This window comes from Pogona vitticeps, chromosome 6 (assembly GCF_051106095.1).
Source record: "Pogona vitticeps strain Pit_001003342236 chromosome 6, PviZW2.1, whole genome shotgun sequence".
NCBI classification, from domain to species: Eukaryota; Metazoa; Chordata; class Lepidosauria; order Squamata; family Agamidae; genus Pogona; species Pogona vitticeps.
The window spans coordinates 113293989-113365224 of NC_135788.1; the positions used below are offsets into that span (position 1 = coordinate 113293989).

Genomic DNA, 71236 nt, shown 5'->3' on the forward strand with positions numbered 1-71236 from the left:
TTTTTTACTATTCATTTTTGATTGGGTAAGGAAAGATCATAGGGAAGGGAATTTGGAACAGGGTACTGGGGTAAATATAAAAGTACAGAATATGATAGAGAACAACATATATGTGTATTATCATTACCTTTGCGGTTATGTTTTCTTACTTAGGTTAGTTCACACTTACTTTGCCATTTTTTTCTAAGCCTTTAAACTCTACAATTATATCTTATATCTTCTTTCTTATAATTTTAACCCATTCATTTTCTCATCTCTCATCCAATTATAGAAAGGTTCCCACTTTTTCCTAGCCTCAACAATTTGAGATGGTTGGACAGTGTCATCGAAGTGACTAGCATGAATTTGACCCAACTCCGGGAGGCAGTGGAAGACAGGAGGGTCTGGCGTGCCCTGTTCCATGGGGTCACGAAGAGTTGGACACGACTAAATGACTAAACAACAACAACAACTTCAGTTAAAATATCCATCTCTGCTGCTTCAAAAAAAATTCTATTATCTCCTGGGTTGTTAGAGTCTTATCTTTGTTCCAGCATTTCACATAAAAAATCCTTGCTGCTGTAGTTACATGTCTGATCAAATATCTTTCTTCTTTTTCTATTGAGTCCGGTATATTATATTCAACAAAAACAATCCAGGTTCCTATGGAATTATAGAGGATACATTTTTTGTAAAAACCCATGGACTAGTTTCCAAAAGCTCTTAACTTCCCCACAAGTCCACCACATATGATAACAGCTACCTTCTTTTACTTTACATTTCCAACATTTGTTAGAGGTACAGTGGGGTCTTGACTTGAGAACTTAATCCGTATTGGAAAGTGGTTCTCAAGTCAAAAAGTTCTCAGGTCAAATCTGCATTTCCCATAGGAATGCATTGAAAACCATTTGATCCGTATCTGCTCTTCTCCGTCCATAGAAACTAATGGGAAGCTGCTATTCTGGCTTCGACCACTAGAGGGGGATATTTTGTTTCTTTTTTTCTTAGGTCAAGAAAGGTTAAGGGAAGGCAGGGAAAATACAGTCCAGGCAGTACAGTACCAGGCAGTCCGAAGACTGTCTCCCAATCCACTTTCTAAATGCTGGGAGGAGTGAGGAAGCAGACAGGCACCCTTTTCACTGGCCAACAGTTAACTGAAAGTTCAAATTTTGCACTTTCCCTGCCTCCCACGTTTTTTTTTTCAGTTCTTAACTCAAATCTAAGTATGTAAGTCAAGTCAATATTTTCCTATGAGAGTGGTTCTTAAGTCAAAATGTTCTTAACTCGAGCCGTTCTTAAGTCAAGACCCCACTGTACTTTGATATCTTTTCGATAACTTTTCAGGTGTGATATACCATCTATAGAACAGCTTACACATATTTTCTTTGTAATTAATTGCTTTTGTTAAGTTAATATTGTCTTCCTATATTTGTGACCATGATTTTAAGTTAACTTAAAGTATGTTAGTATTTTTAGAGGTTTGCCATTATGGAGGTGCCCCTCCTAACCATTGAATCCTCTCCTACCTTAATCCTTACGCCACATTTCTGTGGCCCACTCTGGTGTAGCTTCCCTCTGCAATGCCATTTCAAGGAACAACTTTAGAGATACTGTCAAGGAAACCATGTCCTTGGCATCAGTTTGTGCTAGGAGCTCAGCTCCATCCTGCTACGATCAGGTTTTTCATGTTTGTCCTTTTTTACAGCTAAGAAAATTAATACTTTAAAATAAGTGGAAGAGTTTTTATTAGTGGGAAGAAGCAGTCAGGTTTTAGATTTATATCACTAAATTGGTTTGGAAAACACTCCTGCAGTCTCACTGACTGTTTTAGCTGGAAAATATATCTGGTCAAGTATAGGATAAAAACAATGACTTAAAAAAAAGGCCTCTGGTTCAAAGTGAGTCACATCCCTGGAAGGAAATGCAGGAATAGAACTCTAGACACCTCTGATGAAATATGGGCATAGAAGTCATGAATCCCCCAATCTAAAAAGTAACCTCACAGGCTAGCCCTCCTGAAGAGAAGCGCAATACAGAGTGGACCACCTTCTTCTTTTCTTCTTCTTCTTCTTCTTCTTCTTCTTCTTCTTTGACGACGACTGCTAGTGCTATGATTATCTGGGGACCTAGCAAGAAGCCTAGAATCCTCTGAATTACCTCAATCAGAATTTGCTCATCTCCTTCTTTGTCCTAGTGAAGCAGCCCATTAGGTTTCAAGTGTCCTTTAACCATTATGGAACATTTGCCTGGTGGGCAATATTAGGAGCACGGCAGGACAGATTAAGTGAACACATGGCTGAAAAGCCTGGCCAGAAACCATATAATGAGATGTAGAGTAGCCATATTAGTTGTCCTGGGGTGAACCTGCTTGCTGTATCTATCTCTACCTAACCCAGCTGCTGGTGAATGACTCCTAGTGACCCTGCCAGGCCTCTTTAGGCTGCCCTTGCCCTCACAATCCAGATTTAGTCAGAGAATCCTGTAAGCATCTCTCTCTCTCTCCCAAAATCCTAGTTTCTGGTCTAGGACCTCTTCTAGCTTTCCTTTCTTGGGGTCCATGCCAAAGAATTCCCTTACATTGTTCTAGATGTACTTCCAATGGCCATTATCTCCAAGACAATCTAATGAGATGAGGGACAGGTAATCTGTGTCATCTCAATCTATCTTCTGGAAATATTATCCTCACACATTTGTGGACCCCCCAAAATACAGCCTCAGAGGCTAGCCTGTCCACCTACCCTATACTCTCTGCCTAAGGGCCTGGCTGATAAGCAGACAGAGCAGGATAGCTGGATAGAACTGTGACAGCAGATTATCCCTGCCTCTGTGGATGCTGATCAGCTGATAAACGCCCACAGAGGAAGAAAGATTAAGCTAACCTGCTGGAATAGCAGTTTCCTTTCAGGCGGTGTTAACAGCGGTGGTGAAAGTGAGACTACAAGGTGGGATGCAATTAGGGGGCATCGGGAAGAGGACAAGGGTGGGCTGTGGGGCTGAGAGAGCGGGCCAACCAAGCTGCTATTCAGGGGGCCCATATAAAGAATGAGCAAACTAGGCCGCCGGAACAGCCATTTTGACAGTCTAGCTTGCTCTTTGGGCCCAGACTCAGCAAAGGGACAAATAAAAATGTGAAATATTTTTCACTTCGTATTTGTCAGGACCTCTGGAACTGACAAATACAAAGTGATTAATATTACATGAATCAGTGATTTCTGATGAATATAGCAATCTGGGTTTTTTTTTTGTCCCCATGTCTAGTCATATACAGTGGTGCCTCGCATTACGATGTTAATTCGTTCCAGCGAAATCGTTGTAGAACGAAAACATCATAAAGCAAAATTAAAAAGCCCATAGAAGTGCATTAAAACCTGTTAATGCATTCCGATGGGCTTAAAACACACCGTCCAGTGAAGATCCTCCATAGGGTGGCCATTTTCACTGCCTGTCTTGCGAGGAATCCATGCCTAAACACAGCGGGGAACCATTTTGAAACCGCCGTTCAGCTGTTGGAAAATCGTCGTTTTGTGAAGAATTGGTTCCCGAAGCAGGGAACCGATCATCGCAAAGCGAAATTCCTCCATTTAGACCATCATTTTGCAATTGCAAAAGTGATCACAGAAAGTTCATTGTTATGTCATTTCGTCGTTAAATGAAGCAATCGTAGAGCGAGGCACCGCTATATATGGTCTATCAGTGGATATATTCATGATGAATATATAAGCCTTTAAGTAACAGAGAAAGCTTGTCTTCATATCAGTTCTGGAAGGAAACCTCAGAACATCATTGCTAGAAGACAGTGTTCTATGGGACTTAATCATAATAACTCCCCTTTGGGATTGAGAGACTGAGGAGAAGGCTCAGTAGACAGTACACTAACTACAGAAGTCAATTACTTATCTGGTTTTCAGAATAGCGATATAATGTGGTTATCTACCAGTCACCTTCTTCTGATGTTATCCTGTCAGAAAGTAACTCAACCTGTTTGGAGGCTACTTTGCCTCTTAATAGAGTGTTCTGTCAAAGTTTTACTACTTCAAGTCAGAACAGGTCACCAAAAAATTTAATGAACCTTAATTACCTACCTTATAATTATCAAAAGTACTGAGTCCAGCACTGCTGCACTTCTTCACAGTCATTGCAGGCCTCTATGGCCAAAATCAGTGTCTTTCCCTAAAGCTCATTTCTATCAGGGAGAGCTGCAATCAGTGTATAAAGACTACTTTTCAAAGTACAGTGGTGCCTCGCATAGCGATCGCTCCTTATAGCTTTGTGATGGACTTTTGCCATCGCAAAAGCGATCGCTTTGTGATCGTCCCTATGGGTGAATTTCGCTTTGCGATAATCGCAGGGAAGCGATCATTGCAAAGCCTCCATTTTCGGCCAGCTGATCGGCGGTTTCAAAATGGCCGCTGGGTAAACAAAATGGCCCCCCGCTGTTTTTCCTCACTTAAGAGGCATCAGAAATGGCTACCCCTATGGAGGATCTTCGCTTAAAAGTGAGTTTTTAGCTGACAGGAATGCATTAATTGCATTTTAATGCGTTTCTATGGGGTTTTTAATACCGCTTAGCAATGTTATCGCCTAGCAGCGATTTTTTCTGCATGGATTAACATCGCTAAGCGAGGTACCACTGTATGTAACCTCTCAGACTCAAAGGCAGAATTGAAGGCTTTCTGACTGCAAGCCCTTCTTCTGTCTGGTCTCGTGCCAGACAGTTAGAAAGTTATCCTGTCAAAAAGTGACTCAACCTGTTTGGAGGCTACTTTGCCCCTTGATGCAGTTTTCGATCAACGTTTTACTATTCCAGGATAGAACAGGCAACCTCCAATTTGAGTGAGCCTTAATTACCTACCTTATAATTATCAAAAGGACCATGTACAGCATGGATGCTTTTCTTGGAATTCACAGTCATTAGAGGCCTCCAAGGGCAATGTCTCTGGCTCTCTCCAAAGCCCATTTCTACCAGGGGGGAGCTGCAATCAGTTTATAAAGACTGTTGTTCATAGTACATACACATCTCAGACTCACAGACAGAACTGATGGCTCTGTGATTGGAAATCCTTTTATACCTTCCACTAAGAGGAACACTGCTCTGGTACCAAGAGGAGACCATGAAGCCACCTAACCTGGCCAGATATTTCCCAATGCTCCACCTGGTTCTGCTGATGCAAACACTTAATTATTTTTCAAGTAGGAGCATGAACTCTTCTTTGTGTAGTTGGAAGAGAAGACCTCTAACACATTTGCATGATCCTTCAGATGAGATGATTATTGGTGAATTTGTATCCTTCAAACTTGCTGACTTGTTTATGCGGACGTTTAAGGAAAACCCTGATTTCTTTCAATCAAATGCAGTGTAAGTAGGTCTTTTTCATTAGGATGACTTAAAAAAAGAGGCTAATCTGGGCTGAGGGTGCTTCTTATTGCCATAAATTGAATTACTCATTATGAGTGGGAGTTTGTATTTCCTTTGTTCTTTGCCCAAAAGGTTGACAATGTAGATGTAGTAGAGAGTGCACAGCAGTGCCACACCAATTGTGATTTTTCAGAAGAGTCCTTGATTTCAATTCGTGAAATTTTTTTTTTAAGTAGGCCTGAGGATGTGGTAGGATCTGGACCTCTGTCAATGTCTTTGATCTCCGTTCCTGGAACCATTTGTGACTTAGGCTGGTGTCAGGGTTGGGATATTGATCCTCTTGGAAATTCTCCAAAAGGGCTGACCTGTAGTCCATCCGAAGAGCAAATTTGTCATTTGGGAAAGAGGTTGGAGCGCTGATAGCCTCCACAAAATTTTGTACTTTTGCAACATCTGGAGTTGAACATTTCCAGCAAGTCTGATTCATATTTATGAACACTTTTGAAGCAAGCCTATGAAGGTCTTATGGAGCTGTTATCCTCAATATATTCAAAGATGCTTACACTTTGAAAGTGAGTGTGTCATTGTGGCCTCTGTAGGGTTCTCAGGTGAATGCAGATGTTGTTCTGCCTTTCTCAGACCAAGAGCTTCACTAGATAACACCCCCCCCATTGAATATTTTTGGTGCTGCTACAAAGACGCTTTTAAACATACTGCCTTAGGACAATCATACACCTGAGACTGATTTTTGCAAAGGTGTTGGGAGACAATTTCTTTCTAACTTAAATAGGGGAATTTTGATTAAAATTTGCAACACATTTGTTGTAAGAGTTCTTTAAAATGTCTTTGCAGGGTGATCCCTAAAAACTACCAGCATGTCCTAGCCTTTGTTTTTGCTCTCCATGAGATCAACAAGAATGTTGATCTGCTGCCAAATATCACATTGGGTTACAAGATCTATGACAATGTCTTTGATTCCTTGAGAGCCTGTGCAAACAGCCTGGATCTCCTGTTCCTGGGGAAAGGGAATCCCCCCAACTACAACTGTGGCAGGAAGGAGAAAGTGATGGCTGCTATAGGTGGGCTCACCTCCCAAAATTCCATACAGATGGCTTATCTTTTAAACCTCTACAACATACCACAGGTAGGTTTTTAGGATTACTTACATGCATCCAGAAGGAAGAAATGTTACATCTCTTCCAGTTTTTCCCCAAATTACTCAGAATGTCCTTGCACCCTTAGATACCATGGTAGTGGAGGGATTTCCTGTAGGGTGGGTGGGGGATATTAAAAATACAAAACCTCACTGGATTGTACTCATGATGACCAAGCCTTATGTTTGTCTTTGAAAAAGTTGGTTATGCTTGAGGAAAAGGGAGTCATGGGCACCTTTTTTTTTTTTTTTTTAAAAAAATCCTCTATTTCTTCCATTAGTTTACCTATGGCTCATTTGATCCTGCACTGAGTGACAAAGTTCAGTTCCCTTCTTTCTATCGGATGATCCCCAAGGAAGATGCTCAGTATGATGCGATTGTTCAGCTCTTTAAGCATTTTGGATGGAACTGGATTGGCGTCATCGTTTCCAAGGATGACAGTGGGGAAACCTTCCTTCGAACCTTGAGACCAAGGTTTATGCAGAGTCATATTTGCATTGCTTGGACAGAGGTCATCCCAAGAGTGACCGAGTTTTCACCAAAAGAAATAATTCAAGTAATCCTGGCGCCAATCTATTGGACTCTTTCTCTGAGTGAAATTAACGTGATTCTTGTGTACGGAGACAGGCAGTCTCTGGAGGGGCTACGATTAGTTTTAGACATCTTTGAATTTCAGCAAATGCAGCCTCAACGGAGGGTGTGGGTGACCACAGCTCAGTGGGATTTCACAGCTTTACCTACTGGGATAAAACTGACCACAAAATCTTTCAGTGGAACCTTGTCCCTCAGACTCCACACAAACGTGGTGCCAGGATTTGAGAACTTTCTGGAGAATATGAACCCATATCAGGACCAGATTTATTTCATCCATCAGTTTTGGTATACAGCATTTCTCTGTTCAATCCCACTTTATAACCTCAGTGGTCCAAATTGGGAGATTTGTAGTGGGAGGGAGAAGCTGAGGAGCCTTCCTGGAAGTGTGTTTGAAATGGGCATGTCTGGCCAGAGCTACAGTGCCTACAATGCTGTTTATGCTGTAGCTCATGCGCTCCATGCAGCCTGTTCATTAAGAGCCAAGCAGAAGACAAATGGACCTGGAGAGAAATGGAGCCTCCAGAAGCTTCACCCATGGCAGGTAATTAAATGAAATACAAACCGAATGAAGAGGGAAGGGAATAAGTCATTAATCCCTTCCTTATTGCTTATTGTATAGCCTGTTACCTGTCTGATTATACGAATCAAGTGTGATGAAGCAAAGATCCAGAAAAGCTGGGCACAGCAAAGGAGAGTTTAGACTGGATCAGCTTGAGGAACAGTCATAGAGGCTTCTCCCTGTGAGGGAAAGATCTGAAGTAAGGAAATGAATATATATACAGTTGTGCCTCACTTAATGGGCATCTCGTTTAACGATGAAATCACATACCGACAAACTTTTTGCGATCGCTTTTGCGATCGCATTGCGATGTTTTAAATGGGGAAAAATCACTTTGCAATGATTGGTACCCTGTTTCGCTTACCAATCATTGCAAAGCGATGATTTTCTAACAGCTGATTGGCGGTTCCAAAATGGCCACCGGGTAAAAAAATGGCTGCCCGCTGTGTTTTCACACAGATTCCTCACTTACTGGGTAGCGAAAACGGCCACCGTATGGAGGATTTTTGCTTTAAGGTGAGTTTTAAGCCCATAGGAATGCATTGAAGGGGTTTCAATGCATTCCTATGGGCTTTTTAAAATCGCATAGCAACGAAATCGCTTTGCAGTGATTTTTGCTGCACCGATTATCATCGCTATGCGAGGCACCACTGTATAGGAATGGATATTTCATTTAACTTTAGGAAGAAGCTTCTAACAATAAGAGCTGTTCTGGTCAACCTTGGAAGACGGTGGGCTCTCCTTCATTGGTTGTTTTTGAGTGAAAGTGATCCCACTTTCTGTGGGATCTGTCAGCATAACTTTAGTCATGGATGTTATGCATAAGTAGGGGGACTGAGTTGTTTCCAGTTCCTTCCTGGGGTAGAATTCCATGTCTGACATCCTGTTGGTGCAGCTGTATGCACTCAAGCTCAAGGATGGCATTGCTGTGCCATTCATTGGTTAATTAAGAATTTCTGACCCCCTCCAGATTCTGTGGCTTCCCGAGGAACCCCATTCATCCCAGGGAACTTTGGAAGTCTTGGGATGGGAGGATGGTCTTTTAATGTCTTGAAATAGCTGCCAAATACCCACTGCCACTGCCACCACCACCATTACGACGGAGGCTGCGAAAATATTTTCCAGGATGAAAGAGGTCCCTAGGAAATCTTGGAAATTTGTGAGGAAAATGTTGAATTTTTGAGAGTTTGCACATAGCAGAAGCACTATAAAAATACACAGAGATGATGATCAATATTCTCATTTGATTTTCATATATATAAACATGTGTGTGTGCATGTGTGCATCAGCAGATTAAAGAGTAATTATTCAATCGTAAGAAACTTTAAGAACATTTAGTATTGAACAATTGATCATGAGTGGGATATGGCATTTGCAGGATACAATTTGTTGAAAAGAACAGAAAGAATAGATGGGGAGGTGGACTTCCAGTATATGTCAAAAATATACATTCTTGCACAGAAATAAAGGAGGAGGAGATTGGCTGGCCCATTGAGAGCATCCGAATCATTCTAGCTGGGGTGAAAAATAAAAGGAGCATGGTTCTAGTGTACTACTGACCACGTGATGAAGGATAGGATGCAGACAAAACTTTTGAAAAACAAATTGCATGCATTTCAAAGAGACACCATGTAGTATTGATTGGAGATGTCAATTATCTTTATATCTATTGGGAGGCAAATTCTGCCCTGTATGGCTCTTCCTGGCTTGTGTGACTACTCTCAGACCCACTGTCCATTATTTTCTTGAAATCATGGGAAATGAGTGAGGTGCCAGATGACTGGAGGACTAATGTTGTTCCTGTCTTCCAAAAGGACAACAAGGAGGAACCTGGGAGCTACAGACCAGTCAGCTTGATATCAATCCCAGGGAAAATTCTGGAACAGGTTATAAAGCAGTCACTGAGCAAGTGCATAGAAAACAACACAGTAATACCTGGAAGCCTATACCTCTTCCATTATGCTTTGGATAGAATATTTTCAAATACTTGAAAGTGCAGAGTATTAAATCATTTCCAGGATTTTTATTTCCTAATAAAATCATTTTTTCTCCTCCAGCTTCACTCCTTTTTAAGAAACATTTGGTTTAACAACACTGCTGGGGAAGAAATATTTTTTAATGAGAAAGGAGGATTAGAAGCAGGATATGATATCATCAATTTTGTCAGGTTCCCCAACGAATCCTTCCAAACAATCCGGGTTGGAAGTGTGAACCCTGCGGCTCCTGAGGGCCAGAGATTTGTGTTGAATGGAAGTGCCATCAACTGGAATGAGAGGTTTGATCAGGTAGATATGCTGACTCTTCATCATCGGTCTCATTTGTGAGTGTATGTTTGATATTGCTATGTGGTTGTGCTAATATTTGATCCGAATAGACTAGAAAAACTAGGAATGGAAATAAAATACAGTGGTGCCCCGTATAGCGACGATAATCCGTGCAGCAAAAATCGCTGCAAAGCGATTTCGTCGCTATATGAAATTAAAAAGCCCATAGGAATGCTTTGAAACCACTTCAATGCGTTCCTATGGGCTTAAAACTTACCTTTTAAGCAAAAATCCTCCATATGGCAGCCATTTTAGCTGCCCGGTAAGCGAGGAATCCATCCCTGTTTTACCCGGTGGCCATTTTGGAACCACCGATCAGCTGGGAAAAAATCATTGCTATGCAATGATCAGTAAGCGAAACAGAGTACGTCGCAAAGCGATTTCCCCCATAGGAAACATCGTTATGCGATCGCAAAAGTGATCACAAATTCTTCATCGCTATGCGAATTCGTCATTAAACGGGGCGCCTGTTATGCAAGGCACCACGGTAGAAGTTTTCAGATTGCTTTTGAAGATTCACCCACTTAAACTTCTTTGCAATAGTCAGTATGGGAGGTTATCAGAGGATGAACAACAGTTGTGAGACTATCTCAGGTGGCATCAGTCTTGATACATCAGCACTGACTGATGAAAAGTCTTTTGAATGGCCAGTCCTTCCCTTGCTCCCAGTGTCAATGTTGTGCTGAATAGCTAGGCACATTAAAGATTGTTTCTCAAATGGAAAGGAGGCCTGTAGAAAGAGGCAGAACCTTTACAGACTCCTTGGACCTCAAGTTCAATGTTTGGCCAGAACAGTCCAGAAAGACAGAACTGGGACATCACATTTTTGTACCAATGTATCCATACTACATAAGTCAGTCCTTCATTCACAATCAATCCACGGAAGAGAGAATTCTCCATTTGGACTGAGAAGACATTCAATTTCAATGCCAAAAGACCATGGTGCAGACTAGTGGAACCTGAAGACACCTAAAGTAACAGGAGTAGAGTGTTAGCTTAGTATAAGCTATAGATGTAGTACTGTACATACATCTAGCAGAAGGCAGAGCATTAAACTTGGCCTGATGCGAGAGGGATTTCCAACTGAAGTCACCCCACTGATTCAGTAGAATATAAAGATGCCTAGACTCATCATTCAGTCATTGATTTCACCCATCTAGATGAGATTAGAAGTTGGACTAAGGCCAGAGTGCCTCTTTCCATATTCTGCCTTGGTCATACAATATGGTGTAAGAGCAAACTTACAGCTGGCACTATGTCTGTTATGTACAAGAGAATACAGCAAGTCACACAGACTTTATTCAAACACCATCAGGATGCTGGCCAATAAATAAAACCCTTATATTTTAAAAGAAAGAAAAGTCAGGGGGAATGGGCTCCATGATGGGTTGTTAAAATAGTAATGGTGGATAAGAAGTTGACTTGCCTTTGGTGATTAAGCAGCATTGGTCTCCCAGGAACATCTCCCTGGTGTGATGCAACTTTTCCAAGATAATCTGGAAAAGAGAGGATTGGGGAAGGTTGAAAGCTAAATTACACATCTGGAGTTTTGCAATTGATATATGAGTTCTAAATAACCTTTCTTTTGATTAACATTAGAGTCAGCCTAGATCCACCTGCGTGGAGAGCTGCCACCCAGGAGAGAGCATGTCTGTCCAACAGGGGAAGCAGGTGTGCTGCTATGACTGTGTTGCATGCCCTAAAGGGAGGATTTCAAGCCAAATGGGTAAGTCAGGGAATCAAGAATAACATATAGAAAAATAGAGGAATTTTAATTTCCTTTCTATTGATAGGCTTGCCCAATTTTTCTAAAGAGAACAAAAAGGATATCCCAAGAGAGTTGTTAACTTTGGGTGAAAAACAGGACTCAGATCAAGGTTCATAAGAATATAAGAGCCCTGCTGGATCAGGCCAAAGGCCCATCTAGTCCACCTTCCTGTATCTCACAGTGGCCCCACCAGATGCCTCTGGCAGCACACGAGAGACCTGTCTCCTGATACCAATCCCCTACATATGGTTCAGTTTCCTGAATGAATAAAAGTTGAGTGCTTCCAAAACTGAGACCACATTCTTTTCTTTCAGATACAGAACAATGCAAGGAATGCCCCAAGGACCAGTATCCAAACAAGAATAAAGACAGATGCATTCCCAAAGCTCTAAGCTACCTCAACTATGAGGAACCCTTGGGCTCCATACTGACTAGCTTGGCCCTCTTCCTTTCTGTCAGCACAGTGATAGTGATGGGGACTTTCATTCAGTACCGCCACACTCCCATGGTCAAAGCCAACAACTGGAACATCACCTGTGCTCTCCTTTCCTCTCTCCTTCTCTGCTTCCTCTGTTCCTTCTTCTTCATTGGACAGCCTGGAACACTCACCTGCCTTCTGAGACAAACGGTGTTTGGCATCGTCTTCTGTGTATCTGTTGCTTGTGTCTTAGCCAAAACCATCACTGTGATTGTGGCCTTCATGGCTACAAGGCCTGGACTTGGGATGAAGAGATGGCTTGGGAAGCGGCTGGCAGGGTCTGTCATCATGGTGTCTTCTCTTATCCAGGCTGGTATCTGTGTGGTCTGGTTGATTACCTCTCCCCCCTTCCCAGAGTTTGACATGCATTCCCAGACTGACACAATCATAGTTCAATGTAATGAAGGTTCAGACCTCATGTTCTATCTTGTCCTGGGTTACATGGGGCTGTTAGCCATCATATGTTTCACAGTGGCTTTCTTTGTCCGCAAGTTGCCAGATACTTTTAATGAAGCCAAATTAATCACTTTCAGCATGTTGATGTTTTGCAGCATTTGGGTGTCTTTTCTGCCAGCCTACCTGAGTACTAAAGGGAAATACATGGTAGCCGTGGAGGTCTTCTCTATCTTGGCTTCCAGCGGTGGCTTGCTGGGTTGTATCTTCCTTCCCAAATGTTATGTTCTTATTCTCAGGCCTGACTTGAACAGCAAGGAGCAAATAGTAGGGAAAAAGTTGACACACCAGGTGAGAAGGAAATCACATCATATTCAGTGACCTCCTCTGGGAAAAGTAGACACCCTCTTGGTTACTATTTTTTTTATTTTTCTCAAAATACATATGTAACACATGTGTAACATTCAATTCATAAAATAACAAAGCCTCTGGATTCCAAAGTGTGTCAGTTTACTATTGTTAATATAGTAGGTCTTTCTATAAGAGTTAGGGAGTGTCAGGGTTTAGGAGAACGAAGGAGAGGGTTAGTGATTATATCTTAAGGGGGTTAGGAGAAGAAAGTGAGAAGTTTAAAACACATTGAACAAGCAGTAATGAATGTATAAACACTACCTGAGAGATATTGATTGCAAGCATACAGCAGTTCAGAATAAAAGTGATTGACTACATGATCCAATATGCATTAACACCTGAACCATCTATTGTGATTTCCCTTTTGATTTGTTCAATAATAAAAGAATACTTAATTAAGCCCCCTGTTTCCTAAGTTATATGACCCTTAGAGTTGGCAGCACCTGTGTGGGACATAAATTGGTATTAGGAGAATACCTGTGTGGTCCAAAGAAATAGGGGCAACAAAGCGTTGATTGCCACAGTTCTATATTCTCATTATACAGCATGTGCATCACAGTTTACTTTAGCCTCAGTTTACTTGGTTTTCCTCTAATGAGAGTTGAGGCTTCACTTGATTTAGTGCCCACTCATCTGCCTCTCTGGTGGTCCGTGGTATCTGTAAGGCTGTCCTCCAACACCACATTTCAAAAGAGTTGATTTTGTCCCCTTGTCTTTCTTCACTATGATCATCTTTAACAAAGCACAGATGATTTTGACCTTGGTTTCCAGTGACAATCTTTACTAACACCCAGCCCCTTCTCATTTTTTTAATTCAAAAGGCAAAGGGACATATTTTTGGAAACATGTCGAGTATTGGGGTTATATAACTTTTCTTCCTCAGGTTGCTTAACCAAAACAAAGTGTTTTGAAATTGGAAAGTAGCTTTCAAGTCCACATTCTGCGGAAAGGGCATGACAACTTGAGTTTAAATGAAAGATTAAAGGATGAGTATGTTTTTCTTTTCCACTGCATCTGTTGCACTCACTCATAGCTTTGCTTCACCTTTGCATTAACTCCAAAATGCCCCTTCAAAAAATTGTGGCACAGAAGTATGGCAGCCTTATCCCAGCTAGTCTTCATTCTGCTCTCCCCCATAAACCACCACAGAGACCATATGGTCATCGTCTGTGATCTTCTGGCACTGGATAATTCTATACGGGGAAAGTTTATCTTGAAAGTTGTATGTAGTGAACGTATATTTAAACTTCCATTTGAAAAAACCAGAAAATGGAATTCTTCAAAACAACAACAACAACAACAACAACAACAACAACAACTCTTCTTTATGAATGTGAAATATTGTGCTTCTCTATCTATGAGTCAAAATGCCAGGAAAAGGCCTCACATTGCATGGCAATGTCATGTCCACATTGCCAGCAAGGGAAGGGATGCCAAGCTTTACATAACAAAGGGCAGCCTGAATGATGAGAACACCAATGGCAGCAGCTGAGATGGTCTACACAGGATACTCTCTTGTGCTCACTCCCATTCACAAGAAACAATAAACAGGGAAAAATCCCAGAACCTGATGCTTTTAAAAATCAATTAACTACTTCTCACCCAAACACATAGGAACGGTCAGTACTTCTGAAGAACTGAATCAACATACAGTGTGGCTGTTTTTACATCAGTTTACCGTATTTTTTGCACCATAAGACGCACTTTTTCTCCCAAAAAAACTGGGGGGAAAAGTGCATGCGTCTTATGGAGCAAATACTGTCCCCTCCATGCCACCATCGCTGGCTTCCCAGGTCTCCGGAGGCCTCAGCAGGCCCCGTGGGGGCCTCCCCCGCCACCATTGCTGGCTTCCCAGGCCTCCGGAGGCCTCAGCAGGCCCCATGGGTGCCTCCCCCCCGCCACCTTTGCTGGTTTCCCAGGCCTCCGGAGGCCTCAGCAGGCCCCATGGGGGCCTCTCCCAGCCACCATCGCTGGCTTCCCAGGCCTCCGGAGGCCTCAGCAGGCCCCGTGGGGGCCTCTCCCAGCCACCATCGCTGGCTTCCCAGGCCTCCAGAGGCCTTGCCTCCTCCCGCCACCTTCGCTGGCTTCCCAGGCCTCCGGAGGCCTCAGCAGGCCCCGTGGGGGCCTCTCCCAGCCACCATCGCTTGCTTCCCAGGCCTCCGGAGGCCTCAGCAGGCCCCGTGGGGGCCTCTCCCATCCACCATCGCTGGCTTCCCAGGCCTCCGGAGGCCTCAGCAGGCCCCGTGGGTGCCTCCCCCCCGCCACCTTAGCTGGTTTCCCAGGCCTCTGGAGGCCTCAGCAGGCCCCGTGGGGGCCTCTCCCAGCCACCATCGCTGGCTTCCCAGGCCTCCGGAGGCCTCAGCAGGCCCCGTGGGGAGTCCCCCACCACCACCATTGCTGGCTTCTGAGGACCTCCAGGAGGCTTTTGACCGGTAAGGTGCTGCTTTTTACTTTTTAAAAAATGTTCTGCGTGGGAATTGGAGGGTAGATTTGGGCTGGGAGTATGTTTCTATGTTGCTTTGTGTTTTGGTGATTTTTTTGCAGTCCCAGCATGGGACTTGCTCTGTTTATTTATTTTTACTTTATTTTTTGGTATTTAAAAATTAGTTGCTGCTTTTTACTTTTTTAAAAAATGTTCTGCGTGGGAATTGGAGGGTAGATTTGGGCTGGGAGTATGTTTCTATGTTGCTTTGTGTTTTGGTGATTTTTTTGCAGTCCCAGCATGGGACTTGCTCTGTTTATTTATTTTTACTTTATTTTTTGGTGTTTAAAAATTAGTTGCTGCTTTTTACTTTTTTAAAAAATGTTCTGCGTGGGAATTGGAGGGTAGATTTGGGCTGGGAGTATGTTTCTATGTTGCTTTGTGTTTTGGTGATTTTTTTGCAGTCCCAGCATGGGACCTGCTCTGTTTATTTATTTTTACTTTATTTTTTGGTATTTAAAAATTAGTTGCTGCTTTTTACTTTTTAAAAAATGTTCTGCGTGGGAATTGGAGGGTAGATTTGGGCTGGGAGTATGTTTCTATGTTGCTTTGTGTTTTGGTGATTTTTTTGCAGTCCCAGCATGATACTTGCTCTGTTTATTTATTTTTACTTTATTTTTTGGTATTTAAAAATTAGTTGCTGCTTTTTACTTTTTTAAAAAATGTTCTGCGTGGGAATTGGAGGGTAGATTTGGGCTGGGAGTATGTTTCTATGTTGCTTTGTGTTTTGGTGATTTTTTTGCAGTCCCAGCATGGGACTTGCTCTGTTTATTTATTTTTACTTTATTTTTTGGTATTTAAAAATTAGTTGCTGCTTTTTACTTTTTTAAAAAATGTTCTGCGTGGGAATTGGAGGGTAGATTTGGGCTGGGAGTATGTTTCTATGTTGCTTTGTGTTTTGGTGATTTTTTTGCAGTCCCAGCATGGGACTTGCTCTGTTTATTTATTTTTACTTTATTTTTTGGTATTTAAAAATTAGTTGCTGCTTTTTACTTTTTTAAAAATGTTCTGCGTGGGAATTGGAGGGTAGATTTGGGCTGGGAGTATGTTTCTATGTTGCTTTGTGTTTTGGTGATTTTTTTGCAGTCCCAGCATGGGACCTGCTCTGTTTATTTATTTTTACTTTATTTTTTGGTATTTAAAAATTAGTTGCTGCTTTTTACTTTTTTAAAAATGTTCTGCGTGGGAATTGGAGGGTAGATTTGGGCTGGGAGTATGTTTCTATGTTGCTTTGTGTTTTGGTGATTTTTTTGCAGTCCCAGCATGGGACCTGCTCTGTTTATTTATTTTTACTTTATTTTTTGGTATTTAAACATTAGTTGCTGCTTTTTACTTTTTTAAAAATGTTCTGGGTGGGTTTTGGAGGGTAGATTTGGGCTGGGGGTATGTTTCTATGTTGCTTTGTGTTTTGGTGATTTTTTTGCAGTCCCAGCATGGGACCTGCTCTGTTTATTTATTTTTACTTTATTTTTTGGTATTTAAACATTAGTTGCTGCTTTTTACTTTTTAAAAAATGTTCTGGGTGGGTTTTGGAGGGTAGATTTGGGCTGGGGGTATGTTTCTATGTTGCTTTGTGTTTTGGTGATTTTTTTGCAGTCCCAGCATGGGACTTGCTCTGTTTATTTATTTTTACTTTATTTTTTGGTATTTAATTTTTAAATATTAAATAAATTAAATAATTTTAATTTTTACTTTTTAAAAAATGTTCTGGGTGGGTTTTGGAGGGTAGATTTGGGATGGGATGCATGTTTCTATGTTGCTTTGTTTTTTGGTGATTTTTTTTGGCAGTCCCAGTGTGGGACTTGCTCTGTTTATATATTTTTATTTTATTTTAATTTTCAGTATTTAAAAATTAAGTGCGTCTTAACGTCCGGTGCGTCTTATGGAGCGAAAAATACGGTAATTGACTATTGCCCAGAACTATAGGCAAAGTTCAGCAGCAAAAGCCACAATTTGCTATTCAAACTCCCCAGTTACAATTCTCAGCAAAAAAATTAAATCCAATTCCAATTCTCAGCAAAAAGAAGAAGAAGAATGCATGGAAAGGAGAGAGTTTTGAGAGTTTTCAGGACACCCTTCTAATCCTTGATCAACAGTACTAATGGCCTCACTCAGCTGAAGGCAGCTGTCAAGGCGCTTGGCCAGGATCCATGGGCAACATAGAGGTCCCCCAGGCTCCTTCTTCCCAGTAGTCTTTGAGAAATTCTTCTTTATTCAAGAAGTCAGATCAGTGGCCAGAAGGTTGATTTCTCCCTCTGCAGTTTTCAACAAAGTTTTCAGACTTCAAGATAAAGCAAGCCTGAGGAAAAACATCAAGACATGTTTTGAGGCTTGACTATCATCCTTGCAATTATTACAATAGCTTTGTGCAGTCCCTCTGCTCTTCAGACCCCACAAGGAATACAGAAGCCTACCTTCAGAAATGAGAAGAAGAAAAAAAGGTGGAAAACATCTCATTTATTCTCTGAAATATTCCCCTCACAATATAAAGGCCCCTGTGCTATAACCTCAGACCATCTCAGTCTCCAAATCTGGGAGACAAAAACTGTGTCAGTCCCAGCTCTTCTGTGTCTTTTAGCGGGACTGATAAAGCTTACTGATGGTGAGTGTAAGAGGTCATTCATGAGGTCCAACGAAGACTTAACCAGACGTTTGTCAGCAATTCATCTGGTTTTCTTGCCACTGCACTTGCTCCTACAGCACTGGTGCTGCAGCCACAGATTCAGCTACTCCAGATCAGGAATCCAGATGCCTTCAGAAGAGGTTGTCATTGGTGGATTTGTATCCATAACTCTTGCCAACTTCATCATGGAGACATTTATGAAACATCCACAACCTTTCAGAACGGTTTAGTAAGTACATCTTGACCTTTTGTTGTTCTTGTAAAGAAATATGATGTTGATCCAGAACACTTCATAACACACAGCTTCTATCTCACTTCCCTTGCTATAGAAATAAAAAAAGAGCCAATGCCTTCATTGCTTTGCTAGACAAAATCTAAAATGTTCTCAAAAAATTAACATGGACTGGCAGCCTCAGTGACATTATCAGTGAAATATACATTTGGTTCTTCACTGCTTAAATCAGTACCTGCACTGTAACAAAGACTACAATTGTATGATTTTGATGTTCCTATATATATATCCTTCTATTCATATGGTGGGCAAATACTTCACCCTTCATCTATTTTTGAAGTCACCATGTAAGAAGATTTTGAAATGTTTTTGCAGTGTGATCCCAAAAAACTATCAGCACATCTTGGCTATGGCTTTTGCAGTCCACGAGATAAACAACAATGATGAACTGCTACCAAATATCACCTTGGGTTACACGATTTATGACAATAACTTTGATTCCTGGACAGCCACTGATAATACTCTGCATCTTCTGTTCCGGAAGAAAGGAAGCCCCCTCAATTACAACTGTCAAAAGACAAAGCAAGTCCTGGCTGTCGTTGGTGGGCTCACCTCCCAAAATTCCATGCAGATGGCCCACATTCTAAGCATCTACAACATCCCACAGGTATGCTTTTAGAATTGAATAGATGCAACCATGTGGAGAAACTAGCCTCATAATTTTCCTTGAGTTTCTTCTACAGCCTGCTTAAAAGAATGTGCCAAATTTAGACTCTATAGCATGAAATGAATTTATAGGAGGCTTAATTCCAAGAGAAATCTTGCTATATTATATTCAGTGGGATTAAGAATTAAACATGTACGCACTGAGAGAAAGCAGAAGACATGGTATCAAATCCTCATTAAGTCCTAGAATGGTGCTCTTAGAGAGTGTTCAAAAACACAGAAAGCATCATTTAGCCCTTATTTCACAAAGGAACCACACTTTGTTCTCATGGCTGTGCTAACTCCTTGAAAACCCTGTTAAGGTTGCCATGATTCAGAAGTTCCTTGACAACCCAGAACAACAACAAAAACTAAGGTTAGGTCAAGTTATGTTGGGGAGAAAGTGAGAAGGATTTCTTAGTTTAAAATGCATTGCATATTTTTCACTTAGGTCAGCTACGGCTCTTTTGAAGAAGCCCTGAGTGACAACATTCAGTTCCCCTTCTTGTATCGGATGACCTCCAATGAAGAACTACAGTATGCCGGGATTGTTTCCCTACTCCAGTATTTTGGATGGAATTGGGTTGGCCTCATTGTTCCAGACGATGACAATGGAGAAACCTTCCTTAGAAATTTGACACCAAAGTTGTTTGAGAGTCATATTTGCATCGCCTGGACCATGATGATCCCTAGAGTATCTGTGCACTTACCGAATAAACTACTAGTTCAAAAACTGGAACCCATTCTGTACAGTTTCCGACTGATTGAAATCAATGTGGTTCTTGTGCATGGAGACAAACAGTCTTTGGAGGCATTATACCTCACTCTATTCTACTTTGAACTGTTTGTGAGACAACCACAAAGCAGGGTGTGGGTGACGACCGCTCAGTGGGATTACACGTCTTTACCGACCGGGTTAAAACTGAGCTCAGAGTCACTCAATGGAACCTTGTCATTTGCCCTCCACACAAATGTGGTGCCAGGATTTCAGGACTTTCTGGAGAACATCAATCCTTTTCACTCAAACATCTATTTCATTCCTACGTTCTGGTTCACAGTATTCCTCTGCTCATTCCCACTGCATGACCTGCATTATCGAGATGCAAACAACTGCACCGGGCAGGAGAAGCTCTCAGATCTTCCTGGATCTGTCTTTGAAATGGGAATGAGTGGTCACAGCTACAGTGTCTACAATGCTGTTTATTTTGTAGCACATGCCTTGCATACCATTTATACATTGAGAACCCAACAGAAAGGAAGGAGAGATGGAGACAAACAGGATCCTTGGAATATTCATCCATGGCAGGTAATTACATGAAAAGTGAAGTTTAGGATCATATAAATAGCCAGGTAGATCAAAAGGTGGTAGCCCCTCCAGTTTTGGGGAACAGGATAGAAAAGTAAAATCTGGACTCATTACTCAAAGGGCAGAAAGAGAAAGATGGACTTCATGAATTGATCCAACTTGATCCTAGAGTTTCTTAAGCTGAGGGCTATCACTGCTGAGCGATGAACGGAATGAAAAATGTAGTCATTAGTGCACTCGGACTGTACAGAGCTTTGATATATTTCTCTCTGACTAAAAGTGTAAACCTTTTCTTCCTCTAATACAGCTTCACTCAATTCTAAAAACTCTCCATTTTAACAATAATGCTGGGGAAGAAATATTTTTGGATGAGAAGGGGGAACTGGCAGCTGGATTCGACATCAACAACTTCTTCGTCTTTCCCAACGGGTCCTTCCAGAAAGTCCGAGTGGGACACGTGGACCCCCTGGCCTTTGAAGGCAAACTATTCGCTATCAATGGGAGCGCCATTGTGTGGAATCAGAAGTTCCATCAGGTGGGGATGCTTATTCCTAGCATTAATGGACTGATTTAGCTGCTCCTGTTTAGACTAAGCTAATTGTCAGCTGTACTTTGTTCCAAGAGGAAAGGGCCTTGTGTAGGCAAATATATCCCTTGGCACCCCTTGTGTTCTATCCTTGAAATGCTTAGGGACTTACAGAAAATGACGACTCCCCTAAAAACTCAGAACCATTCAGCTCCAGCAGGGCTAAGTGTTGTTGCCATCTCCCTATCATCCTTTATTCTTTGCCAAACCTACCACTTCGGGGAAACCACAGGAATATTTTGGCCACTATGATGTAGACATGATACACACTGTCATAGTATAGATTGTTAAGGTTAAAATGTGAATTATCAGCGGGATTTGTCATCATGGCATACCCAACTACTCAGGTTCTTTATATTCTAGCATTTTGAATCATGCATAGAAAAGCTAATTTTTCACATTCCTTCATAAGGATTGAATCTCCTGGCTCTTTCAAACTCAGGTGTAATATTGGGGGAGTGTAGGAATGTTTTGGAAAACAAAGTGGATTTGTAAAAAGTACTTTTCCAACCTCCTCCAAATTTGGCACAGATCAAATCCAAATTATCAGCAATCATTTGGCAACACATAGATGACATTCAAGATTCTCCAGAATGTTAAAGCATTGTTTGGAATGTCCCCTCCTATCAAAAAGGGCTAACAGAATGTTGATTTGAATCACTATGGAATGTTAAAGATACACTTCTTGTGTGCCTGTAATATCTCTGATTCCATATAGGAAATTTAAATTTCACCTCTATAAATATTTCGGCCCAATTATATTTGTGTCAACACTCTATTACCATAGAATAGAACTTCCTGTACAATTAGTTTTTGGAGGTTCCAGTGATCTAGAGAGTAATCCCCTTCATTCTAGGGAGGCCTTTGATAGCCACAGAATGCAGATGAAGGGGACTCTTTAATATCTGAAAGTGGCGACCACCAACTTTGGCAGCAATGGAATGCTGGCCAATATATCATGATCACTGTCGTTTGCCACAGTGGTGGTTGTGGTGGTGTATGTCCCTACCTGGAAGCTAAAAAGCATCTGTAAAGCTTTGTCAGTCGTAACCAAATGTGGCACCTTCTAAACACCTTTCTTTCTCATTGGAAGGTGCCCAGATCCACCTGTGTTGAGAGTTGCCATCCCGGGCACAGCATGTTTGTCCAGCCAGGGAAACAAGTGTGTTGCTATGACTGTGTGGAATGCCCCGAAGGGAGGATTTCAACCCAGATGGGTAGGTGCAGGATTGTAGAGTTTTGTGGACCTTCAGGTGAAGATCCCTCTTCCTCTTCTCCTGATACCAAAACAGGAATGCATTGCTTGAGTCCAAAGAACATTCTGAAAAAGCAATCAATGCTACTATTTAAAAACTGAATGGAAGTCCATGCTTTCTTTACATTTTTTTTGGTCAATTGAAGATGAAAATGAAAATGTTTTTGCATTCTGCAAACAGTAGGACTTTTTTTTTCTTTTCTCCAGATGCAGCCCAATGTGAGCAGTGCCCTGAAGACCACTATCCAAACCAGAACAAAGATTGGTGTATTGGTAAAAAGTTAAGCTACCTCTCTTACAGTGAACCATTGGGAGCACTTCTTGTGTCTTTTGCTCTCTTCCTTAGTGGGAACACAGTTGTGCTGATGGGAATATTCCTTCTCTACCGCCACACTCCCATTGTCAAGGCCAATAACTGGGGAATCACCTGTGCTCTTCTCTCCTCTCTGCTCCTCTGTTTTCTCTGTTCCTTCCTCTTCATTGGGTGGCCTGGGAAGATAACCTGCCTTTTGAGACAGATGGTGTTTGGTGTTATCTTTTCTGTGTGCATCGCTTGTGTCTTAGCCAAAACCTTGACTGTGATTTTGGCCTTCATGTCCACCAAGCCTGGAAGCCAGATGAGGAGATGGCTTGGGAACAGACTTGCTCTGTCAGTCATCATCTTCCCCTCTCTGATTCAAACTGCCATCTGCATTGTATGGTTGGCCACTTCTCCCCCATTTCCAGAATCTGACATGCATTCCCAGAGTGACACCATCACAGTTCAATGCAACCAAGGTTCAGATCTCATGTTCTACCTTGGCCTGGGCTTCATGTGGCTGTTGGCCATCATCAGCTTCACAGTGGCTTTCTTTGCCCGGAAGTTGCCCGACTCATTCAATGAAGCCAAGCTGATTACGTTCAGCATGTTGGTCTTCTGCAGCATATGGGTGTCTTTTGTGCCAGCCTACCTGGGCACCAAAGGGAAATACACCGTGGCTGTGGAAGTCTTCTCCATCTTGACCTCTAGTGGTGGGTTGCTGGGTTGCCTCTTCTTCCCTAAATGCTACATTATGATTTTCCGGCCTGAACTAAACACCCGAGAGCAATTAGGAAGAAAAAGAAGTAGTGTTAATTAGGGCTTCAGGAAAACCAATTTATGAGTACGCAGCTAAGAAGGAATTACAATTCTTTCAGAATAATTGACCAAGACATTGAAAAATTGTCTTATGCCTACATTTTTGGCAAAACAATATAACTCAACACCTATGTAGTTCAATTTCTTGCTCAAAACACTAGTTGAAAAAATGTATACGTTAATAAAAATGTTTTATTTAAAAATAAACGTGAAAAATTTTTGTATGATTGATATGTTCTTCAGTTTGAAGTCATGTTGTTCATGATATGAAAGAGGTCTTTAATAACATACATGTACTGTATTACTCCTGTAGGCCAAATAACCTACTTAATATCTCCATTCCTGACTGTGAAATTCTTTTCTTCTTAAGCTCTTTCCCTTAGAGATATAAACACAAGATGGCTGAAATTATGGGTTTTTGGAAGGAGGATGAAAAATAATCATGGTTGGCTTGGAGTGGTTTTAATGGACGACCACTATCTACAGTACATATTTACACTCAAGCTGTTTTAGGACACAGTGAGTCTATCATATGTTTGAGCATAGCCATCTCATTTTATTAAAATTAAGAAGTTGTGTGATACCTATAGCATTTTGTTCCATGTTCCATAATGTGTGTGTATGTTATATATACATTGCATGTATCTGCATATATACGAAGACAACATTCTTCAGTCAAGAGCCCACAAAAATTTGAAACTTGTCCTTATTGTATCTCCTCTTGACCACAATCATTGTTATTTGGTAAAGCCAACTCCACTGAAGACTGGACATCAACCAGCATGTTTTCCAACTGTTCCTAAGCCACTCCACATCAATTCAGACAATTAGGCCAAGATATAAAGATATGGCCCACCTCAATGCAACAATCCATAGAGCTATTCTGCTACAATGTGTAGCAGGACACACCCTAAAGTGGCATTACTCCAAAATAGTTTTTGTAGCTTATGTTGACATTTGACCTCTTGAAAAATCTTGGATGAAAGCTTGTACATTTTAAAAATTACAGGAATGAGTACTGCTGCTGTTGGAAAGCAGTACAATATCTAGAAAAGTTTGAAATGGTAGGAACTTTCTCAAGAAGCACAAGGAAGCCATTCAGACCTACCAGTCTCCTGAGGTGGACCATCTTATTTGTCTCCCTCTCCTGTTCAGAAGATATGAATGTCGATATGACTGCATTCTAGCAGGTGGTGATCTGTCCATGATAATAAACTGCAAAGCTTTCCTCTGCACCGAGATCAAGAAAACCGGTTCCAGAGTACATCCTGCAATATGAGTTGGGCCAGATATTCTTTGGGACAGACCCATGGTTGTCATAGACGACATGAAGTCCTGATCTACTCCTGACAGGACATTGTTTTTATAGATGTTGAATTCATTAGGAGCTGATTATACTTCAATATCAGTGGATTGGCAAACCCCTGCTTTGTTCTATGTCCCGATTTCAGCTAGACAAACTCAAAACCATCAAATTGTGGGGCATGGCAGTTATAGAATAAAAGTATATCACAACATTCCTCTGTCTCTCCCATGCCACCCAAGTCTTGTCTCTTGCTGGACAAAGAACTAGGGTAGGCAAAGCGTATTGAGAGTAGTCCTCCTGGCTTCGTCCAGTCATGTCCTTGCAATACAAGCCAGTTTATTTATTTATTTATTTATTTATTTATTTATTTATTTATTTATTTATTTATTTATTTATTTATTTATTTATTTATTTATTTATTTATTTATTTATTTATATCCCACTCATCTGGTAAATCTATACCACTCTGAGCAGCACACACATCCAAAATCAAATTCTCAATGGTTGTTTTTATCCTCTTCCATCTACCAGATAGTTAGCATCAGTATTTTCAATGCACAGAACAGGACACTAAGAGTACCTAAACTATTTGTAGTAGGAGCAGCCTGGGACCAACAGCTCCCTGTGGTCCTCACCTCTTGCATAGTAATGTTACTGGATCACCTCCAACTCCATCTCCCCTAAAAATCAGATAGATTTTAGGTAGACTTCAGATTTTTCTCGGAATGCCGGTGGAAATACCTGTGGGATTCTTTGGAAAATTCATGCACCTAATTTCTGGTTCTGACATTGCTTTTATTGCTTTATTTCCTGCAATTTAACTTTACAACGTTCTTAGAACTATCCACTTCTGTTGAGCAAGGAGAGCTGGCCATTCATCTGATCATATTCCTCAATGAATCCTTCTTGACAAGTTGGAGCTTCTGTTGGTGAGAAGTTCAGCACAAATGAAAGGGAGATCATGTGGCATTCTGGGCTTATCAAATGCATGGAACTATTTTTTTGTGCTCAGTATTGTCAGTATTAAAAATCTTCATTGTCCTAGACTTAGTCCAATCCCAGGTTGCCTCCTGTGATCACCTAGAATCCCCAGGTGGACATCTGGGACTGGAAGAGAAGAAGGAAGGCAAAAGGCAGGTCTTCCTACTGCCATCATGTGCTTGATCACACATCCTCTGGCTGGGAAGCAGAGGGGTATATCCCCTCAGTCGCCATGCCTCCTTGATTGTACGTAGAAATCCCACAGGCGGGCACCTTACTGAGAGGCTCCCCCTATACCACTCAGTGGTGAGTGAGACTGCCCTTCCCATGAAGCATAGAGGAGATCCCCAGCAAGCAGTGTGACTACAAGAGTGTTCTCTCGTCCAGTTAACTAATTGATTATTCCTTGCAGTGTTGCATCCCACATTACATTTAAATTCAATATTTATTTATTCGAAAGTTGAGTCAAGGCAACTGGACTTCTTTCTAATTAGGTTGAAATGTTTCATTACTAAAAAGCAACTTCTTCGGTCTGAGGAGAGCTGGTAGGAGACCCCTGATATATGCTCCACAAAGGTTTCACTTCCCCCTGGTCTGAATAGGCTCATTAGATGGACAAAGGGTTGTTCACAATGGCCTTTTTGGTGGGTGTAGTCTTTACCTTTCTGGGGATGGATGAAAGGGCAGCATGATAAACGGGAGACAGATTGTGTCTAAGGCCTCCACCCCTGTTGAGTGAGGGCTTTTCTATAACCACATGTACGGGCTCTCTGACTCTTTTCTCAAAGCACCGATCTTATTGGTCCAAAATGAGTACATCTTGTTCATCAAACAAGTGTCCTTTGTCTTTCAAATGAAGGAACACTGCAGATTGTGCTCCTGAGCCACTGTCCCATATCTTCTGGGCCATTCTCCTGTTTAGTGGCGGTCTGGTTTCTCCAATGTAGAGCTCCAAACATTGCTCTGTGCATTGGACCACATATACTATATTACTCCTCTTGTGTTTTGGTCTTTGGGGTTGATGAGTCTCTGCCTTAGTATGTTTGTGGGTTTAAAGCACACAGGTATATGATGTGTAATAAAAATCCTTTTGAGCTTCTCAGACACACCTGCCATGTAAGTAATGACAAGGATTTTCGGTCAGCTCCGGGTCTCAGACTGTTCCATTGTCCTGCTGGGTCAGGACATTGCCTTGTTAAAGGCCCATTTTGGATATCCACAGGCCTTAAGGGCTATATTCAGATGTCTGTCTCCCATCTTCTTGGCTTCTGTGGAGATGGGGGTGTTTCTTGCTTTGTGGATTAACGTCCTGATGACTCCTAGTTTGTGTTGCAATGGCCCGTACCCAAGTCCGATAAGTGAAAACCTTCTATACAGTTCTCGCTGGTGGCCTGTATGTCTGGATGCTGTATCACCTATCTAAGGCTAGCCCTAATGGCTCAGCTAACTTCACAATTGATGCCATGCCTTGCGCAGTTGAAACACCTAGTATTGCAATCAGCCCTCCAGACCAAACATGATATGTTATTAGACCATAAGCTAAAGCTGTAGCTATGGACACGGCACCTATTCTAAAGAAATGAGTGCCAAATTTACAGCCATCAATGCCTGCTGCCTGAAGACCTGAGAAGTAACCATCCTAAACTGATATCTCGTAAACGGCAAGCCATCTCTGCTGAAGAGTAACCCAAATCCTTGCTGAGAAAAGCAGCCTCCCGTGTGGAAAACCCAATTAAACCTGTCTCCTTATTCATTACCTGTTGTTTAATTACTACTATACTCTGTAAACAAAATTCCAATACCCCTTCCTTTCTCTTATCTCTCTCTCTCTCTTTTTTATATTAGTTAATGAGACCACAAAAGAGGGGCGGGTCAAACAATAAATGTAAAACAGCCAAAACGCTCCCCTTACATGCTGGTTCCCACTACAATCACTCTCTGTTCCCACCAAGTAAAAACAGAGGTTTAAAATAAACTGATCAAATAGAAACCAGCTGGGAAGCGTTGCAGTGCAACCCAAATCCTGGATGGGAGAAGCATCCTTGCGCCGGTAAAACGAAACGGCTTCCTCGCTTGGCTGCAGGGCTCGCCTCTTCGCTTGCAAAACGGCAAAGAGGCTTAAGCTGGAGGGACCAAGGGCTTCTTAAAAGCTCCGTCCCTCCTCCCCTCGGAAAGCGGTGTAAAGAACAGCAACGCTGCTCTCCAAATGGGAGAGTGAAGCTTCCCCTCCAAGGTAACTCAGCACCATAGCGGAGCGATCTTTGTACCTCTGCAATACATATACCAAAGATAAACTCCATATATCCTTAAATCATCACATTTCAATACCTGTGGTATATTGTAGGTGCTTAAAATATGGGCCATCTGCATGGAATTTTGGGAGGTGAGCCCACCAATGACTGCCAAGAGCTCCTCTTTCCTTTTACAGTTGTAATTGAGGGGGTTTCCTTTCTTCCCAAACAGAAGATCCAGAGTATTGTCAGTGGCAATCCAGGAATCAATGTAATTGTCATAAATCTTGTAACCCAAGGTGACATTGGGCAGCAGTTCAGCCTTCTCAGTGATCTCATGGATGGCAAAAGCCAAGGCCAAGACTTGCTGATAGTTTTTAGGGATCACACTGCAAAGACAGTTCAAAAGCTTCTTACATGGTGACCTCAAGGAATCCAAAGTGATACAGAGTCTGTTGCAATTGGCTGCTTTGTGGAATCAATTTGAATGTCCCCCATTCTTCTTCTACCTCCATACTTTCCCTTGTCTTGTCAGTCATTGAACTAAAGGAGAATATTTTTTCTATTATGTTTCTGAACTCTTTCAATTCAATTTAAAGCTGATATGCACCTACAAACCTCACTGAATAATCAGACCCTCCTATTCAATTATCTCTGCCTGAAAAGAGTTAATAAAATCAATTAGGGGCCAATGTCCCTGTATATATATCTTGATGACATGGTACAGGCAGATTAGAATGAATATCTTCCTTCCATGGACAGAAAAATGTACAGAGAAACATTTACGAACTCTGATGGTGGCCCATCCTTGGGCAGCTTCAGACACCAGGCTGGGTGACTGATGACAATACATTCCAGAGCCATTGGCAACTGTATCTAATAAGGAATAGTTTCCCCTTGACATTTAGTCCAGTTGTGTCCAACTCTAGGGCACAGTTTCCAAGCCGTAGAGCCAGCGTTTGTCCGTAGACAGTTTCCGTGGTCACGTGGCTAGCGCGTCTAGACATGGAATGCCGTTACCTTCCTATTGTGGTGGTACCTATTTATCTACTTGCATTTACATGCTTTCGAACTGCTAGGTTGGTATCTAATAAAGTTGTGGCCAAATTTTATATCAATATTGTGTAGTGCATTTGTGGCTATTTATACTCATTGACAGTTGCATGACGCTTTGTGAACCAGATTGATCTGTAGTGCTCTGATTTGAGCACTGTTGTTGGTACAGCCTCAATGGATGGACATTACTATGTTTACTTTAAGCTCATTTATTTAAGATGCTGGCCACAAACGACCGGGTGTATTGCTAAAAATTTAAACAGGAAATGTCCATGTAGGCATTTCAGGGCTTGGTGGAGCTGAAGGACATAGGGAAGCCCTGGAAGTTGCAAAAGTGGATCCTTTGAGGTCTGACTCTACTACATAGAATTCAGTTTTGAAATGGGAAGGGCTCTGTGATTGCCCCAAAGATCCTGGGGATTGCATATACTGTAGCCTGTCTGCTATGTTTTGTCTACCCCACCTAAGAGCACTGAGTCAAATAGCAGTAATCTTGGAGAAAGAAAGAAAAAAGCACATTTTGTCTCATTTATACTACAGAGGTCAAGAATCTCACCAAGGTCTGAACATTTCTCATTGTGGTATTTTGTAGTACTGAGACAGCCTGCTCAACCAAGGACTATCAGAAGGCTCTCAAAGCTATATGGCAGGTAGATTTGGGAGAAGAAATAAATGTTGAGGTGTGGAAGAATGTAAGGGAGAAAAGAGGCTGTGGAGGTCTTCTCTGTCTTGAGCTCTAGCGGTGGGTTATTGGGTTGTCTCTTCTTCCCTAAATGCTACAGTGGGATTCTCAGGTCTGAACACTCAAGACGTGGACTTTCCAGGACATGCATGGCTTCTTTATAATGAAGTCATTCTCATACATGCTCCAATCCACCCTGCCATGTGGTGGGATGAGCAGAATCCCCAGCTATGGCTCCAGTGAAGCCTGCCCTTCAGATGTGTTATGACCGTGGACACCTTATACAATGAACCAGCCAGCCAACCACTCCCCGCATTATGGCAGGGCACTCAGTTCAACCCTGACTGCTTTGTTGGGAATTCAGTTGTCAGGGTGTCTGCATCAGGAAGTCATGCTGGTTTTACATCCCTTTACAGGATACTCTAAGGACAGTCTAGGAAAGGGGGGGGGAACCCAGGATACAGGGAGGGACAACGAAGCCACCAGGAGGTGGTACCCATCCTCCAAGAGGGCCCAGCCCAGTGAAGGTGGAGGTGCTAGCTGCACTACTTCTTGATTACCCTGAGCAGGATTATGGTAGTAATTGGTGAAAGGTTTCCAGTTTGAATTCCAGATACCAGATATGGGTGACCAGTTTGCCTTTCATGCCAACAATTTAAGGTCAGTTCGACATTTGGAATGGGTAGCAAGGCAAAAGATTGCAGAAGAAATGTGGGAAGGTAGGGTTCTCGGCCCCATTCGGAATTCTCTGTTGGGATTTTGAAGGTATCTTTTTTACTATGTGTCCCCGTCTCTTTCTGTATGTGCAAATGTGTGTGTTTGTGTATTTGTGTAGTCATTGATTAATTTGATTTTTTTTTTTAAAAAATCTTGTGCTTATTTCATGGTACATTTATTTGGATAAATGAGGATATTTTGGTGGTTGTCTTTCTGGCGATTTTTCCTTCTGCTATACCATTGCCTGCTTTTGAAGTGAATGGAATCCCTTTGCATGCTTTGCCTTAGGTTTCCTTGGAGCTTTTTGGTAGGGTTTCTTTAGAGTTTGAATTGATTCTCTGTTGCCTGCCCCACTCTTGCTGTTTTGTTGTAGCTTTACAGATCTTTTAGAGATTTTAGACTGATTCTGCCTAGAACCTGCCATTTTTAGTACTATTAAAGAGTTCAGGCTTTTGGGTTGACTCTATGTTCCTGGCTTGTCCCTGGTTTATAGAATTATTTAAGGAAAAATGAAATGAAATGACCAAAAACAGTAGGACTGCTTTGTGTTTCAAAAAATCACTGGTGCATAAAATACATGAAAAGAAAAGAGCCCATGAAAGAAACCAAAATGAAGCAAAAATTAATGTCCTTTTTAATTACATTTTTATGATTACAGAAGGTGCTAAAATGAATCAAGTGAATCCTTGTGAGCTCAGGTTACACAACTGTATATCTCCTAACAATTTGCACTTCTTTTACCTATTACATCATATTTAGATACATTGCTCAATTCAGTTGCCATAATACATCACTCTAGCTACTACACAACATGTTTGGTAGCTTTTTCTAGTGATTATTATACTTTTCCCTTCTTACGCTTTAATCCTAGTAACCACATTTTTCCACCTGGAAACAATCCCGTCTCCTTACCAAATGCTTTCTTGTGTTCAGTTCAGGCCTCAGGATTATAATATACAATTTGGGGAGGAAGAGACAACCTAGTAATCCAGCACCAGAGGCCAAGATGGAGAAGATCTCCACGGCCACCATATATTTCCCTTTGGTGCTCAAGTAGGTGGGCACAAACGATATCCACACACTGCAGAAAACTAACATGCTGAAAGTGATCAACTTGGCTTCATTGAAAGTATCAGGCAACTTCCTGGCAGAGAAAGCCAACATGAAGCTGATGACAGCCAAAAGGCCCATGTAGCCCAGGACCATGTAGAACATGAGAGGTGAGCCATCGTTGCATTCAAGAAGGATTTCATCTATCTGGGAGTGCATGTCCAACTCCAGAAAGGGATGAGCCATTGCTAACCATACACCACAGATGCCCACTTGAAGGAAAGAAGAGGGAATGATGACTAAGACATCAAGTCTCTTCCCAATCCACTTCCTTGCCCTATTCCCTGGCTTCGTGGCCATGAAGGCCAACACCACAGTGATGGTTTTGGCCAAGACGCAAGCGACAGCAAGAGTGAAAATGATGCCAAACACCATTTGCCTCAGAAGGCAAGTTACTTTCCCCGGCCACCCAATGAAGAGGAGGGGGCAGAGAAAACAGATGAGAAGAGAAGAGAGCAGAGTACAGGTGATGTTCCAATTATTTGCTTTGACAATGGGAGTATCACGGTGCCGAATGAATGTCCACATCACCATAGCTGTGCCCATGGAAAGGAAAAGAGATGCAAAAGCGAGAGCTGCTCCCAAGGGCTCCCCATAGGATAAGTAGTTCAACTTTTTAGGAAGGCATTGGTTATGATTTTCATTGGGATACTCATCTTCTGGGCATTCCTGGCATTGCTTCGCATCTGAAAGTGAGAAGAAAAGTATTAGAAGTCTGGGAGTAAACAAATCTTTTGTGTCTATTGAGCTGCCACCCTGCCATTACTTTGTTACAAAAAAGTTATCACTGTGCAGATACAGGGCTCTTCATTGTCAATGTTCCCTGCTTCCAAAGTCCACTCTTTTTGTCAGTGTATGAAGTCCCTCATACACGAATGAAAAATGGTAAGAACAAATATAAATTAGAATGTTAAATTGCTTGGCTATGGAGAAAAACCCTTCACTTACCGCTCTGGATTGAAATCCTCCCTGCGGAGCACTGAACACAATCATAGCAACACACTTGCTTCTCTGGCTGGACGATAATGCTCTGCCCAGGATGGCAACTCTCAACACAGGTGGATTTGGGTGGCATCTAATGATAATCATAAGGAAAGGCATTTTGAATGTATATGCTTGGGGATGATAAAGCTTCAGCACTCTTCCTCAGTTTCAAGAAAGGAGATATGCCACTCCTTACTGTCATGACAATAGTGGTCGGAAGACCAGATGGGTGGGGTATAAATTAAACAAACAAACAAACAAACAAACAAACAAACAAACAAACAAACAAACAAACAAACAAACAAACAAACAAACAAACAAACAAACAAACAAACAAACAAACAAACAAACAAACAAACAAACAAACAAACAAACAAACAAACAATATACTGTGCCCTATATGTAATTAATGGCTGGCTGGCTGGGTGGCTGGTAGGAAGGAAGGAAGGAAGGAAGGAAGGAAGGAAGGAAGGAAGGAAGGAAGGAAGGAAGGAAGGAAGGAAGGAAGGAAGGAAGGAAGGAAGGAAGGAATTTTTAAAATTTATAGCCTTCTGTGCTTTGCAAAATTTCAGTGTGGATTTCAGAACAATATAATATTTTTAGTATAATATCTTCTAAAATTAGAATATAGCAAAACCATAGCAAATTAAAACATTAATTCCAGGGGGAGAAATATTGCTGCTGTCATGCAGTTCCACTTTTTATAGGCTGTCTCTATATCTGAGCACGTGTCCTAAATATCCATGGCTTTTCTGAAGTAGTGGCTATTCTGCCTCATTAAAACCTTCCATGTATAAATATATTCATAATGAATAGACATGGGTATTTCATAGTTTTATCTAAGGATACAAAATATGAACTGAGACACCACAGGTGTTGAGATGGCTCAATTCCCACCCCCATAGAACCAGTCAGCCCACTCTCCCGGCTCTGTCCAGGATGGGGTCCTCCTTCAGTGGCAGCACTCCAATCTCAGCAGGAGACCAGCTGGCCCTTCCTCACCTCCCCTAGCAGCTGACCACTCATCAGCTGAATGGGTAGACAGTCCGTCCTACCTCCACACCACAATGGTCAGCTGCACATGGAGGCAGAGAAGGGCCAGCTGGACTCCTGCCAGAATTGGCACACCACCACCGAAGGAGGACCCCAGCACTGTATGGAGTCCAGAGAGTGGGCCATCTGGTTCTGGGGGTGTCAATTAGTCCATCCCTAGCTATGAATATGAAAGGCCCATATCTAATAATGAACTATACAAAGATTGTATGTCAACAGCTCTCAATGCCTGTACAATTTATATGTAAGAGAAGAATGCTAGTGTGATTGGTGGTTGATTGATTTAATGCTAATTGGTTGCTATAATCAAAATGTTGTGGGAAACATCCAGTCAGTGAGGCAGCTAAAACTTGGAGTTAGAGCTAAGAGAGAAAGAAGTCTATTTTAGTTTCAATGAGGAATAAGAGTCTGTGTCGATGTTTATTAAAAAGGCCTTTCCTATCAGTTAGAGTATGTGTGTGTCAGAAGGTTGGTGAGTCTGTGAAGAAGTTATTGTGAGCTTGAAATATTGGAAGAGTACATTTACCATTTATAAGAAGGCCCTCAACTTTTCTAAACCAAAAATTAAGAAAACTTAGCTTTGAGTATTCAGCCTCTGGGCTGAGAACACTCAGACATTAGGAGTCCCAGTTGAATCTGAGCCTACAGGCTCCACCTCCAATGAGGTGTGTTCCAATTGGTTTGTTCAGCATCAGCTGACATCAGTTCCATAAGGCTTGTGTTTGGAGGAAACTAAGTCTCCTGACTGTAGGAACCTAAGTCTTCTGATTGGAGGCAGCTAAGCCTCGTGATTGAAGGAAGCCTGTTTACAGAGGCAAGGTATGGGCCATTTTGTTCTCTCCATGTTCTCAACTTACTTACGTGTAAAAGACACCCCTCATTTTTAGTGTAATAAAAGTAGTGTCTTATACATGGAAAAATACAGTACCTCACACTGTTGTTTGAATCGTTAATATCCTTAATTTAGATCCTACATTTCCCTTCATATCAATTACTCATGGCCCCTCAAATACATTAATTTTTGACAGTCTGAACCAAACTTCAGGGCAGGTTACATGAATCTGGAATTGGTAATGAAACAATTTATTTTCAACAGAAAAGGCAGCAACCAGGTGTCTCTTTAATGTGGAAAAAACACAGGCGTAAAACAAAATAACAAGTATTTTGATAGTGTTAAATCTGACAGCTTTGTTACGATGAAAATTTTCATGGATTGCAGTTCTCTTCCAGTCAGGCAGAGCTCTGTGTTTGAAAAGGGTGCTTTAAGAAACTCACCTCCACCATACCTGGTGTTCCTATCAATTCCTGATTAAATATCTACAGATCTGGAACCAATATCTCAAATATGCTCATGAAAGATAACAGAATTGTTAATAAACATCCCATCCCCACCTGATTAAACTTCTGATTCCATGCAATGGCACTTCCATTAATGGTGAATTGCTCGCCTGTGGGTGCCTGTGGGTCCATCCATCCAACCAGGATTTTTTGGAAAGAACCATTAGAAAATACAATAAAATTCCTGATATCGAATACGGCAGCCAGTTCCCCATTCTCATCCAGGAATATTTCTTCTCCAACATTATTGTTAAAACGGAGAGTTTTCAAAACTGAGTGAAGCTGGATTGGAGGGGGGTGAAAGTCATAAAATTAGTCAAAGGAAAATTCCTATCCTCACCCAACATACACTCTAGACACTGTTTCCATTCTCTATCCTATTCTTTTTACTCCTTCTTTGCAAGTCTAATGAGAGGGAAATATGTCCTTTCTCAAAAACTGATAAATGTTCCACTCAAAATACAAGGGAAAGTGTCTTGAAATAGTTAGGAAGATTCCCTTTATCTTCGCCAGCAGGCAGGAAAAATCTCCATAAGGACTGATTCTCACCGACAAGAATAAAACAAGCTAAGGATTGGCTTCCTTTAGCAAGGCAGAAAAACACAGAAATAATTGAATGTATTGGCTAATAATAATCTTAATCTGCAGAGCTAGAAGGGATTGCTGATTTCAGCCCCTGTCAGGGGGGCACAGTGGGGAATTGAACTCCCAACCTCTGGCTCCACAGACAGAGACCTAAACCACTACGTTATCCAGCAGTTCATGCCCACTGATGAATTCAGCTTGCAAGCTATTCAATACTGAGCAGTGATAGACTCAACTTCAGAAATTTTAGCATCAAGTTAAACAATTCCACAAAAGACACATCCAACTGTGGGTTTCCTCTCTCTCTCATCACTCCAGAAATGAAGTGAGACCTTACTGTTCTATTCTGACTTTGGCACCAGAGGCAGGGGGATGGGGGAGAGAGGTAAAAGGTTTTGCTTTTCCTAGTTGTGGGTTTGTTCTAGATTTTGTTTTTCCTGTGGTTACCTGCCATGGCTGAATGTTCCGTGGGTCCCATTTGTCTCCATCTCTCTTCCCTTTCCATTTGGCTCTCAAGGAATAAATGGCATGCAGAGCATGTGCTACAAAATAAACAGCATTGTAGACGCTGTAGCTGTGGCCGGACATGCCCATTTCAAACATAGATCCCGGAAGAGCTTTGAGCTTCTCTTGCCCAGAGCAGTTGTATACATATATAACATCATGAAGTGGGAGAGAGCAGAAGAATACGGTACTCCAGAACGGTTGAATGGAATAAATTTTTGACTGAAATGGATTGATGCTCTCAAGAAAATCCTGAAACCCTGGCACCACATTTGTGTGGAGAGCAAATGACAAGGTGCCATTGAGTGACTCTATGCACACAGGTACCCCAGCCACTGTAGCTGTGTAATCCCACTGAGCTGTCGTGACCCACACTCTCTCTTGCGGCTGTAGCTCATGATATTCAAATTTCTCTAAAACAAACTCTAACCCCATAAGAGACTGCCGGTCTCCATGCACAAGAATCACGTCGATTTCAATGGCAGCGAAAGCTATACTAATTGGTACCAGTTTTTCTGCAATTACTTCATCTAGGAAGTGTTCAGATATTCTTGGGATCATTATTGTCCATGCAATGCAAATATGACTTTGTAAGAGCTTCGGTCTCAAGTTTCGAAGGAACGTTTCTCCGCTGTCGTCCTCAGACACGACGAGGCCAACCCAATTCCAACCGAAATCCTTGAGCAGGTGAACAATCCCGATATACTGTGGATCTTCACTAGGGATCATCCGGTAGAAAAAAGGGAATTGAATTTTGTCACTCAGCGCTGGGTCAAAGGAGCCATAACTAAGCTAACAGAAAAGGCACAGCATATTTTAAAATTAGACTCTTATTGTATTTCCCTCCAGTATAAACAAATCTTATCCGAATGTTTGTTGATGTTGTGTGCTGTCAGGTTGCTTCCAAATCATGGTGATCTCAGTAGCGTTTCCAAGATACGGGAAAGAGGTGGTCTAGCATGGCCACCACCAAATAATATTAGAAACAGGGATTTGAAACCAGGTCTTCTAGTTGTCCTACTCTTATGATAACTGCACTACCCTGCTTTCAAGTGTTTACCAGTGTTAAAGTTTTTGATCCCAATATTTGTTGCTTTTAACGTTCCATCAAATTAGAACTGACTTAAGCTCAATGCGGCCTTCAAGATACATGACATATTTAAAAGGAGATTCTATCAATTCCACAACTCCAGTGAATTTCCATCACTAAGCAGGGGATCAAACCCAGGCTTCCCAAGTCCTAGTCCATTACTACATCCACTACACCACACTGCATCTGTCGACCGGGGTTTAATTCTTGATTCCACTAAATATAAGCTGGCAAGATTTTCTCTTCTACTTCTCAAATGCTCTCTTATACCACATACTAAACTCATCTGATGCTGTTGACTCAAAACTGGAGGTTAAATTCTATGCACAGTGTAGAAGGAATTCAAGGAGAAACTGAAAAGAACTCTCCACCTTAGATTAAGCATCCTTTAGTCTTGAGAGACTATAGTAACATGCTCCGAACAGAGGACTGGGAACAGCATCTAGTGTGGCTGAGAAGGCCAATTCAAGGGTGGAATCTCTCCACCTTAGGCATCTACTATCTCTAAAACCGTACCTGTGGTATATTGTAGATGTTTAAAATGTGTGCCATCTGCACGGAGTTTTGAGAGGTGAGCCCACCAATGACAGCCAAGGCTTTTTCTTTCCTTCCACAGTCGTAATTGAGGGGGTTTCCTTTCCCCAGGAACAGAAGATCTACTGTGTTAGAACATGCTGTCCAGGAAAGAAAACTGTTGTCATAAACCTTGTAACCCAGTGTGATGTTTGGCAACAGCTCGGCATTCTTGTTGATCTCATGGAGAGCAAAAGCAAAGGCCAAGACATGCTGGTAGAGTTTAGGGAGCAGACTGCAATGACATTTCAAAATGTTTTTTTCACTCCTTGACCTCAAAGAATCAAATATGTTACAGTTTCTGATATAATCTGTTCATTGCAATGAGTTGCATGTTGGAACACGCATTCTGAACATTTTTTGGTAAAACCACGAAACTGTGTTGTCTCCTAAAGCAACAGGAGTAGAAGAATAAAGTGTCGGCATAGCACGATCAAATTCACTACCACTAGGCTGGCTTAGAGTGCAGGGGCAGAATTGAGCAATGAAGAACCACATATGGATTCCCTTTCAGAAGTCACGGAGGTCTCAAGTCCACATTCATTTCCATTCAGGAAGTATTTTGGGGGGAACATCTGAGATTCCCTCTTACCAGAGGTTTAACAGCAGTGCTTTTCCTAAATGAGCTTAACAGTTAGTTCTGAAGATATCATGTCCCCACAGAGTCCAAACCTTTTTGTCAATGCACTTTGAACTCCCTGTCCTTCTTCTGTCACCATAGCTTTCCTTCTATTTTTTTCCTCTTCAATGAACTAAGGGGGGGGGGATCTTTTTCTGTTATCTTTCACAACTTTTCAGTTCCATTTCCGGCTGATGCGCACCTTCCCAACCTCTCTCTCATCCACTCATCTAATTCTCTGCCCCTCAAAACACCAAAGAAAATCAAACCGGTGTTGGTGTCCAAGGGTAGATCTCAAGGACATTTTTTTTTATTTATATCCCACCTATCTGGTCAATTACGACCACTCTAGGCAGCTTACAACATAAAATACAGATAAATAGAAAAAGAATTATTACGCAATAAACAAATTCAACAGGATGGAAAGTAAACAAGAAGAGAGGAGAGGGAAGGAACACATCAGGTTTTCATTCTAGTTAGTTTCTGCTGAGTATCTTCCTTCCATGGAAAGAAACAATACACAGAGGATCATCTAAAGTTTATGCTGGAAAGCCAAAGGGACGACTGAAATGCAAAATGGTTGTGTACATAAAAGAGGTACAACTACGACATACAACCAGAGTATCTCTCGTCCTTGAAATCCGTAGCTGAAAGAATGGAACATGCCAGCAGAAAAATGAAAAACCAGCATTTAGAAAACTCTGCCAATCCAGGAAAAAGCCAACTCCCAATTGCTTGGGGGAGTACCTATTTTTTGTTCCCTCTAAAATGGACATCCTGCGCCTGCCTCAAAACCTGCTTGGAAGAGGAAACGGAGGTAAAATAAATTTTACTGAAGACACGGTTTAATCTCAGCCTCCCAGTGGTTCTGTTTATAAAGATGAGATAGTGGGATATTTGTTTGTTCTTTCTTTAAGTTGAAAGAACAAAAACAGAAATTACTCTCTACATGGATGGCACCATTTATTTTGTCATCCTACAAAGCATCTCTGGGTTATTTATTTATTTATTTATTTTATATCCCGCCTATCTGGTCAACTAAGGACCACTCTAGGCGGCTAACAGACAAAGAATAATAAAAATATACTGCACATATACAAAGCAACAAAATAATAAAAACTTAAGAAAGATAGAAAATCAGTAGAAAGGAAAGGAAAAGAACATCAGGAGTTGTTAATGACACATTTCTTAACAAAATCAAACAATTAAGACCTACTTACTAATCATTCCTCGGGGATGGTGGTTGTTTCATAAAGGACTCCAGGGTGAAGTTGCCAAGAGAAATGGATGCAAGTTCACCAATGATCATCTCATCTTTAGGGTCATTTGAAGGGATCTGAGCTGCTGGTCTCCCACCACACACGGAGGTCCTCAATCTGTCACACAAGCACCAGTGCTGCAGGAGGAGAAGGAGGAGTAATAACAACAACACAAACAGAGGATGTGCTGGCAAACATCTAGCAATGTCCACATTGGACCCCATGAATGACCTCCTACGTTCACCACGTCTGAACTCTATCTGTCTTGGCAGGAGAGACAGAAAAGCTAGAATTGACAAGGTATCTCTGCCCCAGATTCTGAGGTTGAGATGTTATAGGTTGTTTGGACAGGAGATTTTATAGTGTGAGGGAAATACTCCAGAGTAGCAAAGGGATATTTTTGTTCCTTCTTTTGGTTGTTTTTGAAACATGTCCTGGGGGATTAAAAAAAGTAGTGGTACTGCAGAAAGCAATTTTAATAATTACAGGGAAGATAAACAAAACTCAGAAGATGTGTTGGTGTTTTTCTGTCAGGCAGGGCAGCCTACTTTTATTTTGAAGTCAGAAAACTTTGTGAGACACCTCAGAGGGAGAAAGCATCCTTCTCTCAATTCACTGGAATTTTTAAATTTAACAAGGATTTCTCCATATGGCGCAGGAAGAAGGAGGATGTGTAAGTTGACTTTGTATCCTGCTCAAGTACTTGAATAGCTGCCTTCAGCTGAGAGAGGCCACTGGTCTGTCAACTCCAGGATTGTTGGTCAAGAATTCCAAAGGTGCTCTAAGACCTGTCAAAACTTTCTCCTTCCCATGAAAGTTGTCCGTTTTTAAAAAGTGTCTCTTCTTATGTTCTGATTTTTGACTGCTCTCCAGAATGATGGGCAGAATTCAGCACCAGAAATCATGGTTTTGGAGGAGAACAACAGACCACCAGAAAGGCAAATAAGTGTATGCTCAATCAAATCAAGCCTGGATTCTCATCAGAGCAAAAATGAGTAAACCAAGGCTATCCTGCCAGGCATATGTAATGAGAATACAGTGGTGCCTCGCAAGCCAAATGTAATTCATTCTGTGGTTAATGTTGTCTTGTGAAAAATTCATCTTGCGAAACGCGTTTTCCCATAGGAATGCATTGAAATCTAATCAATGTGTTCCTATGGGCAAAAAAGTCAGAATAAAGTCAAATTTGGTTTACAAAGGGTTTATTAAGTGCTCTTTAAAGCCATACATATTGTGCAGATGATTTTAAAAATTTCAATTAAAAACTTTTTAAACATCATTGAAAAACATTTAAAATCAGCAAACATGAGGCAGGAACAAAAAATGGAAAACAGTCGTCTTGCGAAGCACGGCCATAGGAACATTTGTCTTGCGAGTCATCAACATTACATCAACATTACCATTACAGTGGTGGCTCGCAAGACAAATGCCTCACAGGACAAAAAATTTGCAAGACAAATGGTTTTGGCAATGGGATTGATGACTGGCAAGACAGATGTTCCTATGGCCATGCTTTGCAATAAGAATGTTTTCCGTTTTTTTAATTTGACAACATTAACTGCGGAACAAATTAAATTCCTCTAGCGAGGCACCACTGTATAGTGACAGGAAGGATGGAATGTTTAAGACTATGGCAGGATGTAGGCATCAGATCTTTGTTAACATTGAGTAAGAAAATTCCTAGCCACAAAGCTTACAAGCCTTTAATACACATGCATGGTCTTCTTCCATATGAGCCTGCCTGTCCTCTAAGATCAGGCCAGGAGGCCCTTCTGAAGGTCCCATCCCTGAAAGAGGTGAGGAGGATGGCATATCAAAAAAGGGCCTTCTCAGCTTTTGACCCCCAACTTTGGAATGCCCTCCCTATAGAGATCTGCCTGGCTCAAACACTTTTGGCTTTTCGGCGCCAGGCAAAGAGCTTTCTGTTTAGCCAGCATTTTAATTAAACATTATTCTCTAGCTGGCCACATGAGCAACAGGACTTATTAATATTAATGTTATAAGAATTGTTTTAATATAGGATATTTTATATTGCCTTTTTAATGTTTTTAATGTTTTTATGTTTTAATGTTGTATGCCGCCCAGAAGCCACTGGTAATGGTGTGGCTAAAAAATATTGTAAATAAATAAATAAATAAATAAATAAATAAATAAATAAATAAATAAATAAATAAATAAATAAATAAATAAATAAATAACAAAGTGGCTGTTTTTCCCTTTTGAAAGATCTTGTTAAAGGATCAATATTTCAGCTAATGCAGCCTGGATTATTTCCAAACTTTAAAAAGCAACTCTGAAGAGAAGCAAGATTAGTCTTTTCAATTTATATGAGGTATTTTAATTTTGAGGACATATATAGTAGCCTATTTCTGAACAAGAAGTAATAGTGGCCCGCACTAGCTTGCGACCTAATGCTAGTCTACCTGCACCCTATTTATTTATTTATTTATTTATTTGTTTTGCCGCTTCAAAACGGCCGCGGGCAACCCAAAATGGCCCCGCGCGGCGTTTTCGTGCCCTCCCCTCGCTTGCCGAGGGCGCGAAAACGCCGCGGGGGGGCATTTTGGGTCATTTTGAAGCCGCAAAATTCGTGCCCTCCCCTCGCTTGCCGAGGGCGCGAAAACGCCGCGCGGGGCCATTTCGGGTCCGTTTTGAAGCCGCAAAACAGCTGTTTTGCGGCTTCAAAACGACCCAAAATGGCCCCCTGCGGCGTTTTCGCGCCCTCGGCAAGCGAGGGGAGGGCACGAAAATGGCTGCCCGGGGCCAGGAAACTTCTCTAAGTGGGAAGTTTAGGGCCGATTTGGAACGCATTAAATGAAGTTTAATGCGTTCCAATGGCTTTTTACTTCCCGCTTAGCGAAGATTTCGTATAGCGAAGGTTAATCCGGAACGGATTAACCTCGCTATACAGGGCACCACTGTATCTATCTATATCTATATATCTATATATCTATATATATCTATATACAGTGGTGCCCCGCATAGCGACGTTAATCCGTTCCAGGATTAATGCCGCTATCCAGATTCGTCGCTAGCAGGGGAGGAAACCCCATAGGAACGCATTAAACTCCATTTAATGCGTTCCTATTGGTGAAAAACTCACCACTATGTGGGGAATCCTCCATCCGGCCACCATTTTCGCTGCCCAGTAAGTGAGGGCAGGGTGCGAAAACGCTGCGGGCAGCCATTCTGTGGATGTGGCAGCCATTTTGGAATCACCAATCAGCTGTTTAAAAAACATCGCAATGCGATAATCGGTAAGCGAAACGCTTATCGATCATCGCAATGTGATGTTTAGCCACCTAAAACATTGCAATGCGATCGCATTAGTGATCACAAAAAACGCGTCGCTATGCAGATTGTCATTAAATGGTGTGCTCGTTATGCGAGGCACCACTGTATCTATATCTATATCTATATCTATCTATATCTATCTATTTCTATATATCTATATATCTATATCTATCTATATCTATATTTTTCTCTTTATCTATTTACAGTGGGGTCTCGACTTGCGAACGGCTCGACTTGCGTACTTTTCGAGTTACGTACTTCTCCGTTCGCAAAAATCCATTTTGACTTGCAAACAAAGAATTGACGTACGAACTGAAAAGTGGCGGGAAAAAAGCGGGAGAGGCGGGGAAAGTGCGAAATTCAAACTGCTGTCGTTCGTCCATTGGCCAGGGAACAGAGAACAGTGCCTAGGACCAAATAAGGGCAAAAAAGTGGGAGAGGTGGGGAAAGCAGCAAATTCAAACTGCTTTCATTCATCCGTTGGCCAGGGCAGAGAGAACAGTCCTGTAGCCTGCTTCCTCGCTCGTCCCATCGGTTACAGTGCTGTATTCAGTGAATGTTCCTAGTACAGTACTAACTGGCACTGTACTGTATTGGCTGGTACTGCCTTACAGTACCGGGCTGTATTTTTTTTGATTCTTTTTTTGGATTTTTATTTTTTATTTTTCATTTTTGACTGTCTTTTTTTAGCAGAGAGGCTGCCTGTTCTGGGTGAGTACTGTACACTACTATTCTGCTGTGTTGTAATGGTTTCTTTTGCAGCTTGGTGGGGGTGGTTAGGGCTAGGTGGGGGTTAAAGTACTGTACAGTACTGTATGTTTCTGTGCTCTGATGGGTCTTGCAGTGTACAGTACTGTACTGTAAATTTAAATTATAGGCTGTTGAATCAGAAAATTTCTGTCTGGGTTAGAGTTGGATGGCACGCATGTTTTTTTTTCATTTGAATGCACTGGGAAGGAAAATGGGCTTCTGAGGCTTTTTCTCCTGCTCTTTGGATCTAGGAAAACGTGGTGTGAGACTCCAAAATGAATTATTTCCGTTTCTCTGCCTTTTTCATTCTGCTGTGTGGATCCGGAAAATGTGGTGTGAGACCCCAAAATGAATTGGTTCCATTTCTCTGCCTTTTTAATTCTGCTGTGTGGATGTGGGAAAATGTGGTCTGAGACTCCAAAATGAATTGCTTCCATTTCTCTGCCTTTTTAATTCTGCTGTGTGGATCTGGAAAACGTGGTCTGAGACTCCAAAATGAATTGTTTCCATTTCTCTGCCTTTTTAATTTTGCTGTGTGGATGTGGGAAAATGTGGTCTGAGACTCCAAAATGAATTCTTTCCTTAGAATCTGAACATTTTCTTCCCATGATGCATGCATGTTTTCCCCCTTTGAATGCACTGGGAAGGAAATGAATTCTTTCCTTGCTCTGCTGCTCTTTGAATCAGGGAAAATGTTGTCTGAGACTCCAAAATGATTTCTTTCCTTAGAATCTCAACATTTTCTACCCATGATGCATGCATGTCTTCCCCCTTTGAATGCACTGGGAAGGAAATGAATTCTTTCCTTGCTCTGCTGCTCTTTGAATCAGGGAAAATGTGGTCTGAGACTCCAAAATGAATTCTTTCCGTTTCTCTGCCTTTTTAATTCTGCTCTTTGGATCTGGGAAAACGTGGTCTGAGACTCCAAAATGAATTGTTTCCATTTCTCTGCCTTTTTAATTCTGCTGTGTGGATCTGGAAAACGTGGTGTGAGACCCCAAAATGAATTGTTTCCATTTCTCTGCCTTTTTAATTCTGCTGTGTGGATGTGGGAAAACGTGGTCTGAGACTCCAAAATGAATTCTTTCCTTAGAATCTGAACATTTTCTACCCATGATGCATGCATGTTTTCCCCCTTTGAATGCACTGGGTAGGAAATGAATTCTTTCCTTGCTCTGCTGCTCTTTGAATCAGGGAAAACGTGGTCTGAGACTCCGAAATGATTTTTTTTCTTTAGAATCTCAACATTTTCTACCCATGATGCATGCATATTTTTCCCCTTTGAATGCACTGGAAAATGGGAAATGGAAAATGGGCTTCTGATGCTTGCTATGCTGGATGGCATGCTGTAAAACTGGCAGCCTGGCAGGGAGGGAGGCTTTAAAATCCAGTTAAGACTCAAGTGTGAAGTTAAAGTTTGACTCCATTCTTTTTTTTTTCTTTAAATCGTGGAATGTGTTGCTTTGTTGATGCAGGGTTTGTGCATTGTGGTGAGCTGAACCATAGTCATGGCTCCAAAGAAAGAACAGAGCAAGCCCAAAAAGAGGCTCATCTCCATTGAGACCAAGAAAGAAATCATCAGAAAGCATGATGAAGGTGTGCATTTGAGTGAACTGGTCACTCAGTACAAGATGGCAAAGTCAATGATTGCAACCATCCTGAAAAGGAAAGATGTCCTGAAAAACACTGATGTGGCAAAAGGAGTCACCATCATAACAAAGAACAGGCCAACCCTGATGGAAGAATTGGAGAAACTTTTGCTGGTGTGGATCAACGAGAAGCAACTGAAAGGGGACACCATCAGTGAAGCCACGATTTGCGAAAAAGCGAAGAAGCTGCACAGCGACTTGTTGGAAAGAAACCCCTCTGGAAGTGCAGCGCAAGAAGAATTCAACGCCAGCAAGGGGTGGTTTCAAAAATTCCAGAAGAGAAGTGGCATCTATTGCGTGACAAGACATGGGGAGGCTGCAAGTTCTGACCATGCAGCTGCAGAAGCCTTCAAGGTGGAGTTTGCTGAATTCCTCAAGGAAGAAGACTACCTTCCCCAACAAGTCTTCAATTGTGATGAGACAGGGTTGTTCTGGAAGATGATGCCCAGGAGAACCTACATTATCCAGGAGGAAGAGAAACTGCTGGGCCACAAACCAATGAAGGACAGGCTGACCCTTTCGTTCTGCGCCAATGCCACCGGCGATCTGAAGATCAAGCCTCTGCTGATCTACCACTCCCAGACTCCTCGCCAATTCCAGCGAGGGAAAGTCAACAAGGCCACACTGCCTGTCATGTGGAGGGCCAACGCAAGAGCTTGGATAACAAGACAGCTATTACTGGAATGGCTCTATGAGAAGTTTGCACCCGCTGTCAGAAGATATCTTTCAGACCACCAGCTTCCTGAGAGGTGCCTTCTGCTGATGGACAATGCCCCAGCACACACACACCATCCTTGGTGGAAGACATCAACGAGGATTTCATCAGGGTCAAGTTCCTCCCCCCCCCCAACACCTCTTCTGCAGCCCATGGACCAAGAAGTGATCAGCAACTTCAAGAAGCTATACACAAAGGCACTCTTCACCAGGTGCTTCAATATCATCGAGGAGACGTCCCTGACCCTGAAAGAGTTCGGGAAGACACATTTCAATGTCCTCCACAGTATCAGACCTATCGACAAAGCCTGGCAGGATATCACAACCAGGACCTTGAACTCAGCCTGGAAGAAAATCTGGCCAGAATGTGTCACAGACAGTGCCACTGAGGGGACTGATTCACAGGTGGTGAGGGACATCATCGCCATGGGTGAAGGCATGGGACTGGATGTCAACGAAGAGGATGTAGAGGAGCTCGTTGAAGAACATGAAGAGGAGCTGACGACGGAATAAGTTGCAGAACTGCAAAGCGAGCTTTAAAATGCATTTCAGAGTCATGTTTGTCTTTGAGGTGAAGAATTCTGTGGAGCAAGAATGTTAGCTTTCAAACAGGTTAAAGTTCATTTCAGAGTCATGTCTGTCTTTGTGCTGAAGAATTCTGTGGGGTAAGAATGCTGGCTTTCAAACAGGGTTAAAATGCATTTCAAAGTCATGTCTCTGTGATTAAACATACTTTAAAATGGCTTGGTTGAAAAAAAGATTTTAAAAATGCTTTTAAAACTGTTCCCTGCCTCCCTGCCTCCTTTCCTGAACTTTTCTTGACCTAAGATCACCTTAGGTCAAAAGAAGAAAAAAGAAAAAAAATCTCTCCCTGGTGGTAGAATGGGGATTAGCAGGCTTCCCATTAGTTCCTATGGAGCAAAAACGGCAGATATGGATTAAATGGTTTTCAATGTATTCCTATATGAAATGCATATTCGACAGCGGACTTTTGGACCTGTGGACTCCCTTCCAATACAGATTAATTATGTAAGTCGAGGGTCCACTGTATTCCTGCTCATGGGAAGAATACAGATTTAGAAGTCTATGTCTGTAGTTCTCCACCTGTAATGAAAAGCTTTGGGGTTTCATTTTTTTTAAATTGAGATGGCTATCTAGATACATATTTCTTTTTTAGGTTTTAATATTTTTGAGATGAATATGTTTTGAGATTTCATATTTTTATTTCAGATTTTCCCATTTTCTATAAACACATTCTCTCCATTTAGTTCTACTGTGTACCTCTGAGATCATCCGTGCTGTGTGGTTGAACTTTTTTGCCATTGGTCTGTTCTTACTTAACAAATGCAATCCCCCTTTAGACTAGGATTGATTTAGGGATTGATCTAGGAATACAGTTTCTGATTCAACAGGATCTGATGCTTTTCATGTGACAGAGACCTGGATTTGAATACTATTGTCTGTTTAATTTCTTATCCTTCATTCATTATCCCCTCACCTCAAATAAGACACAAGACAACTATTATGGAATAAACATGGGCCACACTTTATTGAATATTCATATTTATCTTCAATGGAAAAAGGCTGGGGGTCCTGCTGTAGTGCAAAATCAGGCTCTGCAAAGGGGTCTCAACAGATCCCTAACCTAACTATGGGCAAGTCCCGAGCCCCAAGATCCCGCAGTGATGAAGACAGCGAGACCCCAGCCAGCCCAAATTTGTCCACCTCACAGACCTCAAGTCCCCTTCTTCTTGTTGACTGTTGGTCCGGGAGCGGCCCCAGCAGATCTTCTCCCCCATTGTAATGGCACGATTTGCAGCGCTGGGAGATCAGATGAGCTATTTATTTTATTTATTTATTACATTTCTATCCCACCCATCTAGTCATTTCAACTACTCTGGGCAGCATACATCAAACACAACAAAACAATTAAAATAATATCAGCATCCAAAAATAAAATAAATTATCAGTCAAGATGGAAAACAAAAATAAATCAAATAATGGCCGAAGGGAAGGCCTGCCTAAACAGCCATGTTTTTAATTGGCTTTTAAAACATTGGCTATACATTACCTGTGGTTGTGAGGGGACTCACTGAAACCTCTTTTATCCACACTACCCACCTCTGTGACCAAATCTGACCACCTCTCACTATGCCAGCGCCCCTTAGCCAATGTGGGATAGGCAAAAAAAAAACACCACCCAATTCCAAAAGCCAATCAGGATGCGGATCAAAAATTCCTATTCAGCCCCAAACAGGCAACCAGTAAAACTCGCACTGGCATTCAGGGTGGGGGGTGGGTGGGCTGATGAAAAGAATGAAGCTGAAGGTAAGAAGAACCTTGCCTTAAAAACTCCCTCTCACGCTATCCCAGGAATGGGATAATGGTGGCCCACACTACCAAAGAGCTCATCAGCGGACCGGGCAGTGTCTTGAGTTTACGGGAATTACAGTATGTCCAGAACAAAGAAAGAAAAGCAATCAGTAATGACTGGCCTGCTTCCTTAACAGAATTATCCTTTTGAGAATGATTTCTCTTTAAGTACTGGTGGCCAGATGTAACCAGCTTTGAGCACTGAACTGATTGCACAATATATTGTAGCATAATTGATTATTGAAGCAGAAAATAGGATAGTTTTGTCAAAGTTAATTGCAGTCTGATTCCAAAGAATTATTTATTTGTTTACAAGATTTTTAGCCACGCCATTACCAGTGGTCTTTGAATGGAATACAACAATATTAAAACTTTAAAAACATCAAAACTAGTAAAAATAGTCAATATAAAATTATATACGATATTAAAATTATCAGCATAACTTGACCTTTACTTATGCCATCCTCAAGATCAACCTGAATGCTCAATTGTTACCCAATATCCAAACAACATGCTGTCTAATAAAATGAAAGAAAAATACTGCACTACTTGGAATTTAATTGTGTAGGTATGTTGTTGTGAAGGCAACAGACATTTTTTCTCCCTAAAGTAACATCAAAACAGTACAAAACCAGAACAGTTCTCAAGACTTTTAGGATATCTTTGATTTCTTTCTTAGGTATGTGTAGAGTTGGTATTTGCTCCTTGGTGTTCAGATCAGGCCTGAGAAGAAGAACATAACACGTGTAGACTTTCCCCAGAGGAAGTCACTGAAGATGATGTGATTTTCTTCTCACCTCCATCTCACCTTATTCCCTACTATTTGCTCTTTGGTGTTCAGATCAGGCCTGAGAAGAAGAATGTAACATTTGGGAAGAAAGATACAACCTAGCAGCCCACCACTGGAAGCTAAGATAGAGAAGACCTCCACAGCTACCATATATTTTCCTTTAGTACTCAGATAGGATGGGAGAAAAGACACCCAAATGCTGCAAAACACCAACATGCTGAAAGCAATCAGTTTGGCTTCATTAAAAGTATCAGGCAACTTCCGGGCAAAAAAGGCTACCAAGAAACTGAGGACAGCCAACAAACCCATGTAGCCTAGGACAAGGTAGAACATGAGATCTGAACCTTCATTACATTGAACTGTGATTGTGTCAGTCTCAGAATGCATGTCAAACTCTAGGAAGGGAGGAGAGATAATCAACCAGACCACACAGATACCAGCCTGAGTAAGAGAAGACACCATGATGACTGACCCTGCCAGTCGCTTCCCAACCCATCTTCTCATCCCATGTCCAGGCTTTGTGGCCATGAAGGCTACTATCACAGTGATGGTTTTGGCTAAGACACAAGCAACAGATACACAGAAGACGATACCAAACACCATTTGTCTCAGAAGGCAGGTGAGAGTTCCGGGCTGTCCAATGAAGAAGAAGGAACAGAGGAAGCAGAGGAGCAGAGAGGAAAGGAGAGCACAGGTGATGCTCCAGTTGTTGGCTTTGACCATGGGAGTGTGTCGGTACTGAATGAAAGTCCCTATCACCACGATGGTGGTGATAGAAAGGAAGAGGGCCAAGCCAGTCAATACTGAGCCCAAGGGTTCCTCATAAGAGAGGTAGCTTAGGGCTTTTGGAATACATCTGTCTTGATTCTTGTTTGGATACTGGTCCTCAGGGCACTTCTTACATTGTTCTGCATCTGAAAGAAAGCAACATCATCTCAGCTTTAGTATCCCTCAACGCCAGAGAAAATAAACCTGTAATAGAGTCATGCATTTTTTCTCAAACTTGATAGTTTATTCGGACAACCTTAACTTGATAAAAATAAGGCAGAAATGTCACTATAGAGGCAAATCAGATTCTAGTATTTCTCAATAGATGCTTCTGGATTCCTTCACTTACCTATATGGATTGAAATCCTCCCTTTAGGACACGCAACGCAATCATAGCAGCACACCTGCTTCCCCAGTTGGACAGTCATGCTCTCTCCAGGGTGGCAGCTCTCCACACAGGTGGACTTGGGCGGACTCTAATGACAATCAGCAGGAAGGTTATTCAGAAGTTACCTTCCTTTTAAAATATAATACAAGGGTTGTATTTTTTTTGCTAGGATCCTGATGGGTTTTCGTAAAATTTGCTGTGCTTCTTCGGAGACGATAGACATGGTGTAAGCAGTCCCAAAATACATTCTTGCCTAAAGTCCAACTCCTATTCATATCTAGTGTAGGCAAATTGCATCGGTTACTGAATGGTGAATCCATGCATATTTATAACCAAATAACTCAGTGGAAGATTTAAGGATTCTCCCAGTCTCTACAAGGTTCCTTTCTGTTTGAGAGCCAACCTGAAGTTCTTGTAGCAATTCAATTTGACATCATCTACATGGAACTGCTGGGAGAAGTTGTCCAAAGTTTTGGGGTAAAGTGGACAGACAGAATTCTAGCTCCTCTCCTCTGCAGATGCTGGCCATAAGGACTGGCAAAAGGTTGCGAACTTCCAGAACACGGCAAAGCATCCCAAAAAACCCACAACAACCATCGGATCATGGCTGTGAAAACTTTGAAGAACACATGGTCACCAGTATGCTGATGACACCCAAATCTATCTCTCCTTCCTCTCTAATGCCAAGGAGGTTATGTTGGTTCTAAACAAGTGCCTGATATCTGTAATGTGCTTGATAAGGGAAATAAACTAAAACTTTATCAAGACAAGACAGAAATACTCCTGGTCAATTGGAAGGCAGAGGACAGAACAGAGATTCGACCTTTGCCAATTTGGGTTCTGCTCCCTCTGAAAGCTCAGGTTCACAGATTGAGTGAACTCCTGGATTCATCCATCGGCATCGATGTCCAGGTTTTGGCCAGGAGTGCTTTTGCACAGATAAATTTGGGGTGCCAGCTCTGCTCATCCCTCAAGATGTCCAATTTGACTACAATGAAATATGCCTTAGTTACACCCGCTTTCATTACTGTATCACATGCTGTGTGGAGCTGTCTTTCTGGACGGTTCAGAAATCTCATTTGGTTCAAAATGGAGCAGCCAGCCAGATTGGTCCCAGTGACAGGGTGCCTATAACGCCCCTGTTGCAACAACTGCACTGGCCAACAGTCCATTCCCAGGCCAAATTTTGAGTCTTGGTCGTTACCTATAAAGCCATTCATTCATTCATTCATTCATTCATTCATTCATTCATTCATTCATTCATTCATTCATTCATTCATTCATTCATTCATTCATTCATTCATTCATTCACTTTGATTGATTGATTGATTGATTGTACCACACACATACCAGCATCAAAAGTACTCTCACAAAAGAAGCTGATGATAGTGCACATGCTGAAGAATAAACATACGTACCTGATTAAACTTCTCATTCCAGGTGATGGCACTTCCATTCAACACGAATCTCTGGCCCACGGGAGCCAGAGGGTTCACAATTCCAACCCGGATTGTCTGGAAGGATTCGTTAGGGAACCTGACAAAATTAATGATATCATATCCTGCTTCTAAGTCTCCTTTTTCATTAAAAAATATTTCTTCACCAGCACTGTTGTTAATCCGAATGTTTCTTAGAAATGAGTGAAGCTGGATCGGAGGACAAAAATATAAATTTATTAGACTCCAGGAAATGGATTAATACAGTGGTGCCTCACTTAATGAGCGCACCGTTTAATGATGAATCCGCATACCGATGTGTTTTTTCAGATCGCTAATGCAATCGCATTGCGATGTTTGAATAGGGCAAACATCGCATTGCGACAATCGGTAAGCGTTTTGCTTACTGATTTTCACATGGCAATGTTTTTTTAAACAGCTGTTTGGCAGTTCCAAAATGGCCGCCGGACGCCCACATTGTTTTCCCGCCCTGCCCTTGCTTACCGAGGGCGCGAAAATGGTGGCGCTATGGAGGAACTTCGCAGAACGGTGAGTTTAGGGGCCATAGGAACGTTGCCATTTTCCGTTCCATATAGTGATGTTTCCCCATAGCGATGGTTCATCCGGAACGGATGAACCTCACTATGCGGGGCACCACTGTACTCTGTGCTTTCAAGTATTTGAAAATATTCCCTCTAAAGCATAATGGAAGAGGAAAAATAATATCTAGTGGGATATCTGTTGAGCTTCTCAATGAACCGATGCAGGTTTCCCAATTTTTCCTATCAGGTTATGTGTCTCCTGATCCTTGCAACTTTCCTTTGAGTAACATAAGATCATAAGCAGAAATACTGTTGTCAGAAGAGTAATGCTACATTATTAAAACATTTCTCTCATTTAAGAGGCAATTAATTTACTTCATGGAAACATGTATTTTAAAAAACAAATAATTTAAAATAAAATTAGGGAACTTTGGAAAGTTATTTGAAGCACTTGTGAAAGACACACTCTTTGACAGCTTCCGCTCTGCCGCTCTTCCAGAAGAAAAGTGAAACTACTGTTTTTTCTATTGTTTGTTTTTGATTGAGATTGATTCACTCAAGAGGAGAAATAAGCCCTGATAATGTCCTGTTTCTCACATTGCACAATTTCTTTCATTTCCTAGGTCAGATTACCTGCCATGGCTGAATGTGCTGGAGGCTCCATTTCTCTCCAGGCCCCTTCCGCTTCTGCGTAGCTCTTGATGAATAGGCTGCATGGAGCGCATGAGCTACAGCATAAATGGCATTATAGATACTGTAGCTCTGGCCAGACATGCCCATTTCAAACATTGTTCCAGGAAGGCTCCTCAGCTTCTCCCCCCCACTACAAGTCTTCCGATTTGGGACATTAAGGTTATAAAGTGGGAATGAACAGAGAAATGCAGTACACCAAAACTGATGGATGAAATAAATCTGATCCTGATATGGGTTCATATTCTCCAGAAAGTTCTCAAATCCTGGCACCACATTTGTGTGGAGTTTGAAGGACAAAGTTCCACCGAAAGATTTTGTAGTCAGTTTTATCCCAGCAGATAAAGCTGTGAAATCCCACTGAGCTGTGGTCACCCACACCCTCCTTTGAGGCTGCATTTTCTGGAATTCAAAGATGTCTAAAACTAATCGTAGCCCCTCCAGAAACTGCCTGTCTCCATACACAAGAATCACGTTAATTTCACTCAGAGAAAGAGTCCAATAGATTGATCGCATCCTCTCCCACCTTACGTTTTCTGGCAAGTACACTGTCATTATTGGGATCATCTCTGTCCAAGCAATGCAAATATGATTCTGTACAAGCCTTGGTCTCAAGGTCTGAAGGAAGGATTCTCCACTGTCATCCTCGGAAATGACAGCACCAATCCAGTTCCATCCAAAGTACTTCAAGAGCTGAATAATCCCATCATACTGAGCATCTTCGTTGGGGACCATCCGGTACAAAGAATGGAACCGACTCTTGTCACGTAATGCAGGACTGATGGAGCCATAGCTGAGCTAAGAGAAAAAGTATCATAACTCTTACATTAAAAATAAACCCCATTTTTCTGAATGATATACTTGTTCTAATTAAATGTTTACCAGGAAGAACAATGAGGGAATAGAATGTTTGATTCCTGGACTCCAACACCTTGTTGTACTCTACCTTCAGATTATGAATTCTATGGGTGGGAGTAAATGATAGCAAATATGAGAAAGCAATGGAAGCGGGAGACAAATAAGGCCTTTCCATGAGGTTACTGTTTTCTAACCGTGTGGACATACCTGAGGAATATTGTATATACTGAAGATTGTGGCCATCTGCCTGGAGTTTTCTGAAGTGAGCCCACCAATGGCGGCCAGAACCTTCTCCTTTCTGCCACAATTGTAATTGAGGGGATGCCCTCTGCTCATGAAGAGAAGATCTGTAGTGGTCAAGCAGGTTCTCCAGGGATTAAAAGAATTGTCATAAATCTTGTAACCCAATGTGATATTGGATAAAAATTGAGCATTCTCGTTGATCTGGTGGATGGCAAAAACAGAGGCCAGGATGTGCTGATAGTTCTTTGGAATTACACTGCAATGAAATTTCACAAAACCGCTCAATTTTCTGCTTGAAGGAACCATCATGGTGTCATTAACTCTGCCCTGAATTTCAACCTCAGAGCACGTTAGATGTGGTCACCCATATCATGGAAAAAAGTCTTGAATGGATTATTCTCCTTAGTGTAGGACAGATGTAGAATAGTAGACAAAATGAGAGGACCCAAAATATCACATTCCTCACTTTCCCTTCACTATAGATGCAAGTTTAACAAATGTAGAACTAACTCTTTCAGCAGGCATTGTGATGAGATGGGTTTTTAAAGGCATATGGGTTTTGTAATTAAGAAATAAGCCAGAGAGGTTCCATCTTGTTTCTTTGTATAAAGTATCTTTGCTATGCTGACATGTTGTTTTCTAGGTGAGCGAGAGAATGTTATTCTGAAAGCCTGAGAAAGGACTCGGTGTGATTAGATAGATGGGAATTGTTGTGACTCTTTGAGAAACCACCGTAACCCAAATAACATCTGGTGCGTATGAGAAAGAAGTCATGTGGTGCAACAGGACTGTTTGCCTAGTAACGAACTCTGATTGGATGACATCGTGGGAAGGTGCGATGAGCCCTTGCCAGTTACTCTTGAAAAAGGAAGTTTTTGCCTATAGACATTGTCTTTCCAAGACCAACCTTTCAGTCATTCGTGACCTACTCTTCAGCCATTTGGGACTCACCCTAATGTCTTTCGGGACAGGCTGGTGGCCTACCTACATGGACTGGTTCCTATGCTTTGCTGGATTACTTTTGGACTTATGGGATTTTTCCTAAGGACTGTGCATGGACTATTTTCTATGGACTGTTCTATGGAATATTCTTTATGGACTTCTTTTCTTGGAATACTCCATATGGACTATGCTCTTGTAATGTTGTAAGGACTATGGTATATTTACTGTATTTTTCTTTACTAAGGACTATGGGACATATAAGGGATTTTTATTTTTGTTAAGGGATTTTTATTCTATAGGATCACTGAGGACTATAGCCTTTTTATAACCTACTTGGATTATTTTGTTTTTACTAATTATTTCCTAGACTGGAACTGTTTTTATTCTTTTTAATGTCTTTTTGTGTTTTTTATAAGGTTTTTAAACTCTTTTATATTTTTCATGTTTTCTTTGCCTCACTACATCTGTGTAACTAAACAGCACAATGCTAGTTTATTTATTTTGGTTTAATTTAGCTTTGATACCTAGTAACATGCTTTTTCTTTAATAAAATAAAGATTATAAAACTCATTTGGTTTCCTGAACAGTACACTTGTCATAGGGTCATCTGAGAGTGCTGCCTCGGCCTAGCTTACTTAGAGTCCTGTCAGTGGTGCAAGTTAAGTCTAAGGACTACAAAGCCCACTTGACCTTTTCATAATAATATCTGAGAGTACCAGGGTGTTCTTATGTGGGCAGACCTGTGAGAAGGAGTGTTGTATTATGGCTAGCTGAATTTGGACTCATTCAGCCCATTTTAGCATGTGCAAACTCCTGATTGCTCTCTGTCCAAGCTTACACGTGTGTTTTCGAACCCGTGTTTGCGACAGGCATCACATTCCCTTTCAGGAAAAACATGCAGAAGAATGACTGAAAAATGTCTATCAATAGAATCATCCACAGATAGAACAGTTTTATTTTTTCCTACTGCTGTACATGGTGGATCGGTTGCTCTAAAGATTGTGACGTAGGACCCAATGGGCCACATCCCCTCCTGCAAAAACATCGATGCTCTTCTCTCAATTGGACTGATCTTCCTTGCTCTGTTCGATTTTGTATTCCTCCCAACTTTATAGATTGAGAGCAATTTGAGGGAGATTTCTACGAGGCCCTTCCTGAACACACCCTGCCTTCAGATCTTGCCCCTCAAGGTCATGGAATTATAAAAGACAATTTTCTCTTTCATCTCTGACTATCTTTCCTACTTCTTTCAAGCTTTTGGACACACTCTCACTACCTTGGTACATGCTCATGTAATCTCGAGATTAGGCCACTTTGAGGTTGATGCAGAGAGTTCAAGTGGTGCAGAATGCAGCGGCCAGACTTCTTGGTGGTGTGAGAAAATATCAGCATATCTCTCCCACTCTGGCCGCTTTGCATTGGCTGCCCATTCGATTCCACATTGACTTCAAAGTCTTAATGCTTGCGTATAAAGCCCTAAACGGTTTAGGTATTCGATATCTGGCAGAACGCTTACTCCCACCAAAATCTACCCTTATCACCTGATCGAGTCAGGAGGTGAGGCTGAGGAGCCTGATGCCAAGGGAGGCCCGGAAGGAAAAAACTAGAAACCGGGCCTTCTTGGCGGTAGCTCCTCGCCTTTGGAATTACCTTCCTCCAGAGAGTCGTGCGGCCCCTTCGCTGGGCATCTTTAAAAAACAATTGAAAACTTGGATGTTTATGTAGGCTTTCCCTCCAGTTAATACCTGATTTTTTCCATTTTTCTTTTTTCCATTTTTTCTTCTTGGATAATTCATTTATACTGATATTTAAAATTTTTGTTATATTGTAATTTTGTTAGATTGTTGTTTTATGTGTTGAAAGCCACCTAGAGTGGTTGTTTGACTAGATAGGCGGGGTATAAATATAAACAAACAAACAAACAAACAAACCTTCATCTCTCCAACATTTTTCTCCTCTGTAGTCTGGCTCTCTTAATAATAATAATAATAATAATAATAATTTATTGTCATTGTAAGTATATACACATACAACGAAATTCACAACACAATTTTCCCAAGCTGCACCCTGACATATTCTTGGTTTCTGCATATAGCAGTTTCTGTGATTCCGGGAGGTAGGGCTTCATCACAGCAAAACTGGTTGGGTTTCAGGAGGGTTCCCAAAACTGACCGGTACCCTTAGGCTTCAACCCCTTCCAAATTAGGAGAGGTGAAAGTCTGAAGAATCAGAAATTGATTAAGTGGGACTCTGGTGTTTCTTCTCTCTGAGGTCTTATTTTGTTTGAGTACAGAAATCATCTGCAAGTCGTCTTGGCACTAAGCTGTGAATGCCCCATGAATAGAACTTGAAGTAAGCTGATTTTTAATATATATGTGTGGAACTTTGAAGGACCTAAATCATGAAAAAGTGAGTGAGAAAGTGACTATATCTGAGTGGATGGGTGAGTACGCTGTCCTCACTTGAGGCTTGAGTGGGAGAAAGAGAAATGAAAGGAGGGGAGAAAGAAAAGACGGGGGAGGAAATGTTTTCGTTTTTGGACAGCAAGACTAGATGACTACTTAAATCTGTGAAGCAGCCAGAAAAAGACTCTATGACCACCAGAGAGAAAGATTCAATTGTAAGTTTTATTTGCTCCAGGAAATAAGCTGTCCTTGTGAATATCTATTGTGTCTTACCCCCTGCTGGAAAGAGAGCTAGAAAGAGACTTGTAGAAGTCTGGAGTTCTTTGAATTAAGGAGCAATTTTCTTTTAAATCCTGGCAAAAGTCTATGCAAGAAATTTTTGTCTTTGGATTACAAAACATAAATAGAAATATAGATCAGCTATCTGAACAAATTAAAGACCTTGGGATACAATTGTGATTCATGGAGAAAAAGCGGAAAACCAGAGCATCGCCAAGGGGAATGGGAAGGACTGACACAGGAGAAAAAAAAAACATTAAATAACAATTAAATAACAAAAACTACAAAAAAGGGAGACAAGGATATTTTAAAATCCCAGAAACTGTCAGAAGAGAAGAGCAAAAAGAAAGTTAATAAGCTTAAAGATAAGAAGAAAAAGCGAGATGGTCCAAGGGACAAAAAATTAGCTAGTATAATAGGGTTTTTAAATATGTTTTCACTTTTTAATATAATTGTAATATAATTGTATAAGCGTTTATAAATATTTTTTTCACTTAATATAATTGTATAATTAATATAATTGTATACTGGATGTAAGAATACTTTCTACCCTCTGGAATTGTATCCTGTTCCCACCTTACCTTGTTCCTTTGTTCCTAACTAAACCCATATAGTTTTGAAAAATTAATTTTAAAAATACCCAGAAGGGACCGAAGATAGAGAGAAAAAAGAAAGAATTTCTGTCATTCCATGACACTGAATGAACAGCAAGAGATTCAACAAATGTTAGTATTCAAATCCAGTTCTCTGTCAATTATGTTGAATTATAGCCTGCTTCCCTAGACCTATATATAGATCCATAGAGGCCTAAAGCAAAATTAGAAATGTTAACTAACAGCAGTCCCATGCAAAGGAGATTTTCCTGAGAAGATCCTGATCCGAATCAGCTGATTTCTCTTTTGCTTTAATTCACAGGCCTGGGACAGTTTTCTCCATGTACCGCCTCAAAGTTTAGAGAGCGAGAAGACAAGCAACTGCTTTAATTAAACACTTTGTTTAATGAAGAGGAGAAATGCCCTTGACTTCACTCTACATTCTCATGTATGAAGCAGTGAAAAAGAACTACTTACAAACCATTTAGTGCAGAAGAATCTGGGTATTTCTCAAAGGTCTTCAGAGGAAAATCACCAATTGTAATGGATACAAAGTGCCCAAGAACCGTCTCATCTGAATCTTTAGGGAAAGAAGTTTGAACTCTTGTCCTCCAGTCACAGATGGAAGGGCTCATATTAAAGCTGGAAGAATGATGCACCAGGAACATCAACAAAGCTAGACAGAAGGCTGACAAATGTTGGGACTGGTTCGCTTCAGACCTCTTCATACTGAGCCAAAGGCACCACCAATACAATAAACTCTTGGCACAAGACGCAGAGAAGTTTGGACTGGCAGAGCTGTCCACTCTATCTCTCAAACCGAGGTGTTGTCAGTTCCTTGGAGATGAGACTTTATACAATAAGTGCAGAGATGCTGACCCAAATGGGCTGTTTTTGCTCTTATTTTGACACGGAAGCCTCTCATTTCTCAGGGGTATTGGGAAAACAGAAATGCAAAACACAGTCATTCAGATAATTATGGGAAAGATAATCAAGGCTCATTGGATTTGTTAAGTTAGAAGCCCTGCTAAAGGAATAAAAATGTACACAGACTCTTTCCAAAGTATCTAAAAGTGATTATTTTGGCTTCATGAAAAGTTTAGTGCCCAATTTTCTTAAAACTTTTTATTTTTTAATTTTTTTTATTAAATGATGTACTATTACAACTAATAAACATTCAGTCCCATATTTACTAGTTCTCCCCTTCTTAAGTTTTATATCACATCAACATTCATCATTCAGCACTATATCTCAGACTTCTCTATACCAATCACTAAATAATATATGGCAATCTGATTTGCAGCTCCTAGCAATAATCACTGTTATGCTGAACTTTTTTCAGGAATTTTCCAGGTAGCGAGTACTCAGAAATGGTTTTCCATTCCCTTCCTCTGGAGCTTCCCTGGGACTGGGCAGCTTGTCCAAATCCACACAAGCTGGCTTTTCTCCCAGAAATCACTATGGGGAATCCAACTCTTGATGTTCGGCTTTGCAGCCAGTATCCTAAGTCACTGAGCTCAAGGCCAATAGGGTAGCTCCAGTTTCTTTTCTTTTTCCTTATTTTTTTGGTACACTTTCCGAATGGGTTGACACTGAAGATGATGTGACTTCCCTCTTTACCTGTGTTTGAATTGCTTCCTTATTATTTTCTCCCTAATGTTCAGGTCACACCTAAAAAGAAGAACATAACATTTGGAAGAGAAGATACCACCCAGTAACCCACCACTGGAAGCCAAGATGGAGAAAATCTCCATGGCTACCATGTATTTCCCCTTCGTAAGATGGTTTGGCAGAAAAGACATCCAAACACTGCAAATCATCAACATGTTGAATGTGATCAGAATGTGATCAGCCAAATGTGGCGATCACCCTACTTTTGCTCATGTACTATGTTATTTGCATATACTATTGAGAGCTGTTGGGAGGTGGAGCCAGAGAAGCTAAAAGTCAGAGAGAGGAGAGTCTGATGTGAGAAGCTGGAGTCAGAGATGAGAGTCTGAAGCAGAAGTTAGTCTGTGGTAGTTAGAGAGTGTGGGAGAGTTAGGAATTAACCTCTTTTGTTCAACTTTCTACTCAGCTTGGACCTTCATATTTCTAATAAAAGGGTGTTGACAGAGGTCAACTTGTGGCAGGTGTTGACAGAGGTCAACTGGTGGCAGCATAAAGAGAGAATGTGTAGTAGGCCTCGGGCTAGTGAAATAACCTGGGGACACGTAAGGGCACATCACACCAACTTCTGGACAAAGAAAGCCAGCATGAAGCTACAAATGGCCAACAGCCCCATGTAGTCTAGGACAATGTAGAACATGAGATCCTAATCTTCATTACAAAAGTGGGGAGAGGTAATTGTGGTGCTCACTTAGGTCATGAATATTAATGTACTATCTGCATGTACCCATGAAAGTGCCGGAGAGGCAGACTCACAAGATATAAGAGTCTCTGCAGGAGGAGCAGATAGGGGGATTTGTGAATTTGGAGTTTGGGGTTGAGAGAGAAGGTTGGCGATTGGGAATCAATGTAGCAGGATGTTTTGTTAATAGTTGATGACTTTGATTGTACCTTCATTACCTGTAATAATAAAGAATTTCTATTTGGTTCTTTTTAAAATGACACATTGCCTGGACCTCTATCATGAATAATACACAATGTTGATGTTGTCAACTGGTGGAAGTGACACGACACGTAGCTTGTGCTCAATGCTTGGTGAAACAACCAAGGGACAGATGGGAACTTGAGAGTAATCAAGCAGAGAGCACAGATCCCAACCTGAGTAAGAAAAGGCACAAGGATGACAGGGCCTGGCAGTTGTTTCCCCCTTTACCTGTGTCTAAATGCTTTCCTCATTCTTTTCTCCCTAATGTTCAGGCCTGAAAAGAAGAACGTAACATTGGGGAAGGAAGGCACAGCCCAGTAACCCACCTCCAGGGCTACCATATATTTCCCTTTAGTGCTCAGATTGTTTGGGAGAAAAGACATACAAAGGTTGAGAGCTAAGCAAAAAAGAAAAGGGTCTGGAGAGAAATGGAGCCTCCAGGACCTTCACCAATGGCAAGTAATGAGCAGGGAAGTTGGCAAGTCTTTGTGTCCAAGGGCAGAGTCCCAAGGCCCAACTCTGAGTCCCTGTTTAAAACAAGCTTTTCTCCCACCAATAGGGCAGGGGTGGGTGGGTGAGTTGTGTATGTGTGGGCAGCTCAGAGGCTTTGTGAACTTTTCATCCCATGAGCCGTTCCCCAGAGCACCAGATTGTCACCACAGATTTTTGATTTTTTTGATTTTTGACTGTCTTTTTTAAGCTGCCTGTTCTGGTTGAGTACTATTCTGTACTGTGCTTTTACTATTTTTTTTTTTGCAGCTTGGTGGGTGGGGGTTAGGGTTAGGTGGGGGTGCTCGGATGGGTCTTGCAGTGTAGATTTAAAATGTGAAAAGTAGACTGTAATATTAAATTAAAATTAAATGTGAAAATTAGACTGTACAGTAATTTTTAAATTTAAAATTTACTGTATTTATTTTTGCATTCTGTGCCTTCTAGGGTTTGTGTATGAGACCTCTCATTTGTTTTAAAATGTGTGGGTTTCAAATGTACCGTACAGAAAATTTTCTGTGAGGGTGGATGGCATGGTGTAAAATGGTTTTTTTCCTCTTTAAACCAGAACATTTTCTGTGAGGGTCTGTGCCGGATGGCATACACTGTAAAGAAAAATGGAGTTTTAATGTTGCAGATTTTTGAAGCATGCAAAATGCAGTTTAAGACTTCAAAATGTTTTTTTTTTAAAAATCAGAAAAATTTCTGTGAGGGTCTGTGCTGGATAGCATACACTGTACAGAAAAATGGAGTTTTAATGCTTGTGGATTTTTTAAGCAAGTAAAATGCAGTTTAAGACTCCAAAATGGTTTTTTTCTTTAAATCAGAACATTTTCTGTGAGTTTCTGTGGTGGATGGCATCCTGTAAAATGGGCCTGTTGTGTTTGTAGATGCAGGCAGCCGGGCTTTAAAATGGCGGCGAGGCAGGCAGGCAGCTGGGCTTTAAAATGGCTGCCAGGCAGGAAGGCAGCTGGGGCTTTAAAATGGCGGCCAGCCAGGCAGCCTGGCAGGCTTTAAAATTCAGTTCAGACTCAAGTCCAAAGTTTAAGACTCCAGTCTTTTTCCCCTTAAAATCAGGGAATGTGTTGATTTGTTAATGCAGGGTTTGTGTACTGTGGTGAGCTGAACCATAGTCATGGCTCCAAAGAAAGAACAGAGCAAGCTCAAAAAAAAAAAAAAAAAAAAGAAAGAAAGAAAAGAAAAGAAAAGAAAAAGAAAAAAAAAGAAAGAAAGAAAAAAGGATCATCTCCATTGAAACCAAAAAGGAAATCCTCAAAAAGAATGAACAAGGCATGAGTCTGAGTGAACTGGCCGCTGAGTACCAGATGGCAAAGTCTACGGTTGGTACCATACTGAAGATGAAAGATATCCTGAAGAACATTGATGTGGCAAAAGGAGTCACAATCGTAACAAGAACAGGCCACCCCTGATGGAAGAAGTGGAAAAACTTTTGCTGGTGTGGATCAACGACAAACAATTGAAAGGGGACACCATCAGTGAAAAAGCAAGGAAGCTGCACAGTGATTTAATGGAAAGAAACCCCTCCAGAAATGCAGTAGGAATGCTGGTTTTCAAACTGGGTTAAAGTGCATTTCAGAGTCATATCTCTCTTTGTGCTGAAGAATTCTGTGGGGTAAGAATGCTGGCTTTCAAACAGGGTTAAAGTGCATTTCAGAGTCATGTCTGTCTTTGTGCTGAAGAATTCTGAGGAGTAAGAATGCTGGCTTTCAAAAAGGGTTAAATGCATTTCAGAATCATGTCTTGTGATTAAACATGCTTTAAAATGGCTTGGTTGAAAAAAATTTTTTTAAAAGTGCTTTTAAAACTGTTCCCTGCCTCCCCCCTTCTTTCCTGAACTTTTCTTGACCTAAGATCACCTTAGGTCAAAAGAAGAAAAAAGAAAAAAAAGTCTCTCCCTGGTGGTAGAATGGGGATTAGCAGGCTTCCCATTAGTTCCTATGGAGCAAAAACGGCAGATATGGATTAAATGGTTTTCAATGAATTCCTATGGGAAATGCATATTTGAAAGCGGACTTTTCGACGTGCAGACCCTGTTCCAATACACATTAATTAAGTAAGTTGAGGGTCCACTGTATTCCTGCTCATGGGAAGGGTACGCGCGCGGAGGGGCGTGGTGACGCCCTCGGAAGCCGCAGCGTGTTTTGCTCCCCCGGCTCCGGAAGCGCAGACAGCGAGGGGCCACGTGGCAGTGATGACGTAACCGGCGCTATTTAAGGAAGCGCCGGTTCGTCACAAGGGGCTCTTTCGCTTTTGGCTGCCGGATGCCGGAGAGAGAGAGGAGCTTTGAGGAAGGAGCTTGGGACGACGCACGGTTTGGACGGAGTGGTTCCCCCCCCCCTTCTTTCCTCCCACCGTAGCTGCTATCGGGGTTTTTGATATTAGTAGGATTAAAAAAAAAAAAAAAAAGGGAAGAAGAAGAAGAAAGGGTGTTTTTCTTTTGTGGGTGGGGAGGAGGCTTGGGGGAATCGGGGGAGTGGGTGGCGGCGCGGTGAGCGGGCCGCGTCCGCGGCTCCGACCATCAGCTGGGCCCCCCCCCCTGCACACCCCTCCTACCAGCGTTCTCTTTGTAGTTCGGCCGGGCCTCCAGGCGTGTTGACCTGGGCTGTCGCGCGAAGCGCCTTGGCGGTGCCTGGTTGAGCTGGTGGAGGGAGGTTGAAGGGGAGGCAGGGGGCCGTGCGGAGGGGGTTCTTTCTTGGCGCGAGGGTTGCCGCCGGAGGGGAATCGGAGGCGGGCGCTTCACCCCACTCGTTTTTCTTTTCTGGGATCGCCCCCCCCTCCTGGGTTTTGGTCTAGTTTGGCTCCGAGCGGGGCCATTGCGGGCTTTGGGGAGCCAGGGTGTTTTTTAAAAGGGAACCCCCCCCCTCGCACAACTTAGTAGGGGGTGGTGGGTGAACTTCGTTTGGGTAGGATTACGCTGTGTTGGGGCAGGCGCCATTTTCTAGGCTAGGCCCGGCCGCATGGTCTAACCAGCGGCGGCCATTTTGAAGGTTGGTTTCATTTTCAAAAAAAAAAAAAAAAAAAAGAGAGAGAGGGGGAATTAATTTGGCTTGAAGTTCATGGTTCTCAATCTAAGTGGTCCTGTGTGGTATTGCGGGTTGGCAAGATTAGGCAAGATTGCGGGCTAATTGGACTGGGCTGCTACTAGAAAAAAAAAAAAAGGTTTATTCATATACAGATATATATACACACATACAGGTACGAGTAAGTTGTTTAGGATGCCGCCCAAAAAGGGAGGAGGTACAAAAAAAGGGAAGGCCCCTGTGCGGGGGCGAGTGACTACCCAGCAGTCACCCTCTCAATCCTCCTCTGAGGATGAATCATGGGCTATGCTGCGTGAGTTGCATTCCAAGGTGGCAAGTATGGAAGCCAAAAAGCTGGAGAGGCAAGCACAGGGTGGTAATGAGGTTACCCCTCGCCGGTCTGCTAGAGAATCAAAGGGAAAACGCAGGGCTGAAATGATGGCTCTTACTCGCGAGTTACAAAGACGTTGTGATGTTATTGAGTCTGAACAGGTTCAGGACCCTGAAGAACAGGATGGAGGTGAGAGCACAGCTACAGAGCCTCTAGGAAACAGAGGGCGCAAATGCAGAAGGACAGGGGCAACAAGCAATTTGGATGCCGGTGAGGGAACATCATACGGGTATGACCCCTACGATGATTCAACTCCATACACACAGGGGGCGGCTGAGACGGCACGGAGCGAGAGGAGGGGTGAGTATGAGGTGGCATGCAACACTGCGTCTCCAGGGGTTTGCTGGCCGTGGTTTGATGGTCAGCAGCAGGCGATAGGCTTGGCTAACACGGGCATGTCACCGCCTATGGCATGGCCCGGTGGGTTTTGGCCGCCAGTTGCCCCGCAATGGCCGGGTTGGGGCATGCCTTTGATAAGTCCTAACAAAGGTGGATCTGCAATGGACGGTAAGGAGTTAAATATGACACAACACCCTTCTGTGCCAAATACGGGCTATAATTCAGCGCCATTTACAGCTATGCCTTACACAGACTACAGTACGCCACTGGGCGATCATCTGACGCCAGCAATTAAGGAACGGATTTGGAGAGGCGATTATATTGACTTCTATGACCTATTGAATAGGGAATATGAAGTTAAAGAGCTGGATAAGGATGATGAAAAAATTAAAGAAAAACATAGGCGAAAGAGGCCTGACAGAAATTGGAATAATTGGGTGACGGGTTTTACTATATATGCAGGAGTGTTGGTAAAGATGCAACCATGGAAGGCTTCGGCCCTTTTTCAATATTATGACATCTTGCGTAGAGCAAAGGCTGAATTCGAGGGTCAGGCATGGTTGCGATATGATGAGGCTTTCCGGATGAGGAGCGCTATCAGGCCGGAACTCCGTTGGGATGAGGTCCACCCTGGTTTGTGGTTACAGCATATGTCGCCGGCAAAGACAAATTTAGGTGACAGATTTGACTGTGGACACCTTAACATTAAGTTCACAGGGACTTCTGGTACCCGCCAGGTGGCGGGGCAGACGGTTCAACCCCGTCTGCCTTGCTATGAGTACAATAATAGAGGGTCCTGCAACAAGTCCCCTTGCAGGTTCAAGCATGAATGCATTACTTGCGGGGGAAAACACCCAAGAGCTACTTGTTTCAGGGCCGGTGGACAGCGACAGGGCAAACAAGGGGGGTCTAGTAGGAAACCGGAAGGGGGTGGCGGTCCTTCAGGAAAGGGGACCAACACCAATCAAAATTAATGTGTTGGAAGAGGGCTTGATGCATTATCCCAGAAGGGAAGATGCTGCATATCTGCGATCTGGTTTTCGAGAGGGATTTAGAATTCCGGCTCTGGGTATTCGTAGGGCATTTTTTGCTAGGAATCTGAAGTCCATACAGGGCATGGAGGAAGTGGTTTTGATGAAGATTAACAAGGAGGTTAAGGAAGGTAGGGTCGTGGGGCCATTTTCTAAGCCTCCAGTGGATGACCTCAGGGTATCGCCATTAGGAATTGTGCCAAAGAAAACCCCAGGGGAATTCCGGCTAATACATCATTTGTCTTTTCCGGAGGGTGAGTCCGTCAATGATGCTATACCAGACGAACTATGTTCAGTGAGGTATACATCTTTTGATGAGGCGGTAAAAATGGTCAGGTCATGTGGCATCAATGCCGAAATGGCCAAGGCCGATGTGAAATCGGCATTCCGGATTTTACCTGTTCACCCAGCAGATTTTAATTTGCTGGGTTTTCAATTTCAAGGTCATTACTATGTGGATAGGGCCCTCCCTATGGGTTGTTCAATTTCGTGTTCGGCCTTTGAAAAGTTCAGCACATTTGTGGAATGGCTGCTTAGGCAGAGGATCGGCTGTGCATTGACAGCGCATTATTTGGATGATTTTTTATTTTGTGCACAGGCGAACACTGGGAGATGTAAAAGAATTTTAGACATGTTTAGGACATTAGCAGCAGAGCTAGGGTTGCCACTGGCAGGGGAAAAAACGGAAGGGCCGTCAACGACCCTTACCTTTTTAGGTATCGAACTGGACACAATACAGCAGTCTTCAAGATTGCCGCAGGAAAAATTGGCAAATATTAGGAGTTTGGTGGGCAGTTTTAGGGAAAAAAGGAAGGTAACATTAAAGGAGTTGCAACAGGTGGTGGGACACTTGAATTTTGCTTGTAAGGTAGTAGCGCCGGGAAGGGCATTTGTAAGGCGTCTTTCCAGCGCCATGTCAGGGTTGAAGAAACCATTTCATAAGACAAGAATAACCAAGGGCATGAGAGAGGATCTGAGGATGTGGGAGCAGTTTTTGGAACAATTTAATGGGGTTTCTTTTTGGAGATCAGAGGTTAACCTGAGGGCGGACGTCCAAGTGAATTCAGATGCAGCTGGGGCTTTAGGTTTTGGAATTTATTTTCACGGCAGATGGTGTGCAGGGATGTGGCCGGATGAATGGCATCTGCAAGGTATTACTAGGGATTTGACATTTTTGGAATTTTTCCCGATAGTAGGGGCGCTTTGGTTATGGGCGGAGGAATGGGCCAATACAGTGGTGCGATTCTGGTGTGACAATCAGGCGGTAGTACATATTATTAATAACTTAACATCACGCTCAGAGAGGGTTATGGAATTAGTGCGAGCATTCACATTAAAGGCACTACAGAATAATGTTGTGGTACATGCGCGCCACGTACCGGGCATAGATAACCGGATAGCTGATGCTCTTTCACGCCAACAGATCCAGCGTTTCAGGGAACTGGCACCGGAGGCCAGGGATCTGCCAGAAGTACTTCCGGCAGAGGTCTGGCAGATTGGCGTGAGGAAGCGTCGCGAGCTATAGGTATGGCTTTGGCCCCGAGAACGGGTTTAAAGTATAGAAGGGCTGTGACTGAGTTTTCTGAATTTAGACATAGGGTGCGATTGGAACAGGCGTGGCCGGCACCAGTAGAACATGTGCAACAATTTATTGTGGATTTGCATGGAAAGGGATTAGCCCCGGGTACCATTCAGGGTAAGTTAGCGGCTTTAAGTTTTTATGCAAAGGCGAATGGCCTTAAAGATGGAGCGGGTGATTTTAGAGTCAAGAAGATGATTGAGGGATGGTCTCGTGAGAGGAGACGGTTAAAGGATGATAGGACTCCCATATCCCCGGGGATTCTAGAAAGCTTAGTAGAGATGTGGGGTACTTTATGTAGGGATAGATATGAAAAGGCGCTTTTCCATGCGGCATCTTTGGTAGCCTTTTTTGGGGCCATGCGTATTAGTGAGTTGGTAGCTTTAAGTAAAACTGATGAGTCACGGACAGCATTGCAGTGGGAAGATGTCTGGTTGCACAATGGTCAGGTTCTGATTAAGATTCGGAGATCTAAAACTGACCAACAAGGCAAAGGTGGACAGGTAAGGTTGGGAAGGTGTAGTATTGAAAAGATATGCCCCGTGCGAGCTGTAGGTCGATTTCTTCTTTTTAGGGGGAACACGGGTGGTTATTTCTTTCAACACGGGGATGGAACACCTCTTACAAAATATCAGTTTTGGAAATTAACTGACATGGCGCTGGAAAGAGTCGGGGTTCAGGGTATGAGATTTGGTACACATTCATTTAGGATAGGGGCCGCCTCAACAGCAGCAGCTCTTGGGTATGATGCTGAACGAATCAAACATTTGGGTCGCTGGTCATCTGGCTGTTACAGTACATATATCAGACAACTACCTAACGTATAGGCAGGGGTTGTTTTTGTCTTTCAGGTGGAGAGATGCTGGAGGCCCGATGGAACGTCTGGATTGTGGGGCACAGCTACGTCCATTGGGCAGCTCGCTACGCTGCGGCTTCCCATTGGGGAAGTGATTTAGGGCTTGGAGCTCGGGCCTCAATTACTTGGAAGGGCATGCGTGGCATGCGATGGATCCAACTCGGACGGTTGACTGCCTTTGGGTGTTCGCCTCCTGACATCCTGGTAGTTCATTTGGGGGGCAATGATTTGTCCCAGGTGCCTGGTAAGGCACTTATATTGGATATATTGAGGGATTTGGATAGGCTACATGCCTTATATCCCAGGATGAAGATTGTTTGGTCAACAATCATTCCACGCTTGAATTGGCGTGGGGCTATTAATGTGGACAGGGTAAACAATGCCCGTCGTTTGGTTAATAAAGAGGTTTGTAGAGGTGTCAGCAAACGCGGCCTCGGTTCTGTGATTGGACATCGCAGAATTTTGGCGTCCAATTTGGAGTATTTCCGTGAGGATGGGGTCCACCTGTCTGAAGCAGGGCTGGACATTTTTCTGGATGATCTGAGAGGGGGCCTGCTGGAGGAATTTGGTCTTCTTGGTGGGCACATGGGACATAGCAGATGCTAGTCCTCATGTTTTGGCGGGTAGTGCGGGAATAACTGGTCGTCACGGTGTTTCCCTTTGGTAAGATTCTTTAAGTTAACAGTGCGTCGGTGCTGACAGTTCCTGCGGATCGTGCGATTACAGGGCTGAAGGCAACTGAGGCGCTGAAACACTTTCGGACCAAAAGTCATTAAATGAGATGGCTGGAGGTCCGGGGTGTTTTATTAAGCCTTTCAGGTTCCTCCGGTCGGTAGACAGCTGGAACCTGGGGACTGGGACTCGCCCATTGGCACATAAGGAATTATTTGGTGTTATTTACCCGCACTACCGCAGGCCCCCTCAATTTGGATTTGGTGTTAATTGGTTTAAGGAATTTGGATTTGGCTAATAAAGTGTGGCCCATGTTTAATACCAAAAATGTTCGTTGTCTGCGTCTTCATTTCGGGGCTTGGGGGAGCAAGGGTACGCGCGCGGAGGGGCGTGGTGACGCCCTCGGAAGCCGCAGCGTGTTTTGCTCCCCCGGCTCCGGAAGCGCAGACAGCGAGGGGCCACGTGGCAGTGATGACGTAACCGGCGCTATTTAAGGAAGCGCCGGTTCGTCACAAGGGGCTCTTTCGCTTTTGGCACCCTCCCACCCAACCCCCTTTTGTTCTAGTGTGTTTTTTGGGTCGCCTGTTTTTGGGGCCAGATAGGAATTTTTGACCTTCATCCTGATTGGCTTGTGGATGGGGGGATTTTTCGCCTATCCCACACTGGAACGGGGGTGGTTTTAAGGCAATAACGGTGGGTTTATTCTCCTACACCTCTGGTCACACTGGCGGGTAGTGCGGGAATAACTGGTCGTCACGGTGTTTCCCTTTGGTAAGATTCTTTAAGTTAACAGTGCGTCGGTGCTGACAGTTCCTGCGGATCGTGCGATTACAGGGCTGAAGGCAACTGAGGCGCTGAAACACTTTCGGACCAAAAGTCATTAAATGAGATGGCTGGAGGTCCGGGGTGTTTTATTAAGCCTTTCAGGTTCCTCCGGTCGGTAGACAGCTGGAACCTGGGGACTGGGACTCGCCCATTGGCACATAAGGAATTATTTGGTGTTATTTACCCGCACTACCGCAGGCCCCCTCAATTTGGATTTGGTGTTAATTGGTTTAAGGAATTTGGATTTGGCTAATAAAGTGTGGCCCATGTTTAATACCAAAAATGTTCGTTGTCTGCGTCTTCATTTCGGGGCTTGGGGGAGCAAGAATACAGATTTAGAAGTCTATATTTGTAGTCCTCCGCCTGTAATGAAAAGCTTTGGGGTTTCATTTTTTTTCTTAAAAAAATTGAGACGGACTTCTAGATATGTATTTCTTTTTTAGGTTTTAATATTTTTGAGATTTCATATTTTTTATTTCAGATTTTCCCATTTTCTATAAACACATTCTCTCTATTTAGTTCTACTGTATACCTCTGAGATCATCCATGCTGTGTGGTTGACATTTTTTGCCATTGGTATGTTCTTACTTAAAAAATGGACTAGGATTAATTTAAGGACTAATCTAGGAAAACAGGTTCTAATTCCACAGGATCTGATGCTTTTCATGTGACAGAGACCTGGATTTGAATACTATTGTCTGTTTAATTTCTTGTCCTTCATTCATTATCCCCTCACCTCAAATAAGACACAAGACAAATATTATGGAATAAACATGGGCCACACTTTATTGAATATTCGTATTTATCTTCAATGGAAAAAGGCTGGGGGTCCTGCTGTAGTGCGGAATCAGGTTCTGCAAATGGGTCTCAACAGATCCCTAACCTAACTATGGGCAAGTCCCGAGCCCCAAGATCCCGCAGTGATGAAGACAGTGAGACCCCAGCCAGCCCAAATTTGTCCACCCCACAGACCTCAAGTCCCATTCTTCTTGTTGACTGTTGGTCCGGGAGCGGCCCCAGCAGATCTTCTCCCCCATTGTAATGGCACGATTTGCAGCGCTGGGAGATCAGATGAGCTATTAATTTTATTTATTTATTACATTTCTATCCCGCCCATCTAGTCATTTCGACTACTCTGGGCAGCATACATCAAACACAACAAAACAATTAAAATAATATCAGCATCCAAAAATAAAATAAATAATCGGTCAAGATGGAAAACAAAAATAAATCAAATAATGGCCAGAGGGAAGGCCTGCCTAAACAGCCATGTTTTTAATTGGCTTTTAAAACATT

General features: G+C 42.2%; 4 protein-coding genes and 1 long non-coding RNA gene across 5 annotated transcripts; 2 read left to right on the forward strand and 3 right to left on the reverse strand.

Annotated features, from left to right (window-relative positions):
- The first annotated feature begins 2271 nt into the window (after positions 1–2271).
- Positions 2272–14147, forward strand: LOC110070536 (vomeronasal type-2 receptor 26-like). The gene is made up of 3 exons (XM_078378771.1): positions 2272–2309; positions 6188–6414; positions 12049–14147. Exons 1-3 carry the CDS (start codon positions 2272–2274, stop codon positions 12984–12986), a joined length of 1203 nt encoding a protein of 400 aa, XP_078234897.1. The 3' UTR covers positions 12987–14147.
- An 8177-nt stretch (positions 14148–22324) lies between these two features.
- On the forward strand, positions 22325–24100 carry LOC140708275 (vomeronasal type-2 receptor 26-like). Its single transcript, XM_073003663.2, has one exon. It carries the CDS (start codon positions 22352–22354, stop codon positions 23321–23323), a length of 972 nt encoding a protein of 323 aa, XP_072859764.2. The 5' UTR covers positions 22325–22351; the 3' UTR covers positions 23324–24100.
- Positions 24101–30909: 6809 nt separating this feature from the next.
- On the reverse strand, positions 30910–35088 carry LOC140701347 (vomeronasal type-2 receptor 26-like). The gene is made up of 3 exons (XM_078377134.1): positions 34835–35088; positions 32354–32480; positions 30910–32091 (listed from the first exon to the last, which is right to left on the reverse strand). Exons 1-3 carry the CDS (start codon positions 34910–34912, stop codon positions 31163–31165), a joined length of 1134 nt encoding a protein of 377 aa, XP_078233260.1. The 5' UTR covers positions 34913–35088; the 3' UTR covers positions 30910–31162.
- A 703-nt stretch (positions 35089–35791) lies between these two features.
- LOC144583415 (uncharacterized) lies at positions 35792–39645 on the reverse strand. The gene is made up of 2 exons (XR_013537178.1): positions 39372–39645; positions 35792–37633 (listed from the first exon to the last, which is right to left on the reverse strand). It is a non-coding gene; the product is annotated as an uncharacterized LOC144583415 (long non-coding RNA).
- A 7694-nt stretch (positions 39646–47339) lies between these two features.
- Positions 47340–51776, reverse strand: LOC140701346 (vomeronasal type-2 receptor 26-like). Its single transcript, XM_072976929.2, has 3 exons — positions 51555–51776; positions 50098–50224; positions 47340–49894 (listed from the first exon to the last, which is right to left on the reverse strand). The coding sequence occupies exons 2-3, from the start codon at positions 50174–50176 to the stop codon at positions 48984–48986; spliced, it is 990 nt and encodes a 329-aa protein (XP_072833030.2). The 5' UTR covers positions 50177–50224; positions 51555–51776; the 3' UTR covers positions 47340–48983.
- Positions 51777–71236: the final 19460 nt, after the last annotated feature.

Excerpts from the sequence above, each read along its gene's own strand:
- LOC140708275 (XM_073003663.2), top strand. The coding sequence starts at position 22,352 with ATGAAAATGAAAATGTTTTTGCATTCTGCAAACAGTAGGACTTTTTTT.
- LOC140701347 (XM_078377134.1), bottom strand. The coding sequence starts at position 34,912 with ATGGACCCACAGGCACCCACAGGCGAGCAATTCACCATTAATGGAAGT. Across the intron at positions 32,481-34,834 it reads GGAATCAGAAGTTTAATCAG|ATGCCACCCAAATCCACCTG; the intron begins GTGGGGATGGGA and ends GATTATCATTAG. Across the intron at positions 32,092-32,353 it reads GAGGATTTCAATCCAGAGCG|ATGCGAAGCAATGCCAGGAA; the intron begins GTAAGTGAAGGG and ends TCTCACTTTCAG.
- LOC140701346 (XM_072976929.2), bottom strand. The coding sequence starts at position 50,176 with ATGACTGTCCAACTGGGGAAGCAGGTGTGCTGCTATGATTGCGTTGCG. Across the intron at positions 49,895-50,097 it reads GAGGATTTCAATCCATATAG|ATGCAGAACAATGTAAGAAG; the intron begins GTAAGTGAAGGA and ends GCTTTCTTTCAG.
- LOC110070536 (XM_078378771.1), top strand. The coding sequence starts at position 2,272 with ATGGCTGAAAAGCCTGGCCAGAAACCATATAATGAGAT. Across the intron at positions 2,310-6,187 it reads CAGAAACCATATAATGAGAT|GGTGATCCCTAAAAACTACC; the intron begins GTAGAGTAGCCA and ends ATGTCTTTGCAG. Across the intron at positions 6,415-12,048 it reads GAAAGTGATGGCTGCTATAG|ATACAGAACAATGCAAGGAA; the intron begins GTGGGCTCACCT and ends CTTTTCTTTCAG.